At 49.5% G+C, this 70,347-nt stretch overlaps 1 protein-coding gene, 2 long non-coding RNA genes and 1 pseudogene across 7 annotated transcripts; 2 read left to right on the top strand and 2 right to left on the bottom strand.

Moving 5' to 3' along the window:
* The first annotated feature begins 2,075 nt into the window (after positions 1-2,075).
* Positions 2,076-4,556, top strand: LOC308633765 (T-cell leukemia homeobox protein 1-like; annotated as a pseudogene). The gene is made up of 2 exons: positions 2,076-2,660; positions 4,108-4,556. The product of its transcript is annotated as a T-cell leukemia homeobox protein 1-like (transcript).
* Positions 4,557-28,361: 23,805 nt separating this feature from the next.
* On the bottom strand, positions 28,362-36,761 carry LOC308633259. 2 transcript variants are annotated; one of them, XR_014018731.1, is made up of 5 exons: positions 36,745-36,761; positions 30,290-30,452; positions 29,337-29,533; positions 28,704-28,814; positions 28,362-28,567 (listed from the first exon to the last, which is right to left on the bottom strand). It is a non-coding gene; the product is annotated as an uncharacterized lncRNA (long non-coding RNA). The 2 variants fall into 2 exon arrangements; XR_014018732.1 differs by lacking the exon at positions 36,745-36,761 and adding an exon at positions 36,388-36,470.
* A 1,904-nt stretch (positions 36,762-38,665) lies between these two features.
* Positions 38,666-41,705, bottom strand: LOC308633230 (uncharacterized protein; the record flags this gene model as incomplete). The annotated part of the gene is made up of 3 exons (XM_081265755.1): positions 38,666-39,383; positions 40,352-40,586; positions 41,701-41,705. 3 exons carry the CDS (start codon positions 41,703-41,705, stop codon positions 38,751-38,753), a joined length of 873 nt encoding a protein of 290 aa, XP_081121881.1. The 3' UTR covers positions 38,666-38,750.
* A 5,136-nt stretch (positions 41,706-46,841) lies between these two features.
* LOC308633260 lies at positions 46,842-67,255 on the top strand. Of its 3 annotated transcripts, XR_014018733.1 has the most exons (4): positions 46,856-47,175; positions 47,513-47,755; positions 65,439-65,553; positions 66,979-67,255. It is a non-coding gene; the product is annotated as an uncharacterized lncRNA (long non-coding RNA). The 3 variants fall into 3 exon arrangements; XR_014018734.1 differs by lacking the exons at positions 65,439-65,553; positions 66,979-67,255 and adding an exon at positions 49,698-51,034 and having other exon boundaries at positions 46,861-47,175; XR_014018735.1 differs by lacking the exons at positions 65,439-65,553; positions 66,979-67,255 and having other exon boundaries at positions 46,842-47,175; positions 47,513-48,348.
* Positions 67,256-70,347: the final 3,092 nt, after the last annotated feature.

Below are 70,347 nucleotides of genomic sequence, written 5' to 3'. Positions count from 1 at the left end.
GATCTATACCAACTTAGCCTCTCCAGTCCTCCCATCTGTAAAGTTGGAATAATATTCATCTCAAAGGGTTGCTGTCAAGTTTATATAGTTCTATATAATACTTACTAACATCTGGCTTATTTATTTATTTGCAGTACTGATGATAGAACCCAGGGGCACTATCCCACTGAGCTATGTTCCCAGCCTCCCCCACTTTTTTAAAATTATGAGATAAGGTCTCGCTAAGTTGCCCAGACTAGTTGAATTTGCTGTCCTCCTTCCTCAGCCTCCCAAGTACTTACAGATTACAGCCCTGTGTGTTGCTCTTGACCTATCTTCTTTGTTTATTGTCTGACCCCCCTCCATAGAATGTAATCTCTATGAAGTCAGAAACCTTGTTTGGTTCATTGCTGTGTCTCCAGTACCTAGAACAGTGCCAGGCACATAGTAAGTACTCAATACATATTTGTTGACTAAAGATCCACTCATTCATTATTCACCAAGATGAACATATTTTATTGATTTGGTCTGTATTGGCTGGGGGAAACAGATGAGTAAACCACTTCCTGCCTTCAAGAAGATCTTTTCAAGTGGAAGTGATGGACATGACCAAAACAAATAGATTACAGTGAGACCTGAATGGTAGAATGTGAGCCTTCACATTCTAGCATCTTACCTGGTAGAGATAAACCCTCCCAGAAGGTTGAATCTGAATGGGACCTCCCTTTCTCAGAGCTTCCCTCCTAGGAGGGAGCAGACCTTTCCCGACTGGAGAGGGGAAAGAGAGGAAGCAGAAAAAGGGAGTTTCCTCCTTCTCTCTTGGGCTCTCAGCCAGGCAGCCACAGGCAAAGCTTTGAAAAGGCCTAAATTTGTCCTGGATGCACTTCCCTGATCCTAGTCCCACCAACCCCAGCCCCCACTGCCTTAAGCCCTTAGGTCTCCTGCCCTGAGACTCCAAAAGTAACAAAATAATTCCTTCTTCTCACTGCAGTTTAAAGGCTTCTTGCTTGGAATAGCCAGCCTGGGCTAGGTGCTAGGTGGAAAGTAAAACAAACTGGTTGGATTCATTCAAACACAGTGGAGATTGCTTCTTGAAGAATGTGTTTATTTAAATGGAAAGGGGTATCTTGAGGATGGAGCACCCCAGCAGCAAGCCCTGAACCAACTTGTACCTGCCTTTCAGGAAGTCTTACCTTCCTTAGTTTCTCTAAAGGGGCTGAGTTGGTTTTGCTGCTGCTTTTTATAACAATATGTAGCTAGCTGTTCATAGGCCCTGTTTTAAAGAAGGACAAGCCTGAACTCCCTCCTGCCTCAGGGCCTAGGCTCCATACCTGGGAGAAGACAAGTCTTCTACCTTCTAACAAGACGGACTTGAAGTTGGAGTAAATCGCCTGGTTGAGTGACAGGTGTTTCCCAGCTGAGCCCTTGGGGAGATTCTCCAGTTGGGCAGGACACCCGTCCCCAGAGGCTTGGTGGGCTGGACTTCTTTGGCCCAGTCCAAAAGTGAGGGGGCGGCTCCTTCCAGGAGAGGCAAAGGACTCTCACTTCTCTCTCCTTGGGTCTGTCCGTCTGTCCATTCTTGGGAATGGCCACTTCCTGTTCCTTTTCTTTCTCATTCTAAGCCTCTCCTCATTGTCCCCCTCTTCCCTCTCTACAGGAACTACTCAAAGCCTTAGTCTCTGTCCCTCTGTTTCTGGCTCTTGCATCTGTCTGGGCTCCTGGCCTCCTCTCCCCCTCTCTCCCCCTCCCCCGCGCTGTCATTCACCCCGCTCCTCTCAGCATACAGCCAATGGAGAGACCCGGCCGAAACTGCGAGGCTCGCTAGCACAGGGCTTTTTCGCCCGGTGATTGATGTCCCAGAGTCAACAGCGAGCAAGCAGCCAGAGAGGGGAAGGAGAAGCCGCAGAAGGGAAGAATACGGAGCCCCTTCTCTCTCTCCCCTCCCCCCTACTTTAGCCCTTCTGCGCACTTCGTCTTCAAGTCTCCAGCGCAGCCAGGAGCCGCTGTTGCCTCCGCGCCCCCCCTGTTTGCTGCCCCCCATAACCAAGAGCAGCAAGCACCCGCCGCCCGGGCCCCCCCGTGGGGCCGGGGCCAGCATGGAGCATCTGGGTCCGCACCACCTCCACCTGGGCCACGCGGAGCCCATCAGCTTCGGCATTGACCAGATCCTCAACAGCCCGGACCAAGGCGGCTGCATGGGGCCGGCCTCTCGCCTCCAGGACGGAGAATACGGCTTTGGCTGTTTGGTCGGAGGCGCTTACACTTTTGGCGGCGGGGGCTCTGCAGCCGGGGCCGGGGCCGGGGGCACGGGGGCCTATGGCGCTGGCGGCCCGGGCGGCCCGGCGGCCCCGAAAGCAGCAGCGGCGCCTGCAGCATGGGCCCGCTGGCCGGCTCCTACAATGTGAACATGGCCTTGGCGGGCGGCCCTGGTCCGGGCGGCGGCGGCGGAGGGAGCGGCGGCGGCGGCGGCGGGGGGGGGGGGGGGGGGCTGAGCGCTGCCGGGGTGATCCGGGTGCCAGCGCACAGGCCGCTAGCTAGAGCCGTGGCCCACCCCCAACCCCTGGCTACTGGCTTGCCCACTGTGCCCTCTGTGCCTGCCGTGCCGGGTGTCAACAACCTCACCGGCCTCACCTTCCGCTGGATGGAGAGTAACCGCAGATACACAAAGGACAGGTTCACAGGTGAGTCCGGCCCGCGCGCGCCCCGCCTGGCCATGGCTCTGGCTCTGCACTACCCCTTCCCTGCTTGGTGGCTCCCTGAACACCCCTCTGAGTGCCAGGTTGCCCAGCTCCTCTCCTCGCTTTCGCCAAGTTCAGCGGTCCGCCGAATTCTATGTTCCCAGAATCGCTGTGCTCCAAGAGTTCTCGCAGCCTGGGTCCCTCCAACTCTCCTACGGGACCCCTGCTCCAAGAAGCAATCCTTGGTCCCCTCTCTTGGGATCCTGGGGTCCAGTCAGGTAGAGGGAAGAGGCTGTAGATTCAAGACTACCTTCTATAAACATTCGAGGACTCTGGGGCTGCCCGTTCCCCAGGCCCTTACTTCCCATTCCCTGGATCTGAGACCATGATCCTCCCGCAGGCCAGATCCCCAAACACCACTGGGAAACTGCCTCGAATTGAACTCTGTTCCTGGTCTGGGCCTTAGAGAGGGGACGTAGGACAACCAGGCCTCTGCTGGCTGCAGCTTGGACTCCCAGCCCAGCTCCAGGGCCCAACTGTGAAAGTGTGTGTGTGTGTGTGTGTGTGTGTGGGGGGGGGGTGTACACACGTATGCAAAGACATTGGGAGAAGAATTTTAGAGCTAAACGTGGCTAGATAATCCCAAGGAATTCCAGGCCCTCTATGAAGCACAGAGACAGCATTTGGAGCTTCTGACCAGATTCTGGGACTGTGGCAGAACCTGTGTGTATGTGGGGGGGAGGGGGTCAGAAGCAGAACAGCTGCTGCATTGTGGGCCTCCAGGAAGAACCTTCACTCATGGGGCCCCAATGCTCCAACTCAGGTGATCTCAGGCAGGCCTGAGTAGGCAGAGCCTTGTGCCCACCTCATTCCCCTAACCAGACTAGGTCAGTGTTGAAGGCTCTGAAGGAACCCCCAACTAGGACCCCACTCTCCTGGATATACATATCTTAGGATCCTGGGACAGGGAGACCACTGTTGTGTGTGTGTGTGTGTGTGTGTGTGTGTGTGTGTGTCTATACACTCAGCACAGGGCTTACTCTGGGGCAGGGCACAGGGCTTGGTGCACGAGGTCTGAGCCCTGGGGGAGGTTCAGAGAAAGGAGAGAAGAGAGGTCTAAACGCTGGTCTTTGCCTCTGTGTACTCGTGGGGAGGTGAGGCTCTTTGGGTTTGAGGCGGCTCCAGGTCTCCCATACTGGTGGGGAGAGACGACCTGCCAACCTACTCCTAGCTAAGGGGGTGAGGGTGTGGGCGCTGCGCTCAGATGGGAGGCCCAGCAGTTCAGGCCTAGCGGACATACCCAAGTTCCTCCGGGAGATACAGCTCCATCCACTTTTGGGTTTCCCAGTCTCCCCCCACCCCGTGGCACTGGGGATTGAACCCAGGGCCTATGCATGAGAGGCAAGCACTCTACCAACTGGGCTGTATTCCCAGCACTTATCAGAATCAGGACACTCAAGTAGTTGGAATGTGTTAAAACAGCCTAAATTGGAATTGGGGGCTGCAAACAGGAGCCATGTTCACCGAAGCTATCTCCCGGGAGCGCGCTCGGAACCCTCGCACGCGCGGGAGCCAGGTTGGTGCCCTGGCGGGTAACAGCTTGTTCTCGGTACAGGCGACAGACCGCGGAGGAGCGTGAGGCCGAGAGGCAGCAGGCAAACCGCATCCTCCTGCAGCTGCAGCAGGAGGCCTTCCAGAAGAGCCTGGCGCAGCCGCTGCCGGCTGACCCACTGTGTGTACACAACTCGTCGCTCTTCGCCCTGCAGAACCTGCAGCCTTGGTCTGACGACTCCACCAAGATCACTAGCGTCACATCTGTGGCGTCGGCGTGCGAGTGAGCCTGCACGCTTCACTCTGGGGGACCCCAGGCCGAGTTAAGGGCCTCTGAGGCCTCAGAGCCAGGACTCTCCCCCACCCCTCCCCGCCTCGGACTGCACGTGGGAGGGGAAAGCTGCTCCCCTTGCACCGGCCCCTAACGCTCCTGCCAACACTGTTCCGGTCTTAAGTGGAAGAAAAGAGCGCTGGGGACAGGGATGGAGACCCCTTCCCAGAAGCCTATGCGATCCCCTAGGTCACGTCCTCTGGAAATGTTCAGAGTCCTCTCAGTGTTCCTTCATTTCATTTTATTTCAATTTTAACATGGCATGGAGAGAGACAGGGAGATGGGTTTGGACGCAAGAGCTTCTGGGATCTCCAGATCTCTGAATTTGCCCTGGGAAACCCCTCTATCCCACTCCTCATCATACACTTGAATAACCATAGGCCCACATAGAGGTGATGTCACTATCCCTCCAGGTACCACCCAAGAACCATACATGAAGACCTAAGGCATGCACACAAAGGGTCATAGCCTTCACACTGTTGACCCTCACTATTAGGTACAGGCCAAGGGTTGCCCAGATTCATCCTGAATAGCATGGCTCTCTCTCAAAGACACACAAAGCTACAGACACACAGTGACACACCATTCCACACACAACAGCCTCACTGGGCCTACTGGGCCCCCAACCTCACATCCCAGCTTCACCCAGGTACGCACAGACAGGTTTTCACACAAACTCAGCCCATTTCTCCAGATCCTATTTGTAGGGGGATTTAAGTTATGCACTTAATAAGGTGTTTTCTGTGTAACCATTTTATAAAGTGCTTGTGTAATTTATGTGGAAAAAAATAATAAAACCCTCCAGATCCGGAGTCAGGGCTGCCTGCTCCTTGCTGAGCTGCGCATCTTGCAGCTACTTGGGTTTGGTGAGAGCTGGGGCTTCAGAGGCAGCTTTTGGTACCTGTACCTAAAGGATATATGGGTGGAAAGACCCTCAGACTCTGGAGAGAGAAAAGGAGGAGGACAAACTGAAAGAAGGTAGAGCTGAGGAGAGGCAGCTTCTCATGGGATTGTTATATTTGAAAGGATGTGGATATCTTGGAGTGTGAGAGTTGTGTGTGTGTGTGTGTGTGTGTGTGTGTGTGTGTATGTGTGCATTCTGTATTTGTGGTAGTATGGGCAATTAGAACATTACTGATGGGGAATGTTTGTGATGGTGTCTACATGTGTAAATGTGTTTGAAATTCTTGTATGTAAATACTTGTTTCTTCTGAAGTTGTGATTTGAAACTATCATTGTATGCATAGGCTTGAAGTTGTGTGTGTGTAATCATGTTAAAGTGTGACTGTCTTTTGGGGTAATTGTGTGATCACCCTTTTTGTGATTGTATATGAATTGTATTAGTGTTTTTGAGAGTACATATTAGTTTCTCTTTGTGAATCTACTTTTGTGTTAAATATGTGGTTTTTGATTGTCTATCATCTTTAATTGTATGAATGTAACTGTGAGATGTAGTCATGTGTGAGCCATGTGTTTGAATGGTACAGTATGTACTTGTGACAGTTTGTAACTGGGGGACTGCATATAGTGGAGATGTGGATCATTGTGGGAGATTGTCCTGGTGGGTGAGTGGGTGTAATTGTGCACTGATGGTGTATGTGGTGGTGGGAGTCTAAGATGTATGCATGGATACTTTGTGGGGAGACCATTATCTGTTGGGAGTTCAGGGTCTCTGTGCTCATCCTAGCAAGTTGTAGAGACTGGAGCATTTCAAATCAGGAATTAGAGCCAGGACTTTCTCTGATGCTGTAAGTAGGACTTTCAGGCTCCCAGGACTAGTCTGGCTTATGAGAAGTTGGAAGAAGTGTCTTTCTGAAAACCTCTAGGGTGCCCCAGATCCTTCTGATCTGAACATCAGTTACAGAATACCCCCCTCCCCATATCATTTAGTCCCTGAACTTCCAGACCAATTGCAAACAATTGACTTGGATCTGCTTTTCTGGAGAAGATGGGTGGTGGTGTGTCTGGGGAACTCATTAGCCTAGGGACTGTAGAAGTAGGGAGATAAGAGGATTTTTCTTTGGGATAGGAAAGTGAGAGAACTTTGCAGTTGGAAACTAGAGGTATGGGGCAGGGGCAGGACTGCAGAGCTGTGTGCAATATGATTGAAGATGGAGGGAGCGACCAAAACCATCAGAGCTACTGTCTCACATCCCTGCCCTGGCAGCCATGGAGGGTTGCAATACAGGGACAAAGGGCACAGTAATCTCCCACTCAGGGAAGCCCAAGAGAAGTTTTGGTTGGGTGGGGCGTAGTTTTGTTAATCCAGACCCTCATTCATGCACCTCCTTGGATCTCAGCAAAGGAGGGTTCTGGGTCCAAATACTGGCCAGATTTAAGGCTTCCTGGGGGTTTAGGACTCTCCCTGGCAAAGTGTGGATTAGTGGGAGGGGGTGGTCTGGCTGCAGTTCTGGTCCTGTAGCGGGTCTCCAGAACTCACCCGCCGCAGCGCTCAGTACAAAATGGAGCAAAATCCGGAAATGGCCTCCCAGGACTACAAAATTCTCCTTGGGTAGATCTGGCTGCGCCTTTTGCTCGCGGCATGACTGTAGCCTCCAAGTCCATGCCTTCTTCGCAGAATGCGGTTTCTTTCCTCCATTTACATTTTTTGGAATCGGTGTCTCCCGCAGTAAAATCTTGAAGCCATCCCAAAGCCGCCAGACCTCAGGCAAGATCGGACCCGCTATTCCAGAGACCACCCCCCAAAAGCTGTTATGTCTGGAAGTCCCTGGATATTTCTTGACCACAGACTGTCCAACCGTGGAGGAGCTGGGGGTAGAGGTGGGGAGCGACTGCTGTCCCAAACACAACACCCCAAACAGGCTCCAAAACCCGTACTTTTCACCGCCATTCTCACCCTCTTTTAGAGACAAAGCGAGCAAAGTTGGGCACCACCCCCATCTTCATGAACAGCCTAATACTCATAACTGGGTTGGCAGATCTAGGCCTGGAACTCCTAGCCCGGTGTTCTCTGACCCTGCCCAGCTGGCCCAGGACTGGAGAAAAACAGGCATTTTGCATGTCAGGTTCATCCCAGGCAATGGGACCCAGGATGCTCAGAGCGGGCAACTTCCGAGTTACCTAGATACCTGCCTGCCTGCTCCCGCCGCTCTCTTTGCCGCCTGCGGTCCTGGATTAGGCGTTCTTCCAGGACACCTCAGACACTGGACCCCGGGCTAGGTCTCCGGGAGGTGTCAGACTCCCGGAGGTGTTGGAATTATTGGCGCCGAGGGACCGGGCAAGAGGGACCGGGCAAGACTGACTCCTCGCTCTCCGCTCTCCGCCAGAATTCGTTGGACAAATCTCAATGAATCCCGCGTCAGCCGAGTGCTGCTGCAACGGAAAAAGGTGGGAACGCTGGCTCTGCCTGTGAGTTGAGAGGGAGCTTTACTTGAACACCGTGTCCGGAGTGTGCCGGAAACTGGAACCGAGGGGCTTCAAGGGTCAGAGTCATGGTCAACTGCTCCAAGTAGAAAGCTCAAAATGCCTGGTCTTTCATGGCGCCTATCGGAAATAATAGGTCTTTGATCAAAAATAGAAAAGGAATAAATCATCCGAATAATTGTATGCAGAGGTGCCGGAGAGGAAAAGAAGAATTAACAAACCTGTCTGGGCAGAGACCCTCCCCCCACCCCCGTTTTTTCCTTGTCTTGAGAGAGGTTACTGCCCTGACCAAATACCCGCAGCTAGTGAGCCCTGAGCAGCGGCTCAGACCTGGGGCAGCCCATCCTCGTGGTTCAGTGGATGGTGACCTGCCGCCCAAGAACCCAGGAAAGGCTGGGGTCCCAGAGGCTCTGTGCTGTGAGGTGGGTGGCACATAAAAAATCTGGCTCAACCTGTTGACTATAATAGAGGCTTTGTGCCACCAGATCTGTGTTTGGGGGTGGTGGTGGCTGCGGGGAGATAGACACTGCCTAAATACTGCCTGCCTGCTCCATGGCTTCCCTAGTGAGGAAGCAGGTGTGGGGTTTGCTATGGGTCCAAGAATAAGAGGGGTGCCCTCTTTGTTGTATCAGTGACATGCAGGTGGGCAAGGTAGGTTGCAGGCTCAAGAGACAACTCAGTAAGCCCCTCCCTATGGGCTATGCAGAACAGGAGCAGCTGGGACTCCAGTGGCCATGCTGTGGAAAACTGGGAGGTTGTGGCCCCAGAGCTACTCTGAGGGCCCCTCAGCTCAGTTGCTGGAAGAGATCCTCTCCCTTAAGCTGTGCTCCTCTTGCTCCCTTCACATCCACTTTAACAAACTTCTCCACTCCCAGGGCTCTGTGCAAATCTGTCCCCCTTCAGCTCAGTTTTGAATCCCACCGGCAGGGAGCTGCCTCCATGTTCCCAGCTTGGCTCAAAATGAGTCCAGTGACTACTGGCTCCAGTTCAACACTGACCTGATTGACCACGGAGGCCTTCAGGTACCACCCACCTGCACCTTCCTCTGGATTTCTTGTCTTGGGGAAACCAATAGGAACAGTCTGGGGATCCAGGTCAGGTTTCCAAAAAGCTCGGAGCAGACTGGGAAGGTGGAATTTGCCATGGTTAGGGTAGAGTGGAGGATGAGTGAGAAAGGTGGGTGCAGAGAGCCTGGGGTACCCCAGTTGTGCTGACAGATAGGTATAAACAACCTCACACTCACAGCCTGCATTGCTGTGTAGGACCTCATGTATTTCCTCTAACTATGCAACAGCCAGAGTATCCAATGTTACACAAGGGGAGGTATAGGTGTGTGGTGCCAGGCATACACAAGTGCACACACAACCTTCACTGCTGGAGCCTGTGGTTACCTCTCACAAGCTCACACCTGTCACTGCCTGTCACTGCCTGGCCAATTCCTGTTGGCAGTTACCCCATGGGCACCCCTCCTTTCTTCACCCTCCCCTCCTCTCCCAGCCCAGATGGAGGAGGGTCTAACTGAGCGCCTAGAGGGCGTGGGGGTGGGAACGTCCTCTATTCACACTTCAGCTTCCAGTCCAACAGCTCTGGCCCGGACAGACCCCTTGGTCGGTGGTTGGGCTTGGGGACCCCCAGCAACAATCAGAAGGTCCTGCGACCACTGGCCCTCTTCAAAGCCTGAGGAAATCCAGCCTCCTTGCGTGAGAAGGTTGGGAGGGGTGTAAGGGAAGGTGGGGGTGCGAGGCCACCACTGCGGAATGCCTCAGAAGGGGAGGCTTTGCTAGGAGCTGCCGTGCCCCTCCGGTTTTTGGCCCTGTGGTCCCAGAGCTTATATATTTTCGGTTGCTGAGTGAGGGTGTAGCTGCAGGACCCAAAGGCTGGAGGCAGTGTTGGCAGCTCAGCCGCGCACAAGTGGGAACCGGACAAGGCCACCACACAGAAAACCCGGACAGGTGAGTTCCGGGAGCCCTCTAGGGGCCTCGCATAGAGAGGCGCCTCCAGCCAAGGCCAGGGAGCTTGGGCTGTCGCTGCCCTTTCCAACACAGGGCTGGCTGCTGCTAGCGCAGGGGAAAGTAATACTACTAATAAGCAATATTACTGAGCGCTTGCTGTGTCCCAGGCACTGAGCTAGACTTTAAAAATTCTATCCATTGCTAACCACTGCTCTATTAGGCAGCTGGTATTTTTATTCCTACTTTAACAGGCAAGGGAAATTCAAGTTCAGAGATGTTCTGCAATTTGCCTAAGAGCATCAACTGGGACTAGCATTCCGATCTAGCGATCTAACCCTAGAGCCAGGGTCTTTGAGAAGGGTACTTAAGTGCTGCCATGCCGTGGGTTTGAGAGGATTGGAGGTGAGACCCCACCAATCTCCCGTCAGGGCTTGGCTTTGTGGAGGGAGCTGCCATTCAGTCCAGTGGTGAGCCAGAGTGTTTGTCCTCTAGAGCTCTGGGAAACTCCCTTCCAGTTCAATGCAGTCTGCTGGACAACCCCTACCCCTACACACTTCTCTGACTTTGCCAGGCCTGAGAGTCCACCTCCTCCCCGCCAACACCTACAATAGCCCATCCTCTGGGCCTTCCCAGACAGGCCTTCCTCCTTCCAGGAGTCCCTGGGATTAGAAGGGGGCTACATTTACTTCCACCCCTTTCCCTTCCTCCTCTGGATCAGCTGGGGTGGGAGGTCTCAAACTAACAGTTAAAAATAGAAGCAAATGAATGACACTTTATTAGACAAAGGAATGAAGAAACAGGATGAAAAATCCTTCCTCTCCTTTCCATCTGCTCAGTCAAAAGCCTGTAGCTGGGGGAGGCTCTGGCCTGCAAGGTGGCAGAGTGAGTTGGGTGGGTAGGAGGCTGAGATCCAAAAGGTCAGAGAGTTACTAGTTTTTTTGTTTGTTTAGTAATCTTTTAGTGAATGGATTCAATCAAAATGTTTTTTTAAAAAGAGACTGGCCTTCTCTTTTTCTCTTCTTCTCAGGATGGTTGAGGAGGTGGAGGTGAAGAGGTATCTCTAGGAAGTTCTTTTATTTCCAACAAAATTATCTTCAATTATTCACAAATAGCCCCTGGAAGAGTTTTATACTTTAATGTGTGCTTGAATCACCAGGGATCTTGTTAAAGACCCATGCATAAAATCTGGGGTGGGGCCTAAGTCTCTGCATGTCGGACAAGATTCGTAATGCTGATGCTTCTGCCAGCATCCAGGCCTTGACCTACCATTCTTGCTCTGAGTTCTAATCCTGGATGTCAAAGCATTTGCTAAAAGTGGCCTACAGTGTTGCCTATTTGCTCAGGGTTTCCTTCTTCCCCATTTTATGACAAATGAAAAAAGTAGGGCTGGGGATGTGGCTCAACTGGTAGCACGCTTGCCTGGAGTGCGTGCGGCCCGGGTTCGATCCTCAGCACCACATACCAACAAAGATGTTGTGTCCGCCAAGAACTAAAAAATAAATATTAAAAATAAAATTCTCTTCTCTCTCTCTCTCTCTCTCTCTCTCTCTCTCTCTCTGTGTGTGTGTGTGTGTGTGAGTGTGTGTTAAAAAAAAAAAGAAAAGAAAAAAGTAGAGACACATTGATACTCCTTCTATTAGGATTTATTTATTTATTTTGCAGTGCTGAGGATCAAACCCCAGGGTCTCACACATGCTAGGCAAGGGATCTACCAGTGGGATACAAGCCCCTGGTAGAATATTTTTAAAATGCACATTTCAGCATGCCATGGGACTCACCACTTCCTGTTGATAGATTATGTCCTGCTACTTTCCTTATTACCTGCATGGCCCCTCTGATCTGGGTTCCCTCTTTTGCACCTGCTATCTTTCTGAAGCCCTCTTTCATTCCCAGGCAGCTGTTTAAGTGTCTTTGGACATCAGCCTAGGTGTTGAGCCTTGTTTCTCTGCTGTCTAACCTCAGGCAAGTTAATTAAGTTTTAGAAGTTTGCAATTTCCTTGTTCATATTATTGGTCCAACCCTTCTCCGGATTACTGAGGGGATTAAGGAGATAACTCAGGTAAAAGTATTTGGCTCTTCGAAGGTACTCCAGGAATGATGAAAAGTGCCCTAGGGTGGTGAGACCTGAGTTTTCTATACTTGGGGCTAGTTGGAGTGGGTGGGTGGGAGGGGTGAATCACACCCTTCCCCCCTCATTTCCAGACCTTTGATTTCCAGGAGAAATCCAATGGCTGCTTTAGCAGTCTTGCTCCACAATTAGATTAGATTCACAGGTGACCAACTGTTCATGGGGCAGGAGGGTGTGGTGAGAACTGATTGCCAAATGCAATGGACAGAGACCTGAGGGAAGGGGCCTTGGTGAGGCTCCAGTCCCTGACAGGGGTAGAGCCACCATGCATACACCCCTCCATGAATTCTTGTGAAATTGCAGCTCTGTCTGCAGCTCTGCCTCTCAGGCTGACCTGATGTTCCACTCATGGAAACAGTTGTGCTCCATTGTCTACACATTTACACCCTTATTTTTAAAAAGAATCCTTGATTGCAAATGGTGGGAGCTGTGTACTCTCACCATTTACCTCTAGCCCAGGGAAAACCGAGTTCACATGCATTCATGCACCTGTTCCCATTTTGAGAACAGATGGTTTCACAACCACAGACTTCAACTTCTAACCCTTTCCAGCCCCAGGCCCAAGGTCACACTCTTCCTGATGGACCAGCACATGGATAGAAATATTACTGTCCTGGGGTGAATTCTGCAGGGGTGAGGGCAGAAGAAAAGGGAAGGAGGAGGTTTATTAACTCCACCCCAAAGCCTCAAAGTTTCCAGTGCCTGCACACCAGCCGGCCTAGTGGGAGTGGCTTCTCTCCTAGCATAAAAAAGGTGGAGGGCAGGCTAGGGTATTTGAGAAAAAAAAAAGCAGATCTTCCAAAGACCTGGAGTTTTTAGTTGCACAACTGTTGCCCCCTCTACACAAAATCCCAGCTTCCTTTCTTGTCACAGGGTGTCACTGCCTGCTGGAGCCAAACACAGGGGCTCCCAGGGCTCCAAAGAACTCCTGCCTGCAAAAGGGCACCTGCATGGTAATGCCTTAGGATGCCATGGCTGGAAACAGCCTAGGGCTGAGAAACACTGAGAACTGGCTTGTGGGAATATCAGGCTTATTTGTGCCCAGGCCTCTTGTGAGCTGGCAGAAAAACTCAAGAGGGATGGTTAGGGAAAAATCCAGAAGCACCCTATCACAGAGGTCAGTCATCAGGACCCCCAGAAAACAGGGGACACTAGAAAGCACCCAATGACAGTTTGCATTTCATCAGAAATGTGAACAGGGAGAGAAACTGCTCTGATTTTGAAGCCTGCCCCCGTTCAAAGGATCCGGAAGCTGACTGCTAGCTGGTTCTGAGGGAAGAGACACCTTGAGACACCTTGCACCATTATCCTCCAAAACCTATTCCCCTGGGGTGTCGTGGGGGTAGGCTGACCAGGAAAATAAAGTGCGCCTGGTAGCATCTGCTTGGGTCTGATCAGTTCTCACCAGGTGTGGTGCGTCATGAAGTGCGCGGTCGCTGCAGCGGCTGGAGAAATCGGCCAAACCTGGTTCTTTCCCCACCGGTGGCTCTTCCGGCTCCGGCCAAGGGGACCCTAGAGCGCCAGCTGCGAGTGAATCCAGCTCTCCGGGCTGCGGAGGGTGGCTGGAGAAAAGGCGGCCTGAGAAGCGTCGCCCTCGTTCTGCTCCAGGAATCTACAGGACATGTCTCAGGCCCCAGCGAGGTCTGCCGTCTGGTTTGTCGGTGGACTTCATCCCTTTCTGGACCCAAGACGCGGACCCGGGTCTCAGGAACGCCGGGCCTTCGCGGCTTCAGTAGGGGTGGGCCAGGGCGCGGCGCCGTTTTTCCTGCGGGCTCCAGGATTCTCCCGGCCGGTGAACGCAGGGACTGCACGGAGGCCGCCCCAGGGCTCCGAGGCCAGCGCCCAGGGTGCCAGGCCCTTCCTGGCTCAACCTGGGCCCGCTGCAGTCAAGGGTTCGCTCGTGCGGGTGGCGGGACAGCAACGGCGATGGCGACCAGGCATCAAACGGCACCCAGATCCCAACTCGCCCCGAAGCATTTGAATGGTAAGGCCTGGAAGCCACATGGGGAGCCTGGTCCTTGGGGTCGGGATTTAGCTTTTGGTCTGGGAGGAGAGGGGTGCAGAATTTCAAGGCGAGAACCTGGAAGGAGAAAGGCTCACCTTCTCGTGGCTCTTCCCGAGCAACACCCGAGCTTCCTCTCTAGTCCTATCAGCATCCTGGCCCCTGTGGGTCTCCAGGAGAACGTAGGAAGGGCATTGCCCTACTACAGAGGTGACCCAGGACCTGCCAGCTCTACTCCATCCCTCCTTGAGCTCTCCCACACTTGGCCCCGCCCGGCATTCCCCAAAGACCAGGGCAAGGGCTAGGGTGTGAGAGGCTTCTGGTTACTTACTTGCTCTTCTGCAGCAGTGCTCTGGGCTTCCTCTTCACCTGCTTGCTCAGGTCAGCTGGGAATCCTGGAAAAGAGCTAACTCAGCCTGAATGCTCCTTCTCAGAGAGCCAAACTTTCCTACCCGACTGTCTTCATTTATGGTCCTTGGAGGTAGGTCAGCAGGTAAGGGGATTGAGTCCCTCGGAACTCTGAGCCACAAGAGTGTCAACTGTCAATAGCCAGCAAAGTTGTTCTGACAGATCTTCTTAAAGAAGATGAGTGCACACAGGAATCTTTAAGGAAACAGGATGTGGAGTTGATGTCCAGTTGACGTATAGCTTTCACCTTTCACCTTGAACTTGGGGTCATTTGCACAGAAATATATGTAGCATGCTCTACAGTGCCTGGAGAAAGAGACTACTGAGATCCAGAGTGAGTTTTTCATCTGATTATTAAAATTTTTTAAGTAAGTGGAAGATTTGGGTGATCATTTTCATATGACAGAAATATTCTCATACACTATGCCCATTCCCAAAGACTCTTCTTTATACCTTTTCTTTCTGTTTCTTTCTCCCAAATACCTCGTCTAAAAGGAACAGTCTCCTAAGCTTTTTTGCCCTCCTCCTCCACCTCCGGTACTGGGGATTGAACCCAATGATGCTCTAAAACTGACCTACACCCCCAGCCCTTTTTAATTTTTTTATTTTTTATTTTGGGACTGGGTCTCATTAAGTTTCACAGGCTGGCCTTGCAATCCTCCTGTTTCAGTCTCCCAATTCTCCTAGACATTTTTTAGTGATTCTGTCATTGCCCTGACCAAGTATTTTTCCCCAAGTTTTTCCCCCCAAATAAAATGACTTCTGGGGCCATTTCTAGGGACATGATGGCTGGATGGTCACATGACACATGAAAACTCCTCTTAAATACTCCTATCTTTACAAGTTTTTGGTTTGGAGACATAGGGTATTGAACCCATGATATGTGAGGCAAATACTATACCACTGAGCTCCATTGCTAGCTCTTTTCACTTTTTATTTTTGAGAAATGGTCTCCCTAAATTGCTTAGGTTGGCCTTGAACTTGTGATCTTCCTGCTTCAGTCTTCCTAGCAGGTGGGATTACAAGTGTGTGACACTATGTCCAACTTCTTTAGAAGTCTTCAAACTTCCTTCAGGTTTTATTATTTCTGACATTGTAACTTTAGATCAGGCTGAATTTAATGATATAAGACCATTTGTCAAAAATTGAGAAGTTAATGTTTTACTCTGAGTTGTTGTACAAATGTTTTGTTTGTTTTGCTGCATTGGAGCTTCAAGCTAGGCAAGTGTTCTGCCACTGAGCTACATCCTCAGCTCCTAGGGAGCCCAGGTTTCTGACAGTTATCTGTTCCTTCCAACAAAACCACCCCCACCTGCTCCAGGGAGAACATTTACGAAGTGGTCCTGCATATTAAATTCAACCAAAACTAAAACTTACCACTTTTTCCTTGCTGGGACACTCATGTTCCCCAGATTTCAAGTCCTGAATTGTTTTGATATGGAACCCTTTCCCTCCTAGGTTTTCTTTTCAGTTGGCACCTCGGGATTTGACATATCTGAAGAAAATGTTGGGTAGAAGGGTGAGGCTTGAGGATGAGTGGAAATGGTGTTCACTTTGCAAGGCAGCTCAAAAAAAAAAAAAAAAGCCACAGCATCATCAGACAAGGGAGAAGTGTAATTAAACAAGGGGGGTTGTTACAAACGTTAGCTTATAAGGGGGTCTCAGTGATACCTAAGGATTTAGGACATCTGAATCTTCTGAATATTCCTTTCATACCTCAATCCCAGTTCTTGAGATTCTGCTTTTTCCTAATCAGTGTCCTAATTTGATGGGACTGTGATTTGTCTAACAGTTCAAGAACCAGTAGGATAACTTTTGGGACTGACTTTCATTTATGCCAGCCTGATGCTATAAGAGATAAGATGTATTTTTAGCAATGATAGGAATCCCATGAGTTTAATTTGTTATTTTGAAATTCAGGACTTGAGTTTGCTGTCTAATTTCTATAAGCTGTCATATTTTAGAAGTAGGTGCCCCATCCTAGCAGGGGCCATCCTAGATGGTCTCCCAAAGTCTTGCCCTTAGTGGACACTTTTAGCATGAGCAATAATTTAATTAATCAGTTCCCAACCTATATCACAGGCTACTCAATAACTGGGATTAATTTCTGAATCCCAGTAGACCCACCACAACTCTAACTAAGCTAAACAACTGATCCTAATTTCCCTCATTTCTCAGATAATCTTTCACCTGCCATCCTTCTGTACAATTTATATACTATTTAGGATTCTTTTAAAAATTGTAGATGGACACAATACCTTTGTTTTATTTATTTATATTTATGTGTTGCTGAGGAGCAAACCTAGTGTGTCACACACGCTAAGCAAGAGCTCTACCCTTGAGCTACAACCTAAACCCCTATTTAGGATTCTTGATAGCAAGCACACAAATTAACTTTGTCTATCCTAATGATAAAATGGAGTGTTTTGGAAAGATGCTGGGTAACTAATAGAATCCACTAAAAAATAAAGAGCCAGTATGCAGAACTAGGAGCAAGGCAGCAAATACCACTGAGATCAAACCACAAGACCCTTCTGGCTAGGAGTCTGGCTAGTGTGTCTGCCAGTGAGCTCTCAATGCTATGAACACTTCATTCCCAACCCCACTGCCCCCACCTTGAATAATCCTTTCATCTGTCCCTGTGTCTTTGAGTCTTCTTGGGGAGGAGCAATAATTGGCTAGTCTTAGGTCATGGGCCCATTGACTGCTGATGGTCAGATGGAAAGAGGAGACTTTGGGCCCTTTGCTTCTGTAATGGCAGATGAGATTTTGCTTCCTTCCAAGGCACATTGAGGGGTTCCTCTCATATAGGAAGGGTGTTCAGCTAAGGAGCATGTGCACTCAGAGCTGTTTGCTGCAGTTGGGAGTTTCCTGGCTTTCTCTTGTTTCTCTATACAGCCTAGAATCCCTCACCAACCAGAGCCTCCCCTTTCATCTGATCCATGCCCCACAAACCCCAGGCCTGGACTCACATGGCCACTGTGGCTTTGCCAGGCCATAGAGCACAGCTGGAGAAACTCGCACAGCAGCAGGAAAGGTAAGTTCATGGGATCTAGCTTCAGTTGAGTCTCACCCTTTTATGCTAAATATCAGAATATTTACTTCTAAAAGCCAGGAACCTTTTCATATGTATAAAAATTAATAATAATTCCTTAATAGCATCTTATATCCAGCCCACATTCCAATTGTTCCCCAAATCCTGTGAAGGGGGTATTTTTCTATAAGGCAAGTGACTACATCATTTCCTTCATTAAATTACCTTAATGTGTCAGTGCTCTAAAGCATGCAAATGCAAGTAGTACAAAGTGATATGGAGTCAAGGGGACACACTGCTTTTCCTCCTCTTCCTTCTCTTCTCCCCTTTCCTTCCTTGTCCGGTTTGCCTCCTCAGATGTACCAGTTGCTGACTTTATGTGTGTTCTTGTAGTCACTTTGGAGACCTCCACATGCAGGCGTGTACAGTTGTGGGTCTGTGTGTGATATCAGTATAGGGGGACCCCACCTCACACACTCTCCCATCCTTTCTTGGATGTCTTTCTATGTCAGTAAAGATAAAAATCTCCTCAGTGGTCCCTGTCTCCCTCCCACATCTGGAGTTCCCTTTCTCCCAAAGCTCTCTGTGCTTTCTCGTGTCCCCTTGGCCAGGTATGTGGTATTTCCTCTCTCCAGAATGATTTCTCCTCTTTCATGGAGCCAAAGAATTAATCTTGGTTATCCTCTCTGTTATGGTTCAGATGTGAGCTGACCTCCAAAAGTTCATGTGTGAGACAATGCAGGAAGGTTTAGAGGTGAAATGATTGGGTTATGAGAGCCTTAACCTAATCAGTGAATTAATCTCCTAATGGGCTTAACCAAGTGGTTACTGAAGGCGAGTAGGGTGTGGCTGGAGGAGGTGTGTCTTTAGGGGCTTGCCTTTGGGGTATATATTTTGTATCTGGTGCATGGAGTCTTTCTCTCTGCTGTCTGATCATCATATAAGTTGCTTCCCTCCACCACACTCTTCCACCATGATGTTCAGCCTCACCTCAGTTCCAAGGAATGCAGTTGGCTGCCTATGGACTGAGACCTCTGAAACCCTGAGCCCCCAGATAAACCTTTCCTCCTCCACAATTTGTTCTGGTTGGATCTTTTGGTTACAGCCGTGAAAAAGCTGACTAAAACACTCTCAGAAGGCTTCCTTGCCTTGAGGCAGAACTAGGTGTTCTTCTTGGATCCCAAAGGTCCTGGACATTCTTCTCTCATCACACTCAGCGTGGCGTTTTGACTGCTCATTTACTTGTCTTCTCCCTCTACACTATGCATCCCTAGAGGCCAACCTGAGTCATAACCAACTTTGTCCCAGAGACTATCTCAGGGCTGAGTCACAGTGGTGCTTAGTAAATGGTTGTCACTGGGCTCCTTCTACCGTCTATAGGGATGGAGGTCCTCTTGGGGCAATGGGAGTGTAGGGACACAGCCCTCCTTACATCATCAGTAGCAGAATGCCAGGGACAAGATGGAGAAAATGGAAGATTGAGAATCTGTAAAGCTGGCTGGTGTTATGGGGATTCTCTCAGCAAAAATGAGCTGAGATTCTCCCCTTTGGGGCCTTCCCAACCACAGTCTGTCGTGTGAGGACAGAATTTTGATGAGACTAGTTGGGAATGTGGCTCATAATGACTGCAAATTCATCAGCCTGACCTTGGTATTTTAAGAGCAGGCTCAGAATGAGAATCACTGGACACTTGTTCAACCTGGAGACTAAGACCATATTTGACCAGACCAATAAGGTATCTCTGCAGTGAGCAAGATAGAGAGGATTCTTCCTCCCTAAGACTGTCAGTCTGGAGCTGGGGAAGATCAATGTGTGTATGTGGACTAGCTGAGTTGAGTTCAGGGAATTTCTGGGAAGGAAGACAAAGTAGAACCCCCACCATCAGTTGGAATTGTGGTGAATACTGTGAATTAACCCATTCATCATTCATGCAACTTTCTCCTAGTGTGTGTTCCTGTACTTGCAGGGGCCTACAAAGCTAAAAACTACATTTCCTAGACTTCCTTGTAGACTCAGTGCCAGAAGTGACTTTCAGGTTGCACTAAAAATATATACCTATGTAAGGCCTGAACTCAGAGCTGAGTTAACTGGGGAAAGAAATAGATCATGAAGCATTACTTGATACATATTAGTAAATCTCTTTGTGTTTAGCTAGGTGGTATCTGTGGTTTGTAACTAAGCCCTCAATGAGGTATTTCCTTAGCCATCTCTATCTACATTTATAGGATGTTTTCCAGGAGTGTCTGCAGTGCCTCTTCCTGCTCTTGAGTATGGGGAGCTCTCTCCTTTCACAGTGGGAGAAGTTCTGGAAAGCTTCAGACTTCAGTTAAAGGCCTATGTTGAACTCCTAACTCTGCTGCCTCCTCTGGCTTTAGTAGCTCCTGTAAGCCACAGTGTCCAGCTCCAAGGGGCAGTACCAACCCATGGGCTCTTGCTCAGAACCCAGCATCAGAATCCTCCCCAAGAATGGAAACTGGCCTCCAGGAGCCAGTTGGCTGAGTCCAGGGAGAATGAGTCATAGCAGGATACTAAGGCTCCAAGAAAAAATAAGATCATGGTGGAGGCCAAAGGACTGCTAGTGGAGTGATTCAGAACTGCAAAGACAGGCCTCTGAGTGACAGCTGATCAGGACCACAGAAGAGGAGGATCCAGAGCCATGACTGCCACCTTTCTCTGCCAGTTTCCCTGCTAGTGTATCTGCTACATCCCAAACTCCTGAAAGGGGTGTCCTAGCACAGTGAACCAACAACTTCTCAACCAGCTCTATTCTTTAAAAAAAGCTCCCTGTACCCCAATGCAAGCAGGGAGGAACTACCAATGACAGCATCCTTGCACTCCTGGCTGCAATGATCAGCCCAGGGAAGGATGTTCAACTCAAACTAGCTTGATGAGCTCTTAACTGGGATTTTGCAGTTAAGTAAAGTAACAGGAGACAGCCTTTCCTTTACCCCCAAATCACTATTTGAGGTGATATAATATTAGAGTTGTCTGTCTCCTTCATCTCCATCTGCCAAAGAAGATCCAACATGAGGGGATGAGGCCAACACAGAGAGAGGAACAGAGCCCCAGTGACTTTGTTGGCATTTCTAAATCCAATTGTCCCTGAAGCCCACTCCACTCTACTCATATCAGCAACATAAGCTAAGCCTTTTCTGCTTTTCCACTTAGATCAGTTTAAATTAGGTTCTTGCTTCTTCTTTAAAACATGGGTCCAGTGGGGTGCATAACTATAATCCCAGCAACTTGAGAGGCTGAGAAAGGAGGACCATAAGTTCAAGGCCAGCTTCAGCAATATAGCAAGGCCCTAAGCAACTTAGCAAGACCCTGTTTCAAAAAAAGGCTGGGGATGGAGCTCAGTGATAAAGTGTCCTGGGTTAAATTCCCAGTACCCGAAAAAAAAAAAAAAACACATAGGTCCTGATCAATGTTTTATATGAGTCTCCTTTGTTCCCATTGTGAGCAGGAGTGGAAACCTGACCCAAGGAGACTAAGACATTGGCTGAACCAAGCTAAGAAGTAGAGATTGGAGCCCAATAGCTTGAACTAAACACTGCATAGATTTAGAGAAATCTGAATTTGGGGGGACCACTAATGGGGGGGAAAAGAGGAAAGCTGGTGTACTGAGATCAATAGAAATGAGAAAGAACTATCTGGGCAAGATGAAAGAAAGAGAAAGGGAGACATATAAAATATTCTCAATTCCTGAATCCAACTGCACTTCCTGCCCTTCCTTTCTGGGACATTTTCTGATCCCCTACAATATACCCTGTCTTAGGCCTCTTTAGGTATAACTGACAGAGACCTGTTCAGGCTAACTTAGATGAAATAGTAGTCAAACTAGGGATGCAAGTGTCTCCTGGAACCTGGAACAGGTGTCACATCCAGGCCCAGAATCAGGCAGCCCTTCTCTCTCTAGATCTCATGGTATTGGGCATCTTGAGACAACTTCCTTCAGTTCTCCATGAGCACAAGGCTGAACATTATTGCTTACAGCTCCAGAGTGTACAAATTCAAGCAGCTACAGAGATGCCCTGACCACTCTCTACCCCTTGCTCAAATGCCCAGAGGAAAGGCTTTGGCAAGCCCAGTCTGAGTCTGTATCTATCTGGTCCAACCAGCCATGTCTGGGCAGCCACCTCCAGGGAAGGATCCCAGAGAGAAATCCCCTGTATCTATATCACATCAGACTATCATGGGTGGGTTTCCATTCCCTGCCACTGAAGAGATAATAAAGTATTTGCAAATAGCATCAAGATACTTCTCCTTACCCCCCCCCCCACCTTTGGAAATGTGAGGCTCAAGGGCATGTGCAACTGGATGGAAGGGCCAGTTCTTAGATGAATGCTGAGAACATTCTTCCATAGTGGCTGTTATGTGAACAAACAGAGTTCATGGGGATAGATCTGACTATCCCTCCCTTCCCCACAACCCACCATCCACCACCATTCTTGAGGGAAAACTGGCCAGTGACTTATTATCTATCTGGACCCATCATGTATTCTGTGGTAGGTAGCAAAGAATCCTGTAGAACATCTCAAAGGCAGACTCCTATGTGACACGTATGATGACTATTGAGTATAACTGTTGTTTCAGGAACAATCCTGGATCCATGCAGACTAGACACCAAATGGGGAATTCTACAATGTGATTCTAAGACTTCTATAGGGTTGGTAGGTAGGATCACTGAGGGCAGGCCAGGTTAGCATGAGTCTTGCACACCTCTCTCACTTCAGCCCTCAGGACACTAAAGCATCAATTCCATCCAGAGGTCAGAATTTTCTTTCCAGAGCATCAAGTTTGTTTGGTAAAGCCCCTGCAACATCTCTTTAACTTCTATTTCTTCCCTGATTGCTTAGAAAAAGGTAACCCTAGGTCCAGGATGGACATGGGGGACTGCCTCATGGAGCACAGGTGGATTGAAAGCTCAAGGTAGATATTTCAATTCAGCACTGCTTTTCTAAAACAAAAATATGGGCTAGGGTTAGTGATGCTATTCTGTAAACCCAGCAGGAGGATCACCAATTCAAGGCCAGCCTGGGTAACTTAGTGAAACCCTTTCTTAAAAATTAAAAGGGGCTGAGGATGTAGGTCAGTGAGAGGGCACTTGCCGAGCATTAATGAGGCCCTAGTTCAATGCCCAGTACTGCAGAAAACAGGACAAAAATATGAAAGTAGAAGCACATGCATACTGTCCAACACCGAGTCCCTCTGTTTCTCCCTCCCTCACACAGTCAGCATGTTCCTATTTCCAATTAATTTATTTCTTATTTCTCATGTGTGTGTGTGTGTGTGTGTGTGTGTGTGTGTGAGAGAGAGAGAGAGAGAGAGAGAGAGAGAGAGAGAGAGATAGAGATATATCCAGGGCCTTCTGCATTCTAGGAAGGTGCTTTACCACTGAGCTACATCCCAGTACACCCTCCACCATCAGCTTCTAATTTAATTCTAACCAATTGAAGAACAATACTCTTTCTTTCTTTCTTTCTTTCTTTCTTTCTTTCTTTCTTTCTTTCTTTCTTTCTTTCTTTCTTTTTGTGGTGCTGGGCCTTGTGCATGCAAGGCAAGCACTCTACCAACTGAGCTATATGCCCAGCCCAAGAAGAATACACTTTCTTAAATCATCCTCAGTGTACCTTGGCTTGTCCAAGGCCCAATATTCTATTAGCCTCCAGGGCCTGATGGGCAGCCTCCCTGTAGCTTTTAGGCTTGGAGTCTGCAGGAGACAGGTGACTGCACCTGTGCTTCTGTTGGCAGAGGCTGCATCCCAACAACACACTGGGTCCTGGCTGCTGGCCAGTAATAAGGACAACACAACAGCAGCCTCAGACGCACAGGGACAAATGCATTGGGGGTGGGGGTGGCTTAAATACAAACATACTATTAACTACTAAAACAATTGACAAATATTAACCAGGAAGGAAACTAGAGGGACTTGGGGAAAGGAGAAAGAAAAGGATCAAAGTAAGGCAGGCCAGGCACAGTGGGCCACGCCTGTAATCCCAGCAGCTCAGGAGGCTGAGGCAGGAGTATCTTGAGTTCAAAGCCAGCCTCAGCAACAGCAAGGTGCTAAGCAACTCAGTGAGACCCTGTCTCTAAATAAAATATGAAATAGGGTTGGGGATGTGGCTCAGTGGTCAAATGCCTCTGAGTTCAATCCCCAGTACCAAAAAAAAAAAAAAGACATACTGGACCCTAGCCTGGTGATTAAGTAATATCACCAAAGTGAGTCACATTGATTGTCTGCACATGAGATGTCACCCCAGTGTGATGTAATTGAAAAGGGCACTTCACCTCAGACCTACAACCTAGCTGAAACATGAGAAAGCCACAAGTCAAATCCAGATCAAGGGACATTCTACAAACTACCTGACATATTCCACTCAACTATTAAGTGAATAAAAGACAAGGAAAGTCCAAGAGACTGTCACAAAGAAACAAAGATGTGATAACTGAATGTAATATAGTATACTGGCTAGAATCCTGAAATAGAACAAGGATGTTAGAGGGAAAACTAATGGAATCTCCATAAAGAGGGAGTTCAGCTGAGTGTGCTGTTGCATGCCTGTATTCCCAGCTGCTCAGGAGACTGAAGCAGGAGGATCATAAGTTTAAGGTCAGCCTCAGCAACTTAGCAAATCTAAGTAACTCAGCAATAACCTTCCTCTAAATAAAATATATAGAAGGGCAGGGGATGTGGCTTAGAGGTTAAGTGCCCCTGGGTTCAACCCCAGTACCAATAAATAAATAAATAAATAAAGTGGGAGTTCAGTTAACAGCAATATATCAATAGTCATGTGACATCACCAATAGAGGACATTGTATGGCAGTATGTGGGAGCTCTTTGTGCTATCTTTGAAACTTTTCTATAAATTTAAAACTATTCTAAAATAAAAGATGCATTTTTAAAAACAGAGTAAGGTAGAGGTATGGGGGAGAGCAGAGGATCTGGTTTTCTGGTTGGAAGAAGAGGGAAGGTTGGAAGGCAGAATCCCTGGGATATCTGAACTAGGACGAGAGACTGCTGGTCTTGAAACAAACGGGCACCCCCAGCCAAGCAAGATGCTTCCTGTGAATAAGGTGAGCCAGACCTTATTCTGTGGGCACAGAAAACAGGTCTATCATTCACCTGTGAGTGCAAACCTCTGGAGAGATTTCCTTAAGACAGCTCCGACTCAGCAGGTCTGGGTCGGGATTGGATTCTGGTTTCCTAATGGGCTGTCAGGTGCTGCTGCTGCTGCTGGTCTCTGACCACACTCTGAGTTGCAAGAAGCTGGCAAATTTGCAACACTGCTCACCTGGGAGGAGGAAAGAGACACTTAAAGAAGAGGTTGCAACCCTGAAGCCACATATCATCAGCCTTACAGCCCACAGAGGAGCACAGACCCCCAAGGGCCCCCCAGTGAAGAGAGCAGGGCATTGCTCCCAGGCTTATAGAGCAGGTCCAACCCTGATTGTTCTCCCACAAACCATAGCACTGGCCCTTCCGGCCTCAGGCCCCCATTATAGAGTCTAATACCCACATCTCCAGGTTGTTCTAGGGACTGAGATGATCACATGTAAGGGTCTCTGTACATTGTGTAACTGTCTGCTCATTAAAATGACCAAGACATCTGTCCAAATAGTTTCAAGTGATTTACAAAGTGTATTTCTCCCTCTCTTTAATTAACACAGTTATGCCCACAAGTAGCCATTTTGCATTATTTATTCATCCATTAAAAAAAAATTTGGTAGTTGTAGATGGACATAATGCCTTTATTTTACTTGTTTACTTTTATGTGGTTCTGAGGATCCAACCCAGTGCCTCATGCATGCTAGTCAAGCACTCTGCCACTGAGCTACAGCCCCAGCCCTTTATTCAACCATTCACTCAACAGATAAGTCTTGAAAGCTCCTGAATCTTCCAAAGAATTTGCCTTTTGAAGTCTGCTGTCATGTGGAAGCCAGATTTATAGAAGGTTGGAGCTGAAAAGCAACCTGGATCTTACCTTAACCTTCCAAGGCATAAGTCCCCCTTGTCCTTCTAAGTCCTCCACTTCTCCTGCACTCTGACATCCCTATCTGAGTCCACAGAAAAAAGAAAGAAAACTTCCATGCCCTATGACCTCCTCTTTTCTTCGGTGGAGCCTTCTGCTTGTGATGGCCTGGGTTCCCAGCCCCTTCCCTCCTGCCTGATGACAGCCTCTTTCTCTGGCTGCAAGGTTCCCACCCTGCCTTAGCCACACCTGATTATTGTCCTGTGGGGACCAAGAGCTCAGGAATCTCAGCTTACCTTTAAGCTTAACTTGTATAAACACATTTATATGCATACACAGGAGTTTAAAAATCAAATCAAGGGGGTTCCTTCACAGCAGATTAGAGGAAAAGAGAAGGGAGTTGATATTGTTGGATCAGAGACTTTAGGAACTTGATCAAAGCTATGCCAGGGCATCAGGAAAACATGCTTCAGCACATTTTCACCCAACTCTGCTCCCAGTTCCATGGGATACTGGGTACTGGGTTAAGAAAGTTGGGTGCAGTGGTGTATGCCTATAATCTTTGGAAGACTGAGGTAGGAAGATTGCAAGTTCCAGGCTAACCTTGGCAAATGAGGGAGGCACTAGGCAACTTAGTGAGACCCTGTCTCAAAATTCAAAATAAAATGGGCTGGGGGTGTGGCTTAGTGGTAGAGCATTTCTGGGATCAATCCACAGTACAAAAAAAAAAAAGCCAAGTACAGAGGCTCCTGTGAGCTCACTGATACTGGAAGAACACAGCTAGACAACAGGGTAAGGTGATGGGTGGCTAGGTCCAGTAATCAGTGTGAGCAGCACTGTCCCTGCATCCTCAAGTCCTCATCTCCGTCCATCTTCCATTCGTGAAGCATGTGTGAAGCCCTGGGTTCAGTCCTTGGCACCACATAAAATAAACAACAACAACAGTAAAAAATCAGAAAACTTCCCATTCCACTTGGGTCACCAGCTACTGAAGCACCTGAGCATTATAAAGGTTTATAAAGGTTAAGGAAAGCTAGAATGAGTGAGGCTCTTTTAACACTTCGCTACCCACACCTCAAAGCCCTGTTCTGTTAGACCTGACTCCTATCATTCTAAATCAATGTCCTTGAATATTGTTTCCCCAAAGTCTGCCCAGCTCACTACTCCTAGCCCAACCCCAGCCTCTGCCCTGGAAGAAAACCAGAGACATAGCATCTTGGGGAGGGCTTCCCCAGAAGATCTCACTACCTGCTTATGATCATCATTAGATATTCCAGGGCAATGTGTCTCATTGTGGACAGAGGAGTCCCAATTGCCTGGAGGCCATGTTCCAGGGCACAGCCCGTGAATTTTTAACAGGTTCCCTAGAACTTGATGTGCAGTCACTTTTTTAATGTCTGAAACTGACACTAGGTAAACCCAACTCCTTTGAGGTGGTGTTTGTGGCAATAATTGGTAAGGCTATTTCCCTTTTGTTTTCTCACAGAGAGGAGTTAGAGTTTTTTAATGGGTGAATTGGCTGAGAAGAAGAGGTGGAAGTAGTATGGAGGCCTAGGGAGCTGTGGAGGAGATGCCTACAGGTGCACACAAAGAGGGGAATCCCAAAGGAGGTGACAGCCCCTACCTGGTCTCCCATCTGGTAACTGCCCTCTTCAGTCTCCATAGCTCACTGCTTAGGCCTGGGGGAGGTTTTCCTGGACTTAACAACACCCCCATCTATGGCACTGATCTTGAATCTAAAATATGTCTTTTGTAAAGCACCTTGTGGGGACCTTAGCCCTAGTCCTTAGTGCAACACCCTGGGGCAGGGATCATTGTCCCCAACACACAGAAACTAAATGGATGCTTAGAGATAAAGTGACTTGCCAAAGTCCCAATGACTTAAACCCAGGATCTCTAATTCCAAATGGCAGACTACATTCCCTCGTGTATAAGCATCGGTGGAAAGAAGGTGGGGTAGGGAGGGATAGGTTCTGTGCTTCTCCAGGATTGGTGTGCATAAGATTGGTAAAGGGATAAATAAGGAGCCAGATCTTCCCCCCCCCCATCTCCTGGCATTTCTATGCTGAGGGTTCCTCAAAATTGCCAAGACTGGCCTCGAATTTGCAATCATCCTGCCTCAGCCTCCCAAGTATTTGTGATTACAGGTATGCACCACTATGCCTGGATTATTTTATTTCTTAATTGACTAATGAAAATCGTATGTATTTATGGTGCTCAAAATGACGTTTTGGCATATACATACACAAGTGGTATAGGGGAAGAAATTTCTAACCTTCCAGTTAGGGGACAGATGGCCCATCAAAAGAAAGGAGAGAAATAAGATTGGCGCAGAACTAGCCATAGGGGTAGCACTTAACAACACTGAGTATCCCTTCCTTGTGCAAATCCACAAGGTTTATATGAAGCCCCTTCTGCCTGTTTGTGAAAGAAACTTCCTTCCTGAAGGCAGGGGCATGGCTAAGATCACCAGGAGATCAGTTCCGGAATTTCCTCAGCCCTCCAGAGCGGCGGCCCAGCAATTCCAAATCACAGACAGCAGAGGGTGCTGTTGCCTAACCTTTCTGGCATGGAGGCGGGTGTGAGGATCCGGACTTTCCCGACCCGAAGGAATTCTGATCTTTGCTCCTAGTGTCAGGGAGAATCCCGAAGGGGTCAGGTTAGAATAGAAATAGGGAAGACTAGGGACTTTAAACTTCCCCTTTGGAAGCTCAACCAGAAGGTTGGCCTCTTGAGACAGCCCAAGGAGGACCCTTTTTTTTCTCTCCCCACCACAAGAGACGTGGAGTGACCCCTTCCTCAGCTCTATCCCATATCCAACCCTGAAAGTGCGACCCCGGGTCTGCGGATTCCAAGGAGAACCCCTAGCCGTACCCATGGCATTCCTTTCTGCAGTCGCTCCTAAAGGACCTGTGCAAGGAAGTAGGAGTGCACCGTGTTCACGTAAGGGCTTTTTATTAGTGGCACCGCGATGGGTGGATATTGGGAGTTTCAAAAGGGGTAAGGAAAAGTGTAGCTGAAAGGGCGCATGCTGCTGTTGAACGTCGCCACAAATGCCGCTGGGTGGCGCTCGAAGCCCGCGTCACCGAAAAGCGCACGGTTTTTGAAGAGGCCGGCGGGTGTTGAGACTGGCTTGGAGATCCCCAAGAGCTAGAAGAACAAGGAGCCAGGGTTAAGGATCCTCCTCACCTAAACAGGACAGGGTACACTAGACTATGAAGTAGCCGTCGTTCTTTAGAGGCTAGGAAAGGGAAAAAGAAAAAAAAAAGGAGCTAAAGGCACGAACAAGCTGCCAGAGGTAGAAGATGGATGTCCCTGGAGCTGGAGTGGGGATCTTGGTCTCAGTGTGTCATCGGTCCTCTTGTCTCTCTGAATTTATGGATTCTGTTGTGGAGAGCTAGGAGAAAAAATCGGAATCTTACAGTCCAAATTTGGCCTGGAATTAAAATTCTGAAGAGCATGTCCATCTGCTTTTCTCCCAGAATCTGTGGGTCTGTGTGGAGACACTTGCTCTGGGCTTGCCCGACCCACCCTTGTTACTGGCGAAGGTGTGGATTCCTGGCTCTTTCTATCGCTTCTTTGGACACCCTTGGCGCTTATCTCCTGACGCTGGGGAATTTGCCCTGGCTTTGAGGAACCCGCCCCCCTCCCCAACACACACACCCCGGGAGGAAAGGGGAAAGGGGCTCTAAATGTGTCTCAGATTCGTTCCAGATCAGAATTATAACCTCCATTAGTCCCCGTGGGACATCCTCAAGCGCGGACCCTTCTCTGTGCGAGGCCTTCCCTGTACAGATCCTTTGGGCACTAGCTTGGCTTCTCCTAACCACCTGCAAGTTGGAGAGACTCTGATGCCCCAAACTCTCTAGCTCCTCCCCATCTCCCGAGACTTAGCCTATCCCTCCCCTCTCCTCCTCACCCCTAGTGCAGTCCTGGGTCCGTGCGGAGGGAACGGAAGACCTGGAGAGGAGTGGCTGTGTGGCCGGCTGGTCAGCAGCACTAGTGTTAACCGCGCCGGGTAGTCTAGGAAATCGAGATCCGACCAGCAGGCGACGGCGCTGGATTAGGCCTAGGGAACTGGAGCTCCTTGTGAGATCTGGATGCACCAACCTCTCCCTTAAAATAGACGGTGGTGGGGACAGAGTGCGTTCTCATTGAGGGGGAGATAGAAATATGGAGTAAGAGAGTGAAGGGGGCGGGAACTGGGACCCTGGAAGTTCCGTCCCAGACGATCAACGCCCACTAGCCCAGCTCCAGAGGCCTTGGCAGTGGCTTGGGGTGGGGTGGGGGCGGGTTGGCAAGCTCCAGGGAAGCCAGAAAATAGAACTTGAAAGGACTCTATGTCTCCCTTTGGGACAGCAAAGTCCCCCAGCCCTCCAGTCCACCGCCACCCGCACCATCCTGCCGGAGCTCGGAACCCAGCACGCTCTTGATTGAATGGCACTGGTAGAAACAAATATGAGGTTCTGGGAGGAAATGGGAGGAGTGAATGGTTGGATATCTGTAGCCTCAAGGTGCCCCACCCGTTTTGCAGCTTTGGCACTACCAGCCTCCTGGACTCCTGGGGAAATGGAGACCGCCCCCTGGGAGTTCTCGCTGGCTCCCCCAGGCCGGAGGTATTAGTGCTGCTTGATCAGACCTCATTTCCTGAGAAAATGGAAACATATCCAGGGTCCTTAATAAAGTGAATGACGAGGCTTCGAGTGTAATTGGGCTTCCGTTTGGTGGCTATTTCCTTAAACTGAGAGTGGAAAAAAATATAAACCCACAGTGCCCAGTTGCAATTATGTGACTATCAGAAGTAGCACAGGGTGTATTAGCGGAGACCCAGAGCAATGATCTAAAGTCTGAGAAATGGGCATAAACGCTTACCCAGACCCAGGAACTCAGAAGGCCTGGATCTCCAGACCACTCCCGCATCCAAGAACACGCTTCCACATCCTTCCGCCTATGTTCGGAGCCTGAGACCCACCCTTCGGCTGCCATAGGCACACACCCGGATCTTTACACGCTGGGGAGGAAGTGGATCTTCTTCCTGGCAGAAAAGGAACGTCCTCCAGGGCAGAACACAGCCTGGCTGCGAGTCCCCTGACCTTTCCCCCGCCCGCACTCGCTGGCTGCATATTTTCTATGCATAATCCAATTTTCTCCGTGACTATCTAGTTAAACTCTTTAACAACAGCTACATAATTAGAATTTGGATTCCCATTAATTTTCCCTGGGCCTCGAACCATTTGCAGCTCACACTGGTAATTAATGCTATACATCACTAACTTTACCCAGCGCCCGCCAGCCCGACTTAGGTCGCTCAGCCTGCTCGCGGCCCCGGCGAGGGTTCCTGACTCTGGACCCTGCTTCCGGGGTGGGGGCTGATTCCCTCCCTCCAAAGCCTTCCTCTTTCTAGGAAATTTCACAATTAAAAATATTTATCGGGAGCAGATTTACGTTTCTGGGTTTCCAGTCTCGGGGCGTCTGGGTAGGCTATTAAGAGTAATTAGCATCTTTTGCGCATGCAGATTTACTTCGCTGGTTGCCACATAAGTCATCCCTAAAAGCCGGCGCAGGCGAACGCAGGCGCCGCCGCCAGAGCAGCCGCAAGAGCTACCGACGCCGCGCGGGTCTGACTCGGGTTCCCTGGGCCTTGCTCCCCAGTACACTGCGGACTTCCAGTCTTTCCCACTGTGTTGTCCGCTCCAGAGTGGACATCCAGTAAGAGATGTGAAAAGGTTCTCATCCTAGAGCCTGAACCAAGGACGAGCTGAGGAGGCAAGGGAAAGGCCCAGACCAGGCTTTCTCAGTTGTCCCAGGGACCTCCGACCGTGGGCGTGTAAGGACGAACAAGTGGGCGTATCCATGTGTGAACGCTCACGTGCGCGCGAATGCACATGCATGTGGTTGTTAGTGCGCATTCCTGGGGGTGCGCAAGGAGGTGCGTGGGAAAAAATGAGTTGATCTTTCTTCCCTCCCCCCCCAGCCCACCGATTCCCAGGACAGCTACTCAAATGCCAATCCTAGCCTACCCAACTAGGTCACTGAGGTTCAGAGGACAAGAGACTATGGCCTCTACCTTTCCTCCATTTCCCTTTCACAGAGCCAGCCAGACTACCAGCCCGGCTGAGGGCGGAGGTTGGGGGGATTCGGAGGCCTGACCCTGTCTGAGTGCACTGCTAGCCAGAAAAAGCACAGGCGGGGAAACAGGGGTCACTGAACTGAGGCTTTGGGAACCTCTGGGGGAGGCTGGAGACGACTGAACAAGGCTTGTGAAGGAGGTCATTCGGACAAAGGGACAAAGTTAGAGGGGCCAGGGACAGAGAGTGTGGCTGTGGCTCCCGCGCCCTGGGCCGAGGCACCCACCCCGAGTTCGTTATTAACGCACTGGGAAGTCTGCGAGCTGCCCAACTTTCTTCTCTTTAATGAGCCTAGAAGAAGAGGCTGCCCTGAAGGGGTTTGTTCATTAAAGATGTAGCTAGAGGAATACTGTCTCATTAATTATCTGGTTTTAATTACACTCCTACCCTTTGAATCAGAGATGGGAAAAGTTGATTTGGTGGTGCCACCCCCTTTAGCTTAAAAAGTCAGGCCGAACCGGGAAGAGGTAAGGGGGGCTTCGTGTTCCTGGGGGGTATGTTCGGTGAGAATCCTGTATGAGGGGACTCCATGCCTCAATATGTAGGTGGACAAGGTCTGCCTGTGAATCTGAAAATGTGCGTGTATCAGAGAGTGTGTGACCACGTGTGCCTGAGAGGCTGCGTGAACGTGACTTGGGTGCCTATGTGTGCTTCCTGCCTGTGTGTGGTTCTATGCATCGGAATGTGCATGTGAGTAGCTGACTGTGTCTACAGACCGGCCTGAGAGCAGGGGTCTACATGAATAGGAGTGTGACTGGATAGCCCCCGTGTCTGTGCCTGAGATGGTGGCTTCCTGCGCATCAGTTCAAGTGACAGTGTCTTGGGTACTCTGCTGTGCCTGCATGTACCCTCATGCATATGAGTGATGGTGGGGGGGCTCCGTAGCTGGAGTGTCCCAGAAGCTGTACTGTTCCAAGGATATAGATCAGTTTCTGAGGGTTCCCAGAGCTGGGGGCCACCTGGAAACCATGATCGTTGTTGGGGGAGTCATTTAAGGGGGTGCTCCACCCTGTCTAGTCCCTTGTCAGCTTGGTGCTGCGCTAAAACGGGGGCCATTTTCCCTTTAAATCGCGGACACTTTGACAGGGGACATTAAGGACCCGGCTGCTCAGGCTGAGCAGATCATAAAACCGGACAGGCAATTTCTGCTCCCACCAAATAGCAGGCAAACTCGTTCTGCATCTTTGGTTTTAATGCACTAAACTGGCAGCTAAGCAGGGAGCGAGCAAAGGGGGGGGTAGGTAGCCCCCACACACACCGGCACACCGGCACCAGCACACACTCGAACACCCCTTCACACCCTTTTGCCCCGCCCCTCCCGAACCCCCCCACCAGCGGAATTATCAACTAGAATTTGATTAATATGCAAATCGCAGGCAAACAGCTCCATATAATTCTTTCAGTGGAGAGTAATTAATCACCAGTTAAAGCAAATTAATACATATATCAATTTTGTCAGAAACATGCTTAGTTCAATCGCCCGTAAAATTGAAGTTTGAAGTATTAAGAGGCTCTGCAGAAACGCCAGGACTAAAACTTTCAAATTGATCCTATTTAGTAATCAATCAGGCTCTCCCCTCAGGTTAATCTGCCTAATTTTTCATCTCAAATCATACACTTTATTGACACGCCATCTAGCAAACAGTCGATAAAAAGTTAACAAAAATGATAACGACTCCAGCCAGAGCCATTGTGCTGGGCGGGTGGGCGGCAGGCGGTTTTGATTGCATTTCTGGGGTGGTTGGGGATTTGGATTTTTCCTGGGCCAGGGGCTGGGCACTCCCCCACACAGCCAAAGCCTCCCTGCCCCACCACTCCTGTCTGCTACTGGCTGCCCTCTCTGCTATTGGACTCCCTCAGAACATCAGAACACCAGCAGGCATTTCCACCAAAGCAGCCTCGAACAGCCAGCTCCCTCCCCAATCCTGTGCTTGCAGAGAATGTCAGAAAGCTTGTGCCTAGTATGCTGTTGGTAACTGTGGCCTGTGCCTGTGTCCCTGTGCCTATATTGTCTGTAGAGCTGAGGATGGTGTCTATCTGTTTAACAGCAAAGGTTTATATGTCTAATTCGAGTGTGTGCCATTGGCACTGTGTTTCAGGCATCCTATGTGTCTGTGTCACTGTAGGTGTGTACTGTGTTTCGGCATTGTGGGTCTGTGTAACTGTGTGCCTGCCTTACTCTGGGATGTTTGTGAAACACTGTGTGCCTATGTTGTAGCTTGGCTTTGTGTCTGTGTGCACAAGTGTCTTTGTGGGACTACCCTTCATGTGAAACCTCAGGCATCCAGATCAATAGGATCCTTCACAGACACAAGAGGGAAGACCCAGACACTTCACCTTGAAAAGCCTCTGGGAAGTGGGAGGGATCATCTCTTTCCTACCTAGTCTCCCACTCTAGCCTCTATGTTGAGGGAGATAAGGAAGAGGAGGGCCCCCATTTCCTGGCAGTGGAGATGCCCAGCCCTTGAGTCCCTTTTTCTGCAAAGCTCCTGACTTGGACCACTGAATTTGGGGTGGAGGGTGCAGACACTCAGGTAGACATGCCTGTATTCCACATACCGAAATGTCACATCCACAGCCAGATATGGTTACATCTCAAACCCCTGTATACACGTGTTGACAACTAAATCTGCTCAGGTCCCAGGACACATACACACACAGATAATCAATCTTTCTTCTTCATAGCATCCACCCCACTCACAAAGTGCAATATCCAGCTCCCCATGGGACAAACTACACATGGGTCAGATGCCTAAACCAATGCACAGCAATGGATCTCCGCATGGACTCATACACCAGATTCCAAGTGATCAGGATTCATTCACTCCCAGCCCTGCTGGAAGCATTGTCCACCCATCCCACATGCACACGTGTGCATATTGCCATTTGTACTCTCCCCATCTTGTGTGGAGCTGGCCCCTTCCCATAGAGGAGGAGCTTCCCTTGAGTGAACTGGGAGAAGGAGAGCCTTTGAGGACTGACGCAGCCAAGGGTGGGTCTGCAGACAACTCCAAAGACAAAGGTTCAACCTAGAGGCCAACTTGAATGGGAGGGGGCAAGCAAGGGAGCCAGACCACTACAACAGCACAGCAAAGGATACTAGCTCCTCCCCAACTTGTTTTCAAAGAATCAGCTTGCACCTTCATAGTGTTCATTTGCTGGACTCAGCTGACCTCAAAGTAGACTCACATCCCTACTGAAGGTTCCCCATACTACCATCTGCTCACTTCTTTTGTGAGCTACTTTTCCTTCAGGCCAGGTGCTTTCCACCTCTGCCCTCCACATTGTACATGTAAATTTGAGTAGCCAGCGTGGCCAAGCTGTTCAGGGCTAGGATTCCTGTGTTGTCGGGCTGTAGCTTCCATTCCCTATCAGTGTGCATTCTCCCCATTATCTGCTCACAGTGGCTCCCTGCACACATCACTCACCCCAGCATTGCTCACCCACTGGTCATACCCACCCCAGTGACAGCTTTACTCTTTTCCTCTCCATTGCACAAATTTAGTCACACCTAGTTGCACGCACTAGTTTGCAACAATCAGTTACACAGAACGCAGCAGAACACACCCAGTTATTCCTAGTTACACATGCTCTGTTTCCATCAATCACTGGCACATGCTCAGTCTCTCAACTGCACACACTCAGTGGCATACTCAGGAACACATTCTTGTTGGTCCCTACACTGCTCACCAAACACACTCACTCAGTTTCAAGACTCTCCCAGGACTGGCAGCAGTGGAAAAAAGAAGAATGAGTTGCTGAGGGCAGCTGATACAGAGGTGGGACCCCAAGGAAAACTTTGAGATGGGACTTCTCCTTTCTTCAGGGTATTGTTCTTTCACATGCACATGCCATAAAGCCCAGGAAACCTCATCTTCCTTAACTTCGGTCCCAAGAACCTGTCCTTTGGGAAACTGGGCCTATGGACACACCCAGAGGCCATGCTCTTAGGCCTGCCAAAGTCTGCTTCAGACCCCCATTCCAGCACATGGCACAGTATAGATGGACCCATCCACCACACAACAACTCGCCTGTACAGCCCAATCACCACTACCCAGTTTACCCAGTTCTCCCCCCCAACACACACACACACAACTGGAAGCCACTGTATTTCTCCATTTTACAACAGCAGCATCCTACCCTTTGACCCTCATCACCCAGCCCACTCAGGCTTCCCTGTCCCTTTTCCCACATGCCTTTCAGCCCCTGGTCTTACCCACCCTGACCCTTTATCTGGCTGCTCCTTTTACATCTCTGGAACTCTCTTATTCTCCCACCATGCATTTGGGGAGCTTGTGTATTGTCAGCACAAACTGTTTTCTGGCCCTCAAGAAAGAAGGGCTGTTTGTTGGGGGTGGAGAGCAAAGCCCAGGTGCCGCTGGGTTCTGGAGGTTGGGAACACGCAGGGCGGGGCGAGTGGACTTTCCTGGACCCAGCGGCTCAGAAGGGTGGGGAGGAGGGGGACCCGGCGGTGACGGGCAGGGGCGGAGGGGAGGCGTGCGGGCCCCAGCCCATCCCTTTCAGGGGGGACTCATGCATCAAACTTCAATTTTCCGGACGATTGAATTAGTGATTTTTTTTTTTTTTCTCCTGAACTAAAATACACTTAAGTCTTTGGGATTAATTACCACGTTCTGGTCCCTCAGACTGGAGTATTACTTACCGGAGCTGCGTCTGACACCGGCCCGACACCTCGTAAAATAAGGAACTGCGCCTCCCGGCCTCACCCTGCGCCGCCCGCTAGGCCGCCGAGCCGGGAAGCCAGAGCAGGGAAAGCAGAACTAGCCAGAACGGGCCCTGCGGCTCGGCCGTCCGCGCGCGGACAGGAGAGCAGAAACTAACCGCATCCTGAGACTTGGCAAGCCGCACTGAGGCCCGGGTCCCAGTGGGGAAAGGAGAGACAAAGCCTAGCCTTCTCCCCTGGCAGCCAGGAACCGAAAGTGGGTCCGCAGAGAGGCCAGATTTCTCAGGGAACCCGTCGGTAATGACCCCAGGCGATGACGGAACTCGGCAAAGGGCCGAGCCTTAACGAAATTGGCCCAGAGAGTGGCCGTGGGCCTCACAGTCCCTCACACGATCCACGGCACACTCAGACACGCAGAAGAAACAGACAGGCAATATATAAGCCCCGATCCCACGGAGCCCACTCCTGTGTGCACACACCACACACAGCCGAACCACGACAGGCCCAGCAGGCACCTTCCAAGAGGCTCAGGTTTGACACCTGGAGTTCCAAACCTTCTGTCATCATAGGTCCGGTCAAGGCCCTGGACCGCACTAACGGATGTCAGACTTCATCAGAACTGGGAGAGCTAAGGAGCCGGTGGGCTAGAGTTCAGGCCTCCCTGGATTCCAGTTCCTGGCCTGGTTCCAAGTCCCTCAGCCCTTAACCACGATCGCCGACTTCCCCACTGCTTTCTGCGCTATGGGGCCTTAAGATGAGCCCCAAACTGCGTGCTCAGCCTGGCCTTAACTACCGTGTGCATGGTCGGTGGAGCTCCAGGAGCCCACCAGCAACCCGGGGGAGGCATCGAATTTTGTAGAGCCAACGTGATTGAGGAGTGGCTTAGCTCCACTTTCCAAATTTTGCGGGACACAGCCTGAGGCTCTCTCTCCCCAGTCCTCCTCCGCTTGGGTTTAGCCTAAGGCTCTCAGGAACACCCCTCTCCTCCTTCCCTTAGGCAACTGTCCAGTCCTTACTTGGGCTTGCCGTCCTTTCTAGCCTATAGAAACAACGGATTATTTATGTCTTTCAAGGCCTGGGTCCCATGCCACCTCCTCCTCCGTGAAACCACCATCACTACCGCGAAGCCACCATCACTACCGTGGAGCCCGAAGTCATCTCTCTGCATTTTGCAAGAGGCACTTCCCTGCCCCACGGCCAGGGTCTGCTATTAGCGTCTGAGGTGCTTGCGGGCTTGCCCGTTAGAGTGGGAGCTCCTTGAAGGCAGGAACAGAATCTGATTCATTTCAATTCCCCAGCCACCTGCACACAATAAACATTTGCTGAATTGAATTGATTTTTCTCTTTACTTTATTAATCCTTCTCCTTTCTTCTTTCCCTCCTTCCTTCCTCCCTCGTTATTTTTTATTTCTTGGTTATATTCAATTGTCATGTTTTTCAGGCTCATTAAATCCATTTAGAGATCAAAGAATAAAAGGCAGAAGGGGAAGGGAGGGGGAGGAAGGGAGGGGGAGGAAGGGAGGGGGAGGAAGGGAGGAGGAGGGGAGGGGGAGGGGGAGGGGGAGGGGAGGGGGAGGGGGAGGGGAGGGGAGGGGGAGGGGAGGGGAGGGGGAGGGGAGGGGGGAGGGGAGGGGGGAGGGGGGAAGGGAGGGGGGAGGGGAGGGGGGAGGGGAGGGGAGGGGGAGGGGAGGGGGAGGGGGGGAGGGGAGGGGGAGGGGAGGGGGAGGGGAAGGGGAGGGGAGGGGAAGGGGAGGGGAGGGAAAGGGAGGGGGAGGGAAAGGGAGGGGGAGGCCGGAGAAGCAAACAAATAACCCGCTTTAACTAGACGGGCGGATAAATGGCCCCGTTTCTCCTCAGCCCCGGTGCGCCTGCTTAGCTGCGCGCCCCACGGGCGCCGCAGCTCGGGTGGCCTCAGCCCCGGGGCCACCGCCCCCAGACCGAAGGGACCCAGCAGGGCCCAGCCTAGGGCCGCGAAGAAGCGAGCGGCCGGAGGTGCCAGGGCCGCTTCATTGGGATTCATGGGCGTGTTGGGCGGGCGGCCCGGGGCTCCGGGCGCGGGGCGGGGGCTGGGCGAGGGGGGGTGCACACTGCCGGCGCAGATGACCGCCGCGCCGCGGTCCCTGCGCCGCATTTGTGCCGGGGAGGCGCGCGCGGGGACCTAATCCATCAAATTGTCTACAAATTGTGAAGAAAATTCAAAAACCATATGGTCGCCAGCGCCGGCGCACTCTGGGCTGCGGAGGGCCGCGGCCGTGCCCGCACCGGGAGCCGCGGGGGGCTGGGCCCGGCTATTGTCGCCTGTCAGCGGCCGCCCGGGCCCATTCGTCCAGGCTGGAGGGCCCTGGCGACCGGCGCGGGAAGAAGTGGGCAGAGGCATAGGGCACAAAACAGAAGCGTGAGGCATTGGGCAAAGGGAAACCTAGCGGAGGCTCTTACCTTCCGCTGCCTGCAGGACGCTGACCTCGAGCCCCTTAAACGTCTTGCTTGCGAGCTCCTCCAGCGCGCACAGCGGCGAGGTCTGCTAGAGTAGCGCGCGGCCCTCCAGGGGCAAGCCGCCCGGCGCGTGCTTGTCCGCGGCGGCCAGCAGGTGCGCCGCCCCGCACAGCAAGTAACTTCTCCGCACAGACGACTTATTGAGGATGTCCTCGATACTGAATGGCGTCAGCGGCTTGTTGGAGTTGGGGGGCGGTGGCAGGTGGTCTAGCGGGCTGCGCCGCCGCTCCTCCCCTGGCACCGCCTTGCCGTCCTCCTTGGAAGTCATCTCGGCCTCATTTGGGGGCCCCGCCTGGGCGGCTCCGGCCGCGGGGACCCAGCTCGCGGGCAGCTCGGGCGCCGGGCTGTGCGAGCAGGCGACGGCAAGGAGGCCGCGCCAGGCAGGGCGCGGACAGGGCACCGGACTGATTAGTGCGGTGGCTGAGGCAGGCTTAGACGCGCGGGGCCCACGAAGTAGAGCGCTGACGCGGGCGCCGCCGCAGCCGCCGCTGCTGCCCGGGCTTCCAGCAATCCGGGGCCGGAGCCGGGGCACGCAGCGCGGGGCTCCAGGTTCGCCAGCCCCGGTGCTATTTAAAGGTATCAGGTGGCTCCGCTGCGGCTCCTGGCCCCGGGTCCTGGCGGTGGCAGTTGGAAAAGCCGAGGCAAGGGCGCCGATCCCGGACTGCGAGGGGAGGCGGAAAGGCGGGGCAATTGACTATTGATAACAAGTTAGCCTTGATCGAGGAGTAATCAGTTATCTGCAGCTTCACGGCACTTCTCTTTCTCTTTGCTTTCTCCCAGTCTTTCTCCTCTCTTCTTTCTCTCTGTTCTCTCTCCCTGTCCTCTCTTCCTCCCTCCCTCCCTCTCTTCTCTCCTCTCTGCTCCCCCCCCGTCTCTCTCCTTCTCTACCTCTCCCTCGCCCTCTCTTTCACTCTCTCTCTCTCTGTCCAATGCAGGCGGCTCTAAGTTGGGAAGCTCATTAATTAGCAGGCCGGGGGTAGGCGGAGCCGGCTGGAATTAGCCTGCCTAATGCGCCTGTCAGTCCGGGCGCTGCGCCGCGCTCGGCCTGAGCTGTTTGTAAATTACATTAGCGGCGCCTTTATTGCACCCGAACCTCGGGCGACTGAAAAGCCACCGCCCCCACCCCAAACTGAGAGCCGAGCTCCGGGCTCACCCGCCTCCCGCAGGCCTGGTTGCGGTGGCAGCGCCAGCCCGGAGGTCTCAGGCTCTCCAACCCGGGATTTGGAGTCTGAGAAGGGTGGCGGAAGCCCCAACAAGGGAGGGACGCGGCTGCGGCGCGGGTCAGGTAAGAACAGGAGTCCGGGTGGGCCCGGTTTCGCCCACTGTGGACTTTGCCAAGCAGAAATCAAGAACCTAGAGCCCCATTCCCGGATCCTTGTCCCTCACCCCCAGCTCTGGGCCATGTGCTTGGAGAAAGGGAACCTGAAGCCCTCCTGGACTGGCGCGCAGGAGGGCTGAGCCAGCTTCACAGCCCTGGGTGGGCAACGCGGGACAGGGGTGGAGATTCCAGCGGTTGGGGAAGGGGGCCAGTCAGAGGGCTCAGCCTTCCCCATGCCAGGAGGCGGAGGGAGGAGTTGTTGGTGCTGTGAGCGCCTCTACCCCGGCCTGAGACCAAAGCGGCCACCCTACCTCCTCCGGCAATCTTGCACACTCTTTGCCTGGTCTGCGACTGGCTCTCCGGCCGGCTAGGGTACGACTCTTTTGATGATAGGCGTCTGATGGGCAAACGGGCCGAGTGCCGGAGCTCCTGGGGCGGGCTTGGGGCTTCTCCGCTGCTCTGCCCCGGCCCGGGCCGGGGCCCGTTGCGGGCCCTGCCCAGCCCAGCGCATGTGTACTGCCCGGCCGACTCCAGCTGTTCCGGATGCTGGGCGGGGGCCCGTAGGGGGCCGGGCTAGGGCTGGGGCTGGGCTCTCAGAAACTCGCAGGGAGGCTGGGGTTCCAGTTAGGCTGACCGCTGGGGAGCCCTATGGCCTGGAATCTGTGAATATTAGATGGGCATTTTGTGTGCATCATTACTTGAAGGTGTTTATGTTTTTGAATATGCGTATTTGTGTGTGGTTCTCCATGTGTATATTTGTGTAAACCTATGTGAACCTGTGGGCATGTTAGTGGGTTTGAACCTCAGCTATGTGTTTCATTTCCCTGAAGCACAACAACGGGGCTGTGCCCTCAGGCCCTCTTCTCTCTTGCTACCCCATCTGGTTGGTTTGTGTCTGCCCCTAATTTTCCATTTCTGCCCTTGGAGAAAGGGGAGGAAGAGAGAGTTGGAGCCAAGGGAAGTTTTCCCTGCTCACACACAGAGGCACAGACCCTACCGGTTTTGTTTGTAGTGCGGGTAGTGTGGTTAGTGTGGTTGGACAGCTTAAGCTTGAACCAGAGGAGGGACCAGAGAGGCCAGTTTGAGGGCTCAAGGCCTAGGGCAGAGGTTGTTGGAATAAGAAAAATGGAACTTCTTTCCCCTCATACCTGCCCTGGAGAGGGAGTGGACTGAGCTGGGCTATGGAACAGAGAGCAGATTCTCTCCCTGCCTCCAGTGGAGAAGCAGCTGAACACCAGAGATTGGTTTATCTCACAGTTAGTTGTGTTTGGAGTCATGACTTGCAGCTCTCTGGAGTAATAGGGATGGATTAGGGAGACCGAATTCTCCTGTGGGGTCCTAGTGCTGACCTGGAGCATGCCTGAGAATGTTGGAAGGAGCTTGATGCTTCCTTCCCCACCTTTGCACTGGATTTTGGAGGAAGGACAGGTGCTCAGAGGAAGAAATGGTGTAAAGAGGGATTTCAGATCTCACAGAGCTGCAGATCCATTCCTGGGCCATGCCTGTTTCTGAGGCATCCCTGCTACCCTGAAAGCCACAAGGAGATTCTGGGCCTAGAAATAGTAGAGTCAGAGTCTAGGAACTGGTGAAGAACAGAAGAGAGAAGGGGAAGATTTGGAAGGGGGAGGGCAAGATAGGTCTGCCCTCTCCTTTCACTTACCGCATTTAGAATCCCATCTCATCCCTTTCCTACCATAACCTCAACTTCCTGACCAGAACCTCAGTCAAACTCCATATCAGAGAGATCTCTCCAGATCTGGGACTGGGAACTTTGAGTTCTATCCTAAGGTGAGGATATCCTCCCATACCTGCCCTCTTTCCTTTCCTGTTACTTTATTCTCTGCAACTGATAGTGGCCAGAAGGACTATGCCTTAGGGAAAAGCCCAGCAGCTGCTATTGCCCATCTCCCAGTCCCCAAAGACCAGTGGAGTTCAGGATTACTGAGAGACTTCTAGGAAGGGGTGGAATGTGAACTGAGGAGCATGAGAGTCTTGTTCCCTGGGACCTTTAGTTTTTAGCCACACTATGTCAGAGTGGGGACTACATTACACCATCCTTTGATGTATCACCTCCACCCACCTTCACCAAATGTCTCCTTCCCTGGGCGGCCCAGCCCTGCTACCTTTGGTTCATCCACCTAATCAGTTGGCCTCTTGGCTAAACATGTTCAGGAGCTCTGCATATTTAGGGGTTCCACCTAGTTCTTTGTTGTTTCAATTTATTTTCCCAGGTCTCCTCATCCAGGCCACCTTGGAAAATCAACCTAACGGTCCCAGCAACCTTTTCCCCACCCTGTGGTTCTACCCTATCTCCACCCCTAAAGCCCCAGTGTGTGCCCAGCTAAGACTTTCTGGACTCCTAAGAGTCCAAATTCTCTGGCCTCCCTCACCCTTCTTGCAGAGCAGTGAGGTGTATTTTGGGTTTGGGATTGGACTCCCTCCTCTCTGCCACCAGACTGAGATCCTTGAGTTTGATGATTCCATCCATCCCAGACTGAAGGACAACTGTTATTGGTTGAATAAGTTTCCATCAAGCAAACAGGGTTCAGATGGCTGGGGAATGACTTGGGCCAAGACTGTGAGACTCTAAAAGAGAACTAACCAGTAGGGGAATGGAGGTTGGTTGGAAGGAACCCAACCATCACTTTCTAGACTCTAGTCTTTCTGCCCAAATTTCTGCTAAGGAAAAGAAGACACTTAGAGGTTCCCCCACCCCTAGCCAACTGGGACATTGTCTTTTTACCTGGAGCTGTAAGAAACTGATCCCCAGAGTCTGCTCCACAGAGGAAGTGCTCATTTTCAGAGCCAGTTGTACACCATATCCTGACCTTTTTTTTAAAATGGGATAGAGGCTTTCTTTTTTCTTTCTTTTTTCTTTTTTTGTACTGGGGATTTAACCCAGAGGCATTTTACCACTGAGCTACATCCCAGCTCTTTTTTATTTCTTATTTTTAGACAGGGTCTTCCTAAGTTGTTTAGAGCTTCACTTACTTGCTGAGGCTAGCCTCAACCCCCACCCCCCCCCAAAGTCGCTGGGATTACAGGCATGAGCCACCATGCCCAGCAGCATATTCTGACTCTTGAAGTCTCCTTTACTTCCTATAAGGCCAGGGTCTAGCCTTATTTCATCTCTAGTGGAAGGGGAAGGGAACATTCTACCCAAAATCTGTCTGCCCCCTTCCCAGTTTAAGGAAGATTCTGGACAAAAAGAAAAGAAAGAGCATTCATTCACAAATGGCCATGATAAGGGGACCCAAACAAAATGAATAATTCCTTAGCACAGGAGAGAAATTCACTTATACCCCTGGGGCTCCATCTGATCCATCAGTCTATATTGTTTGGGTGGCCCCATTCATTTCCAGGTTCTTTGTGTAAGTACCACCCTTAAGCCAGAATTCCTTCTGAAGGAAAGAGCCTGACTCCACTTAAAACAAGTCAACTTGAGCATTGCTCTGGGTCACATTTTCTCATGTAGACTTGCTACTGTTGACACTCCATATGGAATTCAGAAAGTGCTTCCTGTGCTATAGAATTAGCACAGATTAAGTGGCCTCCTGTTATCCTGACTGAGCCAGGACTGCCCAGTAGTCCTTACATTTGGCCCAGGGTACTATCTGTAGGTACAACTGTAATAACTATGGCAATAAATACCATAAGCCCTGAATCCAGGCTGTTTTATTTATTTCATTTATTACAACCTTTAAGGTAGCTACTGCTATTACCCCTATTTTACACATAAGCAGGAGCCCAGAGAAGTTCTCTGGGGCCCAGAGAAGTTCAGTAACCCATCGTCACACAGCTTGTTTTGAAGTGATAAGGACTGGAAAACTTTTTTTTTAGACTCAAGTCTGTGCCCTTAATCCCTGAACTATGAGGTTCTTAATCAGAGATCCCCAAGGGCTTTTTGAATGGGCTTCAGGAGTTTTGCAAACCCCAGAAATTGTGTATAAAATTCATATGTGAGCCCTGATGGGCCTATTTTTCTGGGGCTAATATTACATAACACACTAGAGTCTCAAAAGTGTTGGAAATCCAGAAAAGGTAAAGGCCAGAATCAGGCCAGTGGGGAATGGGAAGTTGTCTCCTCCCAGGCCTGGGGAGGGGAGCCAGCTGCTCCAAAATTCAGTCTGGGTTCCAAGCTGGCTTCTGAAATTGCCAGGCTTTCTCTAGCTAAGCTTAGCTTTCAGGACCTCTGGTGAGGTGAGGCAGGGTCAGGATCTGAGGGCTGGCCATTCCTTTGAAGAGCACCCCCTTCCCTGCTCCTTGCCTCCCTACTTCTTTTCTGAACTGAGTTCCTTCAGAACCTAATGTCTAGGTGGCTACCCACATAAGAAGCTTCTTCTGGGAACTTCAGTCCTATATGATGGGAGGAGCTGACTGTTCTTTGGAAGTATGAAGGGTATAACCTGATAATAGAGTGACAGAAATAGGCAGGTATGGGAAGACTTACCAGGAGGTTACTCAAGTCCTGGGTGCCCATGCTATGCGACCACCAGAATAGTCTTCTATTTTAGTCCCAAGCCTTTGCCCCCTTTATCCCAAAGCCAGAAATGTCTCTTCCTGATACCTCTTGCCCTGTGCTTAATGCCCAATTCAGTTCCTTGGAGAAACCTTCCCTGCCCTGTCCAGCTCCTCAGCACACCCCCTCGGGGCCACTATCACGTTGCTAGGAACATGTTGGATTTGTCCATCTTCCCTTCTTCCTCTCTCTCTCCATTTGGCTGTGAACTTACTTAGGGAGGATGAAAATTGAATTTCCTCTCTATGCCCCTATGCCAGGCTGGCATATACCAATGTCTCTCCCAAGCACTTGCTGAATGTATAAACTAAATTAATAAGAGACAAAGAGAGAACCAGGCAGGGCTCTCAGCCTATTCGGAATGAGGACTAGGGATACAAGGGAAGGGTAGGTGCATCATTTTTTTTTTGCCAGCTGTGAGCAGATGTGTGAGGCACCCTGCTGCTTACACCTCCAATGCACAGAGGGGCAGAGACCTCTTCTTTAATGATTTTTGGCTGGGAGTGGAGTGCTGGGTGCCAGATCCAGCTGTGGTGGTGTGATCTGATTTAGGAATGAATTTTGTTCACACTGATTTTTGTTTTGTTGTGTTTGTTTTGAAAACCAGAAGTAGAGAGGAAGAACAGACTAAAGATGGGGAGTGGTAGGAGTAGCAAGAAACAGACACCATTCCACCCCCAATAGTCCAGGGGGTCTGTCAAGAGAGGAAAGGAAGCTAAGTGTGTGGAGAGAGGGGCTAGTTCTGTTTCCACTGGAGGTAACATTTGAGTGGAACTTGGAAAAACCAGAAGCATTTGAATAGGTGGGGAAGCAGGAACCATTTTGGAGGCAAGGGGGAATAGTCAAGCAAGAGCCCAGAGGTGTCAGCCCAGAAGGGAGCTGGAGTGTCACCATACCTTTTCCCTCTGTTGCCTGCTGGGGTCCAGATGAAATCCATGGTCCCTTGTACACCCTAGTGGGTTTGCAGGCTTGGGGCAGTGATTGGTGGGCTCTTGGGATAGCTGTAGGGCTTGGAGGAGTCCTTGAGAGAGTCTGTGTCAGGCCCTTATGGATGGTTCCTCTCTGGCTGCTTCAGAGCTGACAGTTCTCTCTACTAATCCAGTGGGCCCAAGAACTCCAAGAACAGAGCAAAATCACTAATGATAGTCAGCATCCTCCATTCCATAGAGGTCTCATAGCCTTTGGGAAGGCGCCAAGCACAGGCCAGCAGCGGGGTTTGGTGGAAAGACACAGGGACCAAGGGGGAGAGTCCAGGAAATGGAAGAGAGATCCCGCCCAGGCAGGCGGGGGGGGCGGGGCAAGAAAGGCCTGAGTCAGGCTTCTCATAATAAACAGCATGTGAATAATTCAGGAGCGGCTCAGGGGCTCATTGCTTTAGACCCGAGGCAGTTCGGCAGTTCGTGCAGCCCCACAAGTCCCGGCAGAGCCCAGGGGGCCACTAATGCACTAGAGGAAGGGGGCTCCCTACTGCTTGGTATCCTAGGTTATGCCCAGGCTGAGTTCCAAGAGCCTTGGCATCCCTGATCCAACCGTCAGAGGAAGACTGCAGGACATTGCTACCCCAGCCCAGCGGCAGGACCGAGGCCAGAATAGGGCAAAGAGGAGATATGAGTGGCTGACCTGCAGAAAGTCTGGCATCCAAACTACCCCACCACACCAGGAACATGGGCTGCGAGCCTCGAAGCAAAGTGGCAAGACAGTTTTGGTCCTGTGCTTGGATCCAGTATCCTTGGGGAATTCGTCCAGTGAGGGATTTTCTTTGCTATGGAAGTGAGGCGCCAAGTAAACCTCAGGGCCCTCCACCGGCTCTGGACCGCCGGGTCTCCTGGCCTCTGTTCTCACCTCTCCCAGGCCGGGGGTCCAAGTTTGGATGCGCCTCAAGCATCTGTTTTGTCCCGGGCCTCAGCATTCACCTCGGTGCGGGAAGCGAGTCCTAGGCTGCTGGGCATGTAAGAAAGAAGAGTGAAGCCTTATTTCGTTTGAGCAATACCAGCTAGTTCCCTTTGGTGCTTCCCATGTGTCAGTGGGTTCCTAATCTTGAGGGATCGCACTCATCCCATCTCATTTCCAACAACACCTCCAATTTCTCTAGTTCCTGTCCACGCCCTTCATTTCTACTAGGTCAACCTAACCCCGTATTCGGCCTCTGACTCCTTTACCCACACAACCTCCCTCACCTGGGTGAGTTTTGGACCAATACGCTCGCACAGGCTCCGCAGGCTCTCCAGTCCAGGGCAGGCGCAAGGAGGCCCCTAGCCGGTCTTCAGGTATGTTGCGCTGCCCGACCCGAAGACACCAGGGAAGCAGCTCCCCTCTGCCCTCTGCCCCAATTTTCCTCCTTTTGCTTATGGCTCATCCTCTTCATCTTCCCTCCGCCTCTACACATTTCTTATTCGTTTTTCTTCGTTTGGAGAGGTATGGCGGCCGCAGCCGCGGCCTCTGGGGAAGTCTGGATTTACTCTGGCGCTGTTGGCTCCGGTTTGACAGCCAAATCTCCATCCCGGGATTCCTAGAGGCTCAGCAGGGCAGCTCAGGTGTCTGTGGAGATGCAGATGAGGTGGAGTGATGGCACTTTGACCTCACACTGCTCCGCTGCTGGCCGGCTGTAAGATTTTGGTAAGTTCTTTTAACCTCTTTGCCTTGATGGTAGCAAAGGGCAGGAGACTTAGGGAAGGGTGACGGGAGCCTAAGTCTTTTACTTTTTTTTTTTTTTTTTGGTGGTGGTGCTGAGGATTGAACCCAGGGCCTTGCACATGCGAGGCAAGCACTCTACCAACTAAGCTATATATATATAAAACCTTACCTGCCTTGGGGCTTAAGGAGCAAGTGAGATTCAAGGAAATTCTAGGTCTGAAATGACGATTTATTTAAAAGAACATTTAGAGAGCAATTGGTAGCTGCTACTTGTTTTTCTTTCTTCATTTATCTTTTTTTCTTCTTCTTTTGTAAACAGCCGATGAGGTGCCAGGCATTCGACTCCTTCTCTCCAGTTCTCACCGTCTCTATTTTGCAGAAGAAGAAACACGTGAAGTTCTCATGGCTCTAATCAGCCTCACAAGGGGCATTCGAACCCAGGTCCAGTTAGAAGCCTCTACACTTTAAGCCTTTGCAGTCTTGCCTTGGACCCAACTAAGCCCAGAGGAGTTGGGTTGAATTCTCAAGCATTCGTCCCCTGCCCCTCCTGGCTCTGGGAAAGGTTTGAAAATTTTATTTTCGGGCTAACGAAAGAACAGAAGTGAGACCAAGGAGGAACCTAAGTTACAGGCGAGCCCCTAGGGAGGGGGCAGCGGCTGGGTCGAATTCAAATCCCTTCTGGACTTGTGCTCTTTGGAGTCTGTCCTAGTCTGGCTATTCTGTGGGGCCTATTTTGGGACAGTCCTGGACCAAGAGGGAGAAGAAGCAGAAGCAGATAATTCCCCCACTATTCCTCTCTCTCCAGGGGCACCTCGCTGGGGTCGGATCCCTAGCTGGAGGAGGGGTTGGCTGTTGGGGAGCGGAATGGAAGCATAAGCCTAGGACCCTCCGGGTGGGCGGGGAGGGACTGGAGTCAGGCTCTCCGGCGACCAGGTACCAAGTCCTAGCGCATGGTCGCTTTGTGGCAGCCCCAACAGGCCACGCGTACCTCGCCACAAGTCCCATTACGTTGTATTTATGCTTCAGTTTATTGTTTCTCCCCCTCTCTTATTATGGTCTCACTCTGGGGGAGGCAAAGGATATAATATATTCATCTTTATTATACCAAATCTGTGTGAAGCATTTAATAAAATGCTGTTTCCACACAGCCAGGGATATTAGTGTGAGCCATTCTTAAGTACTGAGGGCGCCTCCGCCACAGCGCCTGCTGCCGGCGGATCGTGGGAAGTTCAGGCCCCTGCCCACAGGTGCCTGAGCCCACCCAACGTCCGTGACCTTCTCTCTCTCAGGTCCCAGCCCCCATGCCCCTCCTAGTCTGTCTCTCCCGGACTCCTCTAGCTTTAGCCTGACAGAAAGGGCTCAAGCCCCACTATGTTCCTAACCCTCTGTGAGCCTTGCTTTGTTCCTATGAAAATTAGAAGTCCATCACCTTCTCCCTTGCAGGGCTCTTGGGAGATGGAAGATGATGTAAGGATGGACAAAATTTTATAAATACGAAAAAAAATCGAGAATTTGTGGGGAGGGGATATGTGAGGGCCAGAGAGAAACAAGGAGGCTGCAGGAGTGGTTCCAGGTAGCAGAGACAAAGCTGGACCCCAGGGGAGCAGATGAATGCAGCAACAGTTTGAGAGGAGCTTGGAAGGTTTCAGGAGCCTGGGCATCACTCCCGGCGATGAACCTAAAAAGCATCTCTATTGGTTTAAATGCACCTGGCATCGTCCTTCCTGCCTAGTCATTGTTAGTCCCATGTACAGCTAGCAAATGGAGGCCCTGAAAGATCAAGAGGCTTATTTGAGGTGACCTAGCTAGGAAGTAGTATATAAAATGATACTGTCTTCCAGACTCCATGTCCCTCCCTCACCTAGCCCTCTTACTTCCTGTTCCTAACAACCCACCCCATCATCCAGGGTTTACCTACAAACTTCATGTTCTACCATACACACACACACACACACACACACACACACACACCCCTACCTGAAGATGCCCTAGGAAGGAGAAACAGTCTCATGACTTTCCTTAGCCAAGCCCACTGCCTGGGTACTTTGAGGGCCCAGATTTGGACACATTGTCTGATTTAGGCTGTTTGTACCAGTGCACAGACAGAGTTGGCATTTAGGCCAGGCCAGCAGGAAGACCTGTGCAGGAGAGAGTTGAAGGGGCAGGGGAATCTCTCTGACTAGGATGAATACCCCCCACAATTGTTGATTCTTCTCTGTCCCCATCAACCCATCCTTGGGGGTAGGGGCTGTACCAGGTCACCCATATCCTGAGGGCTGCTTGTGGGAGATTCTTTGGAGGCTTAAGGTACTGGAGGAACCTGACAGTTCCCCCCCTAGGCTAGCTAAGAAGGGTACAGACTAAGGGTATGGCAGGGCTAGGACTAAGGTGAGGAAAGCAGGCACCTAGAACCCAGAATTTAAGAAGGCATTTGCCCTTATTGTTGTGTAGATCCCTTAAATTTTGTGCTTCACCCTCATCCTGGCTCTGTTGTGTGTTCCCAGGAGATGGAACTCATGACCAGGGAACAAGAAGCCTGAGTTTAGCTCTTCCTTTTGAATGGCTGTCTGAGGGTAGAAGTGTAAAAATGGAAAGAGCCACCTTTTGTGGGAGTGAACTTCCTCTAAGAACACATAGTGTGCTTAGGTTGAGTTTAGAACCTGCAGAAAAGAATAATAATCTCAGGCTTATCATCATCACCATCATCATCCTCTTAATCATTCTGTCATCACTTTTTGTCAAGTAAGAGCTCTCTACCTGGGCTGGGGATGTGGCTCAAGTGGTAGCGCATGCCTAGCACGTGTGAGGCACTGGGTTAGATTCTCAGCACCACATAAAAAAATAAAATAAAGATATTGTGTCCACCTAAAAAATAAATATTAAAAAAAGAGCTCTCTACCTGTGTTATCTCATGTAATATATACAATGTGTTTTGGCTGAGGATGGTATATCAGATTCTCTGAACTTTGGGGTTCTTTCTGGCTCTAAGAGTCTATTGTTTCCTAACACAAAGAGCATCTTGGTGGTTCTGGTTGGTTGGTTCATTGCATTGTAGTTATTGTATGTGGGTTTGTCTCATGACCCATGTTAATGGGTAAGCTCTTTGAGGGAAGGGCCTGTATCTGATCCCATTTTTTTTATTCCCTCTCCTATTACATGCCAAGCACAGGCCTGGGCACATAGCCAATTTATAATGAATATGTACTGAGCAAACCCATGAGTAAACCAGTGTCTAAAAGCTGTCTGTCTGGCCATCTGCTTTCCAGGCTGTGACCAACAAAGTTATCAGAGTAGCCACTGGGAGAGCCAGTACTACCTCTGCAGTAAATGTCCTCTTCTCTACAACCAAGCTAAGTTCAGGCAGATACTACTAGAGCCTCCCCCAACAACATGTGCCCAGCCCTATGCTAGCTGGTGGGTAAGGCAAGGGCCAGCCCAGAGTTTGCCTGTACAGAAAGATCTCAAGACTGAGTCCTCATGAGAAGTCATTCAGGTGGGGAAAGGATCTATGAGAGATCAGAGTGGGGAAGGTTCCTGGAGCCATGATGTCCACCTGGCAGAGCTGAGTCTAGAATTGGTCCTTGAAGGATGGGAAGGATCGAGTGGTTGGAGTAAAGAAATGGAGAGTTCCAGGTTGGAGTAAGGGGGCAGCAGTGCAAAGGGACAGAAGTAGGAATGTCCACAGTAGTTTTGGGGCATGGGCAAGCTGGCCTGGCTTGAGCACCAGAGGATGATAAGTGGGAAATGACATTTGTGGAACACCTTTAGTGTCCAGGCCACAGCTAGAGACCAGAAAATGGAGTTCAGAAACCAGGGCCTAGAAGTAAGATCTCAAGGACAAAGTCCAAAGCTCTTCCCTTCTTTGTATAAGAGGCCACTTTGGTGACACCAAACTCAAAGAAAGTATATGAGTTTATTGGGGAACAAGATGGACTCTTCTAATTGGTTTGGCCTGGAAATTCAAGCCCAGAGCCAAGAGCAGCACAGTTCACACGAGGCCTGTCCTCCCCAGGTGGAGCATGACTAGCTGACTGTCTTGAGTTCCCTCAAATCAGAGTCTAACATCTGGCATCATTTGCACCCTGAACTGGGGCAGGAGTCACCCAGCAGTGTACACCCTCCCACACCTCCATCCTCCCCACCATCCTCTGAGACAGGTGGGATCTGAAAGTCTAGGCTGGGCCCAGCTGGGCCAGGCCACTGGAGGGTGGAGCTCCTGTGCCTATGGCGGTGCCAACTGAGCCAGCATGTAGGCGTTGCTGCGCGGCCTGTCGCGGAGCGCAAGCCTGCCAAGGAGCCGGAGCGCTGTGCTGCGTGGAGGGTGTCAGGGGTGGTATTGTCGGCGCACAAATGCTCAACTTTATGTACTTTTAACTAGACGTGTAACAGATGGCCCCGTTTCTGTCCAAGCCAGGGAGACTGGTGCCCATTCCGGCTGGAGCCAGCAATCGCACAAGGCTGTCTGCTCGGGCTGGCCCAGCACTGCCTCCGCCAGCCGCTCAGCCATGGGCCTGGGGAGGTAGGAGGGCAGGCAAGTGGTAACCCTGCCTGGAGCCTGGTCAGAAGCCTCTCTGGGAAGGAGAACCTGGACCCACCCATTAGGCCCCAAATGGCCAGTGAAGACAATCAAGTCCCCAACTCACCCCACCTTGTTCTCATTCTCCTATGATCCCCCATCAGTACCTAACCCCAAAGCCCTAGCTTCAACTAGCTCCAGATCTGTAACTCTGCAGTGGTTACCAGACATTATTTGGGAGTAGGAGTAGGCAGCGGTGCCATTTGAAGAAATAGTCACAAGATTGTGGATGGCTTCAAAAAACGCCCAAGACAGAGAAGAGGAGAAAAAATAACAAGCCCAAAGGATCCCAGAGCTGAGAGAAAATGTGAACTAATCTATTTTTATATTCATACAGTCTATCAACAAACACTCATTGAAAGCCTGCTAGGAGCCAAATCCTTTATTAAGCATAAATAAGATAATTCCTGTCCTTGTGATCATCTCCAAGAGAAGGCAGACAAATATATAGGTAGTTGGAGTGCTGAAACAGGACTCAAAAATCTGCAGAAGGACCTTGGAAACACAAGAGCATTTAACCCTGCCAGGGAGATCCAGGGAAGATTCCAGCAACTGGGTGTTTCTGAGCTGGGTTTTCAAAACAGCGGTGCACATCTATAACCCAGTGACCTGGGAACCTGAGACAGGAGGATCACCAGTTTAAAGCCAGCCTGGCCATAGCAAGACCCTGTCTCAAATGAAAAATAAGGACTGGGAATGTAGCTCAGAGGTAGAGTATCCCTGGGTTCAATTGCCAGTACTGCAAAAATAAATAAATAACAGGAGGAGTTTCACAGAGGCAAAGGCAGAAAGGGGCATCTGAGGGGAAGGGACAAAATGCACAGAGATATAATAACAAAGAACATTTCCTCATTTCCTCTATCTATTTGGGATAGAGGAAATGAGGAAGAGAGAGGGAATGAGGCTGGACGGGGAAGTGGCCAGGCCTGGCCATTTCTGTGGTTGGCAACCTGGTCCAATGGGACTTTTCCCTCAGTTGCTACTGTCACCCACTGCCCCTTATCTTGAGGCTAAAGGGAATGAGAAAAGGCAGAGCAAGCTCAACTCAAAGGGGAGGGTCCCTGCTGTGTCAGTTCTTCGGGACAATCCTAGTCCTGGCCTTCCTTTTTCCTGCGTTGAGGGACAGGGCTGTGAAATCACAGACCAACTCTCCCCTAATCATGTACCCTGTGGACTTCTGAGCCTCTTCAAAACAGCCTTTCCAAAGGTTCCCTGGAAAGGGTTTGGACTGGGCTTGGTGTATAGCTCAGTGTTAGAGTGCCTGCCTAGTATGTGTGAGGGCCTGGTTCCTTCCCAGTGTCTCAAAGGGAAATAAAATTTTTTTTAAAAAAAGGAAGAAAAGGTTTGAACTTTATTTATTCATTTATTATTCATTCACCAAACATTGAACATCAGCTGTGTTTAAAGCCAGGCAGGAAACTGAGGCAGACAGACCATGTCATGGGCTGTGAAGAACTCAAGTCCAGACACAAGAGGATGAGAGCAGTCTGTTTGAGGGGGCTCCTTCCCTTTGCAGGAAACAGGATCTCCTGATTAATCACAAGAAAAAGGAGGGCAGTTTGTATGGAAGTACGTGGTTTGTCATTGGAACTGATCCCAGAAGCATACAGGGACAAAAGTAGCTCTGGGGACCAACTTCTCTTTCATGGTAATGTCCAAGGGCAACCCACAGGGCCTCTCCTTTCTCTGTGTGCCTCTCTCTTCATTATTACTAGTGAAATTAATAATCATTACTCTTGTTATAGGCAGAGGAATAATCATTAACAAGTTCTGAGTCAGATCCACTGTTGTACGTGTTCATCTCAACTAATTCTCGCAAGAACCTTGTGTGATTAACTGATATTGTTACCCCCATTTTACATATGAGGAAACTGAGGCTCAAGGAGGTTAGGTCACTTGCCTTACATTCAAGCTAGGAAGTGATGGAGTCAGAATTCTCACTCAGGTCGCCTCCAGAGCCCCAGCTCATAACAGTTTCTGACCCCTGTGCGGCAATGAGAGCTTCCTGGGTTTCCTCATAATTTCTCATAACTGTGACTTGCATTTGACCAGGCGGCCTCTCTGAGTCTCACTCTACATCACCTCTGTTAACTGCTCCAGTCTCTCAGTATTTCACAGTTCAAATTCCCAGGAGAGGAAATCGGACTGGTCCAGCTCATCTTTTAATGCCAAGCCACATTGTAAGCAGCTGCCCAGTGAAGAGCTGGCCAGGAGTGAAGCTGTGTGCACTCACGGATCAGCATCTTGGAGAGAGCAGAACATATACATAATATACTAAGGAATGGAGGAGAGTTTGTGGTTGGGGCTTGAAATAAGAGTAGGGTTTGGGGAGCACATTTGGAGACAAGGAGTTTCAGAAAGAGGAACCAACATGAACATAGGCATGGGGGATAGCATAAGTCATGGTCAAGGACCACTGTGTAGTGCTGCTTATTAGGAGAGTGGGGTGTCTGGAAGGGGAAGTGGAAGGGAAGCTGGATAGCACATGAATGCCAGCAAAAAGCAGACTGAACATAATTCCAGGGGACTCACAGAGAATCTTTGAGCAGGAGACAGATATGATTGACATGTGCTTCAGGAAGAGTAATTGTATGCCCACCTGTCCCATTGCAATCATTTTTTAATATTAAATTGTTATTGTTATTTTAAAGAATTTTATTTTGCTCTCAAAAGACTCCTGGTTTGGATAATAAAGAATACGGTCACCCCTGCTTTAGGACCCACAGCTATTGCTATGGTAGGATTATATGAGACAAGATGGATGAAGAATGCCATAGTTCAGGAAAGGAAGCCCAGAACAGAGGAACAGAGGGGAGAGACCCGAAGGGGTGTGGGCCAATGTAAATTTGGCCAGACCTGGTGATAGAATGAGTTGGGGAGATAATGAAGGAGGACAGTGGAGTCCATTGACTCCAAAGTGTCAAGTTTGATTGAAAGAATGGGAGTCTGAATGCAGGGCTTGTTGGAGATAGAGATGGAGTTAATGGTTGTGGTTTCAATGAATCTAGGTTCTCCTGGGGCATCCACTTTGAGGTGCTTAGCAGAAAATTGGACATTTCAGACCAGAACTCAGAGTTGTCAGTTAAAGATTCTTCCAAGCAGATGGCTAGTTGAAGCCAGGGAGATGGTGAACCTGCCAGAGAGAGGGCAAAGGATGACAAGACTAGGAACTGAATCCTGGGAGATCTCTAGATGCAGGAAATTAGGGGAGGGAAAGAAGTTGAAGGAGACAGAAAAGGAGTAGTTGGGAAGTTAGGAAGAAAATGAGGGTGGTGAGTGGCCCGAAGATCATGAATGTGTTTTAAGGAGGAAATTGGTATCAAATCCTCAGAGTGAAAGATAAAGAACCTGACTGACATGATTAGGGTGACCACTCATTCAAAAAGCCTGTCTAGTAGAAAGGGAAAGAAGAGCTGAGAGGAACAAAATGTAGAAGAAGTTGCTGATGGAGAAAGTTCTGGGAAGCCGCAGGAGAGTTGGGTTCTTAACCAGGACCTCTTTCTTCTCGGGCACAGGAGGGAATGAAAAGGTAAGTGATGATCTAGGGAAATTCTGAGGTGGCTGGTGGGCTTGGGGGCAGATAGAGAGAGAAACATTACTTGAGGAATGGTCTCCACATTCTGGTCAGGTTAGAGGGAGGAGAGCAGGGGCTTGAAGACTTGCATAGAAAGTCTGAAATGGAATGTGGAATTGTAATTTAAGGACAAAGAGAAAGGTTTCTCCCACCAAATGCCAATGAGAGAAATGTTGAGGCATCATGAGCAAACTGTTTTTTTTTTTTTTTTCATCTGCTTCAGCATGCCCTGGAATGGAAGCCAGAAAAGTAAATGGTGAAGTTTTTCAGGGCTAGAGATTGCTGGGCAGCACTACAGGAAGCATGGTGCTAAAGTGGCGGGTGTGGGACAGGGTAGGAAGGGAGGAAGTCAAGTCAGAATGAGAGTGATGGACGAGGAAAGGCGAAGGGTTTAAGGACCTAAAGCTCACATGTGCAGGGCTGGGGGGATGAGTGAAGTGAGAGAGTGGGAGATTGGGCTCAAAAAGAGGCTTTCAGATTCTGAAATTCTAGAGTTTCCAGGGATGAGAAGTGGTCATGCCAATTTGTGGCTCAACAGGAGTGTTCAGCATCCTGTCCAGAATGGCTGGACTCAAAACCTTCTGATCTTCAGCAACCCTATGCTAGAGATTGAGGAGGCTGAGTGGTGCAGCTGACATTTAAGCTGCTCTCAGAGTCCCTGGTGACAAAACTCAGGTTTGAATTTTTTTTAAATCACAAAAGTGGTGTATGTTTCTCTACCAAGAAAAGAAAAGAAAAGAAGTAGAACATTCAAATAATCGAAATAAAATAAAATAATCCATAATTTCACCCCTCAGAAATTACCAGTGGTAACATATTTTTAAATACTCTCCCAGATCTTGGTGTATATGTTTAAAATTATTTTTCTAGCTTATGAACAACAGAAATTTATCTTTCACAGTCCTGGAGGCTGGAAGTCCAAAATCAAGCTACAGGCAGATTCATACCTGATGGGGAACTACTTCCTCATAGAAAGTACCTATAGCTGTGTCCTCTTATGATAAAAGGGCCATATGTACTTTCTAAAAAACTGAAGTGTGGGTATCACTATATATGTGTGTATACGCAGACACACACACACACACACCCATATATATATAATGTTTTTTTTTAATAAATTTTAATTTTGGAATTTTAGATTACAGAAAACTTGCAAAGATAGTACAAGTAGTTTCTTCATATTCCCTTACCCAGTTTCCTCCACTGTTAACATCTTACTTACCATAGTACATTTGTCAGAGATTATTATTGACTGAACTCCAGACTTTATTTGGCTTTCACTCGTTTTTCCACTAATATCCTTTTCTTTTTCCAGGATTCAGTCCAGAACACCGCATTGCATCTAGTATACATACTGCTTTGCAACCTGCTTGTTTTATTCAATGTTATGTGGTGAATGCCTTTTGATGATGCTAAACATTCTTCCACACCATCATTTTAATGGCTACATGGTATTCTGTTGATGACTGTACCATTGCCAATCCCTACTGTGGGGTGTTTAGGTTGTTTCCAATTTTTCACTCTTCTAAACAAGGCTGGGATGGGCCCTTTGAAGCTAAATCGCCTGGACTATCCTGGTTTATATACTTATAATAAATTCCTCACTACATCTTACCCAACTTCCCTCCTAAAAAGTTGTGTTAATTCACCCTCAAAACATCATCATTTAGACTTTTTTTTTTCTTTTCCTTTTGTGGTGTTGGGGATTGAACTCCAGCCTTGCTCATGCTAGGCAATTTTTTTTTCTTTTAAGTTTATAGCAGAGAGGGGTGTGGATACAGACAGATCCCTAAGAGGGGCTGTCTCTCAATGCCAGATCTTCCCTCTGTACCCTCAATTCTTCTCTAGCCCACAGGGTCTCAGTTGGCCCTGACTGCAGTTAGCAGCTGGGGTGGGGGTTGAGTGTGGCCAGGCTATGGCCCCTGGACTCTGGGGACATCTCCTGAGCTGGGAGCTGGGGAGGGGGCATAGGCGGCTGCCTGGGCTTTGTTCTTTTGCCAGGATCTGAGCTGGTGGGAGGGAAGGGATGAGGAGAGGCTGTAAGGGGAGAGGGAGCCCACCTCTCCCCCCATGAAAGCTGAGAGGCAGGAGGGCAGCTCCCTGAGCCAGCCGGGGGCAGCAGACGGATTGGGAGAAACGTAACCTCCTGGAGACGCATGCTCCAGTTCAAGCGGGAGGCATTAAGGATGAAATATCTCCTGAGCAACAATTCATCTCTAACTGGGAGGAGAGGGACTCGCTGACATTTAGCTGTGATCAGGGGCTGCACACGCCTGTCTCCAGAAGCCTAACAGGAGCGTGGCCGCCTTGTGAACATGAAACTCTGTGTACATGTGTGGTGTTGGGGATTGCACATGTGTAACCGTGTAAGGGACCACATATGGCTGCAGTGAAGCAGTGGGTATGTGGGTGACAGGGTGTGCAAGAAACCTTGTGACGGGATCGGAAGGATTACGTGTGACAATCCTGAGGCTATATGTACACATGTGACAGTATGTGTGTGAGACTTTCTGTAATTGTGTGAAAGTCATGTCTATAACAGCGTATTGGAACCTATGTGAGCATGTGTGTGATTGTGCAAGTTTGTGGTAGGGTATTGTGTATCAATATACTGTGATGATGAGATGGACCCTAGGCTGAGACCACATGAGATTGGACTGGGTGTGAGAGAGAGGAGACAGGAACTCGTCCCAGCCAGGGAAGCCATGAGGTGCTCCTGTGAGAATTAGAAAAACACACTCCAGGGGCTGGAGCTGTGGCACAGTGGTAGAGCACCCACCTAGAACATGGAAGGCACTGGGTTCGATCCTCAACATTGCATAAATAAATAATACTTAAAAAAATACCATCTGCCACAAAGATCTTTCCTGGGCCCTTTACACATTTTCATATCCCTCCTTTTCTCTCTCTCTTTCTCCCTCCCTTCCTTCCCCCTTCCCCCTTCTCTCTCTCTCTCTCTCTCTCTCTCTCTCTCTCTCTCTCTCTCTCTCTCCCCCTCTCCAGTGCTGAGAATTGAACCAGTGCTTTACACATGCTAGGCAAGCACTCTACCATTGAGCTACATCGCCAGCCTTCCATGCTCTCTTTTCTACAGTCCAGTGGAGTTGTCTCCACCATGACACTCACTGTGATTTTAATGTCTTCCACCATTTTGTGTCAATGTTTGTTGGGTATCCCTCTCCTCTGCTAGGCTGCAAGCATCATAGAGGCCAGGACCACTTGTCTCAGTCCATCTTGCTTATGGTTGTTACACTAGCTCCTAGCCCAGGTCCTGGGGCAGAGTAGTTACTCTATAAATATTTATTGAATAAGACTGGGGTTTCTGTGTTTGTGTATAAGTGCATATGCCCATACAAGTGAAGGCCTGAGCAAGGCCATTTGCATCTACTGGACGTGTATGCCTATGAGTCAATGTCGTTGTCAATCTCCAAACACTCTATTTCCAGAGAGACCATAGACAGGAATGGTCTGGAGACAAGAGGAAATTTGAAGAGGAAGAGGCCAGCTTCATCTCTGTACTGAGGAGGGGCAGGATGGAGGGAGCAGAGGCATAGGCCTTGCTGGCTAGAGGGACAGTCAGCAGTCAGACACTTCCTCCTCTGAAATGTGCTCTTCAGCCTCATTTTCCAGGTCTGGCTCACACCCTGAAAAGTTTCTATGAATTGGGACACAGGCCCCAGGAACTTGGATGGGCCCTGACAGCATTTCTTTCTTTCTTTTTTTTTAAATAACTTTATTTTATTTTATTTTAATATTTATTTTTTAGTTATAGTTGGACAGAATGCCTTTATTTTATTTATTTATTTCTATGTGGTGCTAAGGATTGAACCTGGAGCCTCATACGTGCTAGGCTGAGCCACAATCCCAGCCCCCCGCTGACAGCATTTCTTAGAGTTGAACTCAGGGGAAACCCATGCCTAGCCTGTCTGGTTCCATCCTAGGGCTAGCTCTTGACAGACTGCTCCCCCACACCTGGAGTCAGACCCTCAGTTCTGCTAGTGTCACCACATGATTCACCCAGGCAGACATAGAATTCCATTACTTTCCTGAGGGAAACAGAGTCCCTAGTACCACCCTAGTTCACCTCTAGCCATGACCTAGTCCTGAGAAGGGAGTTCTGTGGCCAAGAAATTTGAAGGAGATATATATGAAGGATGTAGAGATGTAGAGGATCCGTGTGGGATGAAGGAGATTGGTAGAAAAGCAGAGAGAAAATGAGTTGAGAAGGCATGAAGGGGACAGAAAAGTTAAAATGTTGGGGGATGAGCAGGGAACAAATGGCTCAGTCAGAGACCTGACCAGATCCTTGCTGAGTATCATGGTTAGATGGGAAAAGTCTGGAGTTTACTCGGTTAGCCAACCCTACTGCTGCCCCCTAAAACCTGGAATGGTCCCGAGGCCCAGTCATGCTGGCACTTTTGGGACTGAGATGGAAAGTTGTTCAGTTGGGAAAATGTGTTCAGAGATTCCCTTGGGGAGGAAGATGTTCTGTCTCAGATTAGCTGGAAGGACCTCAGGAAGGTCAGGCAAGAGGGATCCAAGCTGGTGGTTGTCCTTATGTGACCTGGGCCTCAGTTTCCCCCTCAAATTTGAGATTTCCCTCTCAAATGAGGGAGGATAACCAGAGACTTTGCCAGGTTTTCTCCAGCTCAGACTCTGCTAATAGGACTCTGATTACTGCAGCAAAAGCTGAGGGCTGTTGCTCCCTCAGTGAGTGCCCCTGGCCTCCTTCCCAGCAAAGGCTTAGACACTACACCTCAGGAGTGCCTGTCAGGCCTGGAGGCCCCTTCCCCTAGCCCATAGGGACTCTAACCTTTTACCCTCCCCTCCACCCCCAACCCCATCCTTTCTAATCAGAAAAGGCAGACAGCTTACTGTTTGCTCTGGAATCTGACCTCAGAGCAGGCAATCCCCTGCCTCTGGCCTCAACCCTCTTTCCTAAGGCCCTCACGCTTCCTACCTGGGAGGTTCCCAGTATGAGCAGAGACTTCCCCAGTGAGCAAAGAATAGAAGGTATTTGCTGTGTTCCTGGCCTTAGGAAACCACACCTTTCTTCCCCAGGAGGATCAGGACAGATCCTGGGTCTAGACTAGAGATGGAGGGGTCTGGCCTGCTCTCTTCTATCACCATCCTCCTCCAATTTTCAAAGCTGTTTGGCTCCATATATGACTGGAACCAATTGTAGGTAATGTCTCTGTCAGGGCATAGCTGGGATCATCTATTACCAGCTGGGATCTCACCCACTGCCCTCCCTGGGGACTGGCTCAGGCATTTGGTTGACCCTTGACAAGCTGAAGGGCCATGGCTGTCTTCCTTCCTCTCTTCTCAGCAATGACTTGATTAGACTACAGGCTCTTTAAGGATAAGAAGTGAATTTTGTCCATGCAGTATCTTCCAATGTCCAGCTCAGTGCTCAGCATGTGATAGTAAAAACTGGAACAGATGAATGAATGTAAGAGCAGGGAGGACTGCATCCTTGTTTTTGGTGGTTGGAGAGAAGCTGACGATATGCTTGCTGACTAGTATTTCTATGGCCATAAGGTCTTCTAGTAGTGGCCAAGGAAAGTTCCTTCTTTCCAACTGGGCTTCTCTAAGTCACTTTACAACTCATTTTCACAGAGCTGGCATGGGGGGTTACTATTAACAAGTACCAGTCTGTCCCCAGAGTCTAGGCACTCTTGTGCACATGTCACAGAGCCACCTTCTCTTCCTACCTTCTCTGCATTCAGGCCCTGTCTTAAACACAGCCCAGGCCAGGCATTGAGAAGAAGTCTATTCTCAAAACACAAAAGCAGAATCCAACTCCCTTTTTCCCATTCATCCCCAGCTCTCTGTAAGTTTTGTTCAGCTCTAGGGATTGATGACCTATTCCTTTTGGGATAGATGATCAGATCAAGATATCCTTTGAGATCTGAACCCAGTCCAGATGCATGTCCCAGAAAACATCTGAGACCTTTCCCTCCCCATGTAAGGAAGGGATCCATGTGTGGCTAGAGGGGTTGACTGATCGTAGAAAACCTGGATGCCTGTGTATCCCTGGAACAGTAAGAGGCTGATAGGAATAACCATGTCCAGTGTTCAGGGGTGGGAAAAGGTAACAACTCCTTTAGCCTCTGACATGGCCACATCATCAGTAATACTGGAGGGGGACCATCTCCCCAAATGCTTCCAACCCCAAGATCCCACTGTCCATGGAAGAGACAAGGGGTATGCAGGGTCTTTCTCTACTGTTAGTCTTCTATAACAGAGAAAAGGGTCCCAATTCTTTTTTGGGAACATCCCAGGAAATATATGAGATAGAACCAGCCATTATGATCTCCATTGGATAAAACTCTTGTCTACTCCCTCTAACCTTTCTTCCTTCCTCTGTACTTCCTACACACCAGGTTTTCTATGTTGGTGAATTTTGCCAGGAAATACTCTTTCCCAACTTCCTTTGGGTTTGAAAGTTCCAAACCAACCTTCAGGGACCAACTATACAAGCCCAACCTGTTTTTGCTCAATAAAAATCCAAGAAAAGATGTTGGTAGGGTGTTAGTATGTTTAAGAGGGCAAGACACTGCTGAGTTCCCCAGGGCTGGCTAGGAAGCCTTCTCTGACTGATGGAAGAATGGCCAAGGCTAAATAACTGTGAGTTGGATATAAACCAGAGGTCTAAAAGCCAGAACATGCAAGCAGGCAGAAAGAGATCACAGATTTCAATGGCACTGGTAAGGGCAGGCAAGAGTCCAGAATCCAAAAGGTCAAATAGGGCAATGGGAACCTGATCCCAAGACAACAATGATTGAGGTAGGTGTTGGGGGATGAGGGCTACAAGAGGTCATTTTGACCAAGTGGAAATTATGGTTTTATGCTACAACTTTTAGACAGAAAATAGAGAGCTAGGGGTGTCCTTATAATGCCAAGTTGGTGAAAATGTAGGAGTGCCTAATATTTCTTGTTATGGTGATAGTGAAAGTGAATTTTGCAGGGAGACTGATAATTATAGTGAGAGTAGCAATTATGGTCATAGCAGGAATGGGGTGATGAGTGGCCATAGTATTGTAAATGAGTGTTACCATGGTGATTAAGGGAATAAGTGCTGCTAACTATTATATTGAAGAGGGTAGAGATACTGAAGTTTTCAATAACACACAATAATTTTTGTAGTGATGGTAGAATTGGTGGATGATGGTGACAATCATTATGGTCACAATGGAAGTGGTTGTGATGGTGGTAGAGATGTTGAATTGTCCTGATGAGGGAGTTGGTGGTAGGATTGTGTTGGTAAATATGGGCTCTTTATATGGTATTTTTGTTTCATCTTTAACCCCATAAATGTATAGGATAAGCTGATCTTTTAGGTGAACTCAGGAGGAACATGCCATGGCTCCAGGTTTCCCTGAGCTAATGCCTCTGTGATCAGACAGGGACTGCCTTTCCTGGTCTACTCTGTTTTTTTGTTTTTGTTGATACCAGGGATTGAATCCAGGAACACTTTTCTACTGAGCTACATCCCCAGCCATTTTTATGTTTTATTTTGAGATAGGTTCTCACCAAGTTGCTAAGGGTCTTGCTAAGTTGCTGAGGTTGGCCTTGAACTTGTGATCCTCCTGCCTCGGCCTCCCTAGTTGTTGGCATTACAGACATGTTCCACCATGGCTGTCCCATTCAGTTCTGAGTGAAGGCAGTGAAGACCAGAGAGCTTTCCTTTCTCTTTCTCCATCTTCCTGGGGGTCTACTTGCTTTGTGGGATAGTCCTGCTCCAGGGTCCAATATAGGAAGCTGAGGCATAGAGGGGTTTCCTCATGAGCTGAAGTCTGAGCAAGTTGGCTGTGCCAAGCATCTGGCTAGAAATGGGGTAACTCTGCCAAAAGGCCCTCCTTGCAGCAGTTGGAGCAGTGGTTACTGTAGCTGTTACTCTTAACTTAGGGATGGTCCTCAGTCCCTAATTGGTTTTCAGCCTCTAGCAATTCCCTTAGATCTGTGCTGGCCAATCTAATTGCTACTCGCCAAATGTAGCTATTCAGCATTTGAAATGCTGCTGGTCTGATTAAGATGAGAGTGTAAAAGATACTGTGGATTTTGAAGATGTATGAAAAAATGCATATTATCTCTTTAATCATTTTTATATTCACTTGTTGAAATAATATTTTGTAAATATTGTGTTAAATAAAATGTTATTAAAATTAATCTCACCTGGTTTTTTTCTTCTTTTTTTGATGTGTTTACTAGAAGATTTTTAAATGTGGTTTACACCATACTGTATAGTGCTGCCTTTGGTCGTTTGCTTTTTCTTTTCCCGTGGAAGAAAAAGGAAAGAAATGAAGCAGATTCCGAAATAACAGTGTGTTAAACACATAATAAGTTTGTTTCTCCCATAAAATATAAGCAGAACCAGATATGGCAGCTCACCCCAACACCTAAGATGGCTTGTTTAGTTCCATATACATTTTATACCCAATAAGAAAAGGAGATAATAAAGGATCAGTTCCTTCTCTTAAGGGCAGAGCTCAGAAAAAGCACATTAGTTCCGTTTGCATCTCATTGGCCAGAATCTAGTCACCTGACATATCTAGTGTCAAGAGAGACTAGGAAAGTAGTACTAAACTGTGTGGCCATGCCCACTAACACTTGGGGATTTTAATCACTGAAGGAAGAAAAGGAGAATAAATTTTGAGGGACAGCCAGTAGTCTCTGTGACACCCAAACAAAGCTCATACTTTCTTTAGCTTGAGGAGAAGATGGGAAGAGGAGACTGGAACAGAGAATCCACAGTAGAAAAGACTACTATTTTTATTTTTTTAAAGGTTCTTTTTTTAAAAACTTTTTTAATTGTTGATAGACTTTTATTTCATTTATTTATATTCGGTGCTGAGAATCGAACCCAGTGCCTCACACATGCCAGGCAAGTGCACTACCACTGAGCCACAGCCATGGCCCCAACTACTCTTTTTAGAGAGAGATCTATTAAAGACAGCCCAAGTTCAACATAGTACCAGATGTTCTTTGTTAGAAAAGGCTTATGAGAGAGGAAAGAAGACAACAGTCTAATAAGAGGGAGAGGAAATACCTGTGCATGCCTGAGAACTATTTGATTTTGAGCTCTTTTGTTGGAATGGTGACTACCCTTCCAATATTTTGGAAGGTCTTCACTGGTCACATGGCACAGGAACAGTGTCAACAAGCATGTGCTAAGCAGGCTCTGATTACTATAACTGCTTGCTTGCCTTCCTTCCTTCAACCCAGGAACTTTCCCAGCTCGGTCAGGGGCCCAGGGCTGGCAAGAAGGTAGATCCAGGAGACATTTGAGACCTATGTTCAAGGGAGTGATGTGACTGGGGAGTCAGAAAACAACCAAGGACAATTGTCCAAATAACCACACTGTGCATAGCTTTGAATTTCTCTTTGATCCAGGTCATCTGAATAAAAAGATTTTCAAGAAAAGTAAACCTGGTCTCCAAGAAGATAGAGCCATGTTCACCAATGTATTCCATTGCCTGGCACAGAGTGAGAATTTGAGGAGCATTTGTTGAGTAGATGGATGAATGAATGGGATTGGGTTTACTCTGGAGTCAGGTTGAGATTTGAACTGTGAGGAGGGCCTACTGGATGATTATTATGGCTTAAATGTGGGGGCACCACAGCTGTCCCCCCATCCCCTCCTTCTTCTCCTTCTCAGTGGTCTAGTCCCTGTACTTGCAATTCCATCCTTCCCAAGATCTCCCTGATCATTGCTACTGAGCTGGTCTCTTAAGCTCATGGTAGGTTGTTCATGGGGGAATGGACATGTTGGGCAGAAAGATGGGGCAATGTGGGCATTTCCAAGGAGCCTGGCTCCCTCAAAAACTTACTCCCTGGTGTCCCCAGCTTTGTTCTTAGACTAAGACAAGGCTTCCCTGATGGATGCCTCCTCCAGCCAGTGCTTTCCTAGTGAGGGCCAGACAAGGAGACCACAGTCAGCCCTGGAGAAGGCATGACCCTATGGAGGGGTGCATACCCTGGACTTCCCTGCTCCTCCCATACATCTTGGTGTCAAACACATTTTATTTCCTCACGTCTGGGGATTTGGGGGCTTCCCCTCCAGGATTACTTCCTCCTCCATTTGTTTTCCAGCTGGAGACTCTAGGAGCCCCACGGCAGGGGGTGGCTCCTTCGCTATGGCCTAGGAGGCTTCAAAGGGCCCAGAGTGGAATGCCAGCTGGGAGAAGGGGAACATTACCAGCCCAAGGTATGGGGGCTCCAGATGGGGTCCTCCACTCATTTTCAAGTTGCCTACCCCTACCCACTTGGCTGAAAGGCTGTATCTATGGGCAGAAGGTGACTTCAAAGGTCAGGAATGGGGACTCCCAGCTACCCCCCTCCCCTGGGGGCTCAAAGGGGGCCAGGAAATGCCCCCCCCCCATGATGGATTAGGTGCCTAAGAGCCATGGCAAGCTCATGGACGCGGGACCTTCTCCCTTTTCATGGGGCTTGAATTTCACGATTTTGGGAGGGATGAGGGGGGTGAAATAATTAGTAATTTGTGATTAAGTCTTTTCATGGATTGCCGCAGTCTTGGCTGGGCACAGAATCACGAGCCACCACACAGCTTTGTAGATTCAAACAGCAATTCTTTATTCCCGAACTCACACCGGCCTCCACACACGTTCTCGGGCAATCCCGTTCTCCTGCCACCCAATTCACCTACTCCACGAGGCTTATTTCCCAAAATGCTCTCTGAATCTCACGAGAGTTCAACAGGAGCTTAGGCAGCAGGAACGCCCTAATTCCAGCAGCAATAATCCTCAACATCGAACTTCCCTAAAATCCAAGGTCTTAAACTGGGAACGCCTTAAACTTGTCTTAAACCGGAAACGCCCTAAACCCAAGGATTGGGATACTTCCTCAAACTGCAGGATACACCCTAATCCTGGATCCACCCTCGTCCTTGGGCAGGGTCACCTAACATGCAATGTCAACAGCGAAATTAACATGGGGTACGCTGGCAAGGAAATTTCCTACTTGGTAATGGCCCTCAGCAATGGATATTTTGTTTCTTTGTTCTGTGATGTCGCCTGGAGCCATTTAAAAAAAATAACTTAATGTCCAAAAAAAAAATAATAATTGCTCTTTGTAACTAATGACTGTGTCAGAACTTGGAAATCACCAAAGCCTCCGAAAGTAGAAACTGAGACTTGGACTGGGGTGGGGGCTGCCGCTTTCCAAGGAACCGGATCAGCAGTCGTAAAGTGGCCCAGGATCCATTTATACCCGGATGCCCCCTGACCTCCTCTGCAGCCAGCTAGCACCCCATGCTTCCCTTCAGCCTGGAGGTTACAGGCCTCAGTCCCTTAGGACACTTTAGCCCTGAGTGGCAGAGATCAGAACACCCAAGACTAGCTCCAAGGTCCCAGCTTAGCCTAGCCTTGGAGTTACTCCCTCCTCCATAAACACCTCCTGAAGAGATAATTCTCCAGCTCAGAGTGGGGAGAAGGGATGATTGTGCCCTTTTCTCTCCATTTCTGCAGCCTCACAGGGAGCCCCACATTCTCCCTAGTACTCTGAATTCTTCTGGATCTTTTAAAAAAATATTCAGTTGTCAAATAAAAATGGAATATATTTGATTCCATTTTGATAGACTCTTCTGGATCGATTTTGCTCTTGTCTCCCTTAGGTTGGGTGCTCCCTGGGGCAGACGAAAAGCCTTCTTCCTCCTTCAGACACTCCTGCCCCTCCTGTCCTTCAAGGTGAGAGGTGAGGGGACTCTGATCTACAGCTCCTTGGGCTGCCCCTTGTAGAGCTCTGGGTCCCTAGGCTGCAGTCTGCCAGGGCCTAGGCCCCAAGGATTCAGCACAGCTCCCCGCCTCCTGCCACCCCCAGCACCTCCCACAGCCCCTGGGGAATGGGCCGGGAGATGGGGAATTGCTCACGCAGCAGATTCCACTCCTGTTCCCTTCCCGGCCCTCGCTCAGATCTCTCCCAGGGGGAAAAGCTGGGGGGGGGGAAACCTGTTAACTTGTGCCTTCTATTTGGTTTTCCTCTGGTTATTGTTTAAAATGCAGAGATTATGAGGTCAAACTCTCCCAGCCAATATTTTTCTAATGAAAAATGTAGTAAGGCACGACTGAGTAATCTAATCTATAAGTTAAGCGTTCCACACAGCAGCAATTTTCACCGACAGAACTTCAATAAATCTTGTTTTGAGAAAAATGATATGAGGCTGATGTTCTATTTTTGTCAATTTGAATGGACTCCCCTGCCCTCCAGTCCCCAGAAACACTGCATTGCACCCAGTCAATCTCCTCCTCCCATCCCCCAGAGCTGGTAGGATAAAGGGGACAAAGATGATAAGGTGGAGGCCTGAGTTCTGATCTAGCTTGACTCCAGAGGGTCTGGGGCCAAGAGACCTGTGCTCCAGCCTACCTGCTCTCTGTGGCTCTCATCCTAGTCAGGGCAGTCAATGAAAGGATTGGGGTCCTGATGTCTACTTCCCTAGCCATAGGATCCGATGGCCCAGTCAAGTTTGCCTTGCTCACCTGTCTCAAGGCTGAGCAAAGACCAAATAGCAGGCCTGACACCTTCCCTAAACCCCCAACAAGCCATTGATAGATTTGGTAGAAAAGCCCCACTTTTCAGAATTCTTTAAGTCAATCCTTAAAGCTGCTGCTGCCCCTGTGGCCTGACTTGAATATGGTGGAGGAGACCTAATGTGCTAAACCCTGGCCTCCAGAAAAGGGTTTGTGTGTGTGTGTGTGTGTGTGTGTGTGTGTGTGTGTGTGAACCTGAACATACCTGTGTGCAGGGATCTGGGAGGGAAGTAGGGCTCTCCTGATGGACATGTGGGGCATAAAGCCCTCATGGGTAATGGCTGCCAAGACTAAAACCCAGAAAAATATTTCGAGCCCAGGGAATCTGTGGGAGGCCGGGAAAAATAATATGGAGAGGCTGTTTGAAGAAACTGGAGAAGCTGTAAGGGCAGCCAAAAAGGATTACAGCACCTCATCAGAGAGAAATCAATTAGGAGAGGTTTCAAAATGAGGAGTTCCTTTTCGCTCCTCCCCACGGCAAGCCAGCAAGGGGAAGGCATTAGCAAACACAAGTGCCTCCAGTAAGAGGCTGTGGTAGATGGAGACCTTGGGGGGGTTGGAAGAGCTAGAGGCTGCCTTAGTCTGAAACCTGTAAGTATGGAAAAACCAAGAAAGGGGGACCTTGTTCTTCAGGGTCCAGAAGAGCTGAAGATAGAGGAAGGAGAGCTGGAGTTGTGGTTCTGCAGTCCAGGGACCCAAACTCTGACATGACCAATCTGACTCAGGCTTCTGTTTTTTCACTGGAAAAAAATAAGAAAAATAAAACCAGTCCTACTTACATAAGGAAAATAAGACCTCTCATTGCTTAGAGTACTGCACAAGCTGAGCTTTTGATAGAATTGTCACTGCATGGGGCTAGGGTTGTGGCTCAGTGGTTGAGTGCTCGCCTAGCATGTGTAAGGCACTGGGTTCAATTTTCAGCACCACATAAACATAAATAAAATAAAGGTTCTGTGTCCATCTAAAACTTAAAGAAAAAAAAAAGAATTGTCACTGCATTGAGCTGGGAAAGGAGATCTAGGAACAACACTCAAAGCCTCATAAGTTTTCCAAGTCAAGAGAAATGGAGCAGTGAGGCTGAGCACCTGTCACTGACCTGTCTCTGGGGTCTGTAGAAATTTTCTCAGGGAGTAAATTGGTATGCTTCAATCAATGCCCTGGTGTGCCAAGGACCAACAACATGGAGATGATTCTGCAAAAGGCTTTGTGTGCCTGGAGATGAGCAATTGAGACAGGGACCTGGGGCTATGAAAAAGTTCTAGAAGAGTTCTTTTTTTGCAGTGCTAGTGATGAAACCCAGGGCCTCATGCATGCTAGGCAAGTGCTCTGCCACTGAGCTACACCCCCAGCCCAGAAAGGAGGAGTTCTTTAGAAAAAGGAGAAGAGCAGTGGCCACTGTATCTGCTGAATGAAGTCCAGGTACCAGGGGTCTCTTTCTTACAGGCTTTGCTTATCCTTCCTCCCCCAGATATCATTGCAGGAACCATTTTGAGGCTTCTAGAAACTTTCCAGGTGGGGAGAGGAGAAACTCACCAGGCAAGGAGAGGAGACAGCGTAATGATTTTGTGCATGCCTAGGGTGGGTGGGTGAACCCAAAGTGAAGATTCCCCTACAATTCTTCTGTGTTTGAGTGTGGAAAGTGGGTACAGCAGGGCCTAGTCCCAGCTGAAGGGGTCTGCCTCTGGATGAGCCTGAGATCCCCAGTGTCCTGGCCTGGCCCTCCTCTTGACCAGAGAGGTCCTAAGATCCTGGCAAGAGCAGTAGCTGTAATTATAGCTCTGTAGACTGTGTACTAGGAGCATTTGAAAATTGGCAAAGGTGGGGAACTGCGGTGGAAGAAAACAGGAACTTGTGGACTTGATAGTAACTCCAATTAAAAATAAGATTTTTAAAGAACTTTTAATCACACAGGAACATTTTTAGGATACAAGAAGGAAAAAAATTGAAGCCAGACATGGTAGTAACATGCTTGTGATCCTAGCTACTCCTAGCTACTTGAGAGACTGAGGCAGTAGGATCAAAGTTCAAGGCCAGCTATGGAGACCCTATCTCAAAACAAAAACAAGAAAGGCAGTGATGTAGCTCAGTGGTAAAGTATCCCTGGGTTCAATCTCCAAACCCTCCCCCCTCCAAAAAAAGACTGGAATAAGTCTAGCAAAATATAGACAGTATATATTTTTCTGAAATCAACATTTATATTTTTAATTAGGAAATTATGAAAGCAATTAAGAGGATGACTCTGGGATTGAGCTGATACCCAGTATGTAGACCCAGAGCTTTTGCAGACCCCAGACCTGCAGCCTACTCCCTAGTTCACTTTGGTGATCCCTGGCTGGCCCCTTGGTGGCAGACCACGAGAGGAGGAGGGAGGTCAGCAGCTGGAATTCAGCTGTGCCTGGAGACAATCCGTGTCCAATGGGAGATGGGGGCTCCTTTCTGATCTGGATGAGGGCCAA

Source organism: Spermophilus citellus (assembly GCF_964194105.1).
Source record: "Spermophilus citellus genome assembly, chromosome: 14".
Taxonomy (NCBI): Eukaryota; Metazoa; Chordata; class Mammalia; order Rodentia; family Sciuridae; genus Spermophilus; species Spermophilus citellus.
The sequence above is the reverse complement of the archived record's forward strand: the minus strand, read 5'-3'. Positions and strand labels throughout refer to the sequence as shown.